The following is a 64,992-nucleotide window of genomic DNA, read 5'->3' on the forward strand; positions in this document are numbered from 1 at the left end:
TGTGTGCGAGTGTACGCGTCTGTGTGTGCGAGTGTACGCGTCTGTGTGTGCGAGTGTACGCGTCTGTGTGTGCGAGTGTACGCGCGTGTTTGTCTGTGTATACGTGTCTGTGTGTGCGTGCGTGTCTGTGTGTGTGTGTGTACGCGCGTGTTTGTCTTTGTGTACGTGTCTGTGCGTGCGCGTCTGTGTGTGCGAGTGTACACATGTGTTTGTCTTTGTGTACGCGTCTGTGTGCGTGTGTGTCTGTGTGTGCGAGTGTACGCGCGTGTTTGTCTTTGTGTACGTGTCTGTGTGCGCGTGTTTGTGTGTGCGAGTGTATGCACGTGTTTGTCTTTGTGTACGCGTCTGTGTACGTGCGTCTGTGTGTGCAAGTGTACGTGCGTATTTGTCTTTGTGTACGTGTCTGTGTGCGCGTGTTTGTGTGTGCGAGTGTATGCACGTGTTTGTCTTTGTGTACGCGTCTGTGTACGTGCGTCTGTGTGTGCGAGTGTACGTGCGTGTTTGTCTTTGTGTATGTGTCTGTGTGCGTGCGCGTCTGTGTGTGCGAGTGTACACATGTGTTTGTCTTTGTGTACGCGTCTGTGTACGCGCGTCTGTGTGTACGTGTGTACGTGCGTGTTTGTCTTTGTGTACGTGTCTGTGTACGTGCGTCTGTGTGTGTACGCGCCTGTTTGTCTTTGTGTACGTGTCTGTGTACACGCGTGTCTGTGTGTGTAAGTGTGCACGTGTGTGTGTGTCTGTGTATATGTGTCCGCGCTGCGCTACGGACGTGGCAAACTGAGTTCGATTCCCGCTCACGGCCAACATCATCAGTGACGATTATCTGAACCGGTCCTGGGCCTCCCCTAGGTCGACTCAGCCTCAAATGAGTACCTGGTGCAGTGTGTAAACGTCGTGTGCCGTGCCGGCCTTCATAGGTGCTCGCTAACGGCACTTGCCCCAACAGTCTGTTAAGGCTATCCGGGGGTTCTTTGTCTTTGTGTGTCCCCGCGTCTCTGTGTGTGTGTCTGTCTCTGTGTGTGTGTCTGTCTCTGTGTGTGTGTGTCTGTATCTGTGTGTGTGTGTCTGTCTCTGTGTGTGTGTGTGTGTCTGTCTCTGTGTGTGTGTGTGTCTGTCTCTGTGTGTGTCTGTCTCTGTGTGTGTGTGTCTGTCTGTGTGTGTGTGTGTCTGTCTCTGTGTGTGTGTGTCTGTCTCTGTGTGTGTGTGTGTCTGTATCTGTGTGTGTGTCTGCCTCTGTGTGTGTGTGTGTCTGTCTCTGTGTGTGTGTGTCTGTATCTGTGTGTGTGTGTCTGTCTCTGTGTGTGTGTGTGTGTCTGTCTCTGTGTGTGTGTGTGTCTGTCTCTGTGTGTGTCTGTCTCTGTGTGTGTGTGTCTGTCTGTGTGTGTGTCTGTCTCTGTGTGTGTGTGTCTGTCTCTGTGTGTGTGTGTGTCTGTATCTGTGTGTGTGTCTGTCTCTGCAAACCAGGAACAGGTTTGCAGATTTGCTGAGCATTTCTGTGAGGTCCTGGGGGAGGGAAAATCTCTCAGCCAGGAAAACATCATGGCACAAAGTGGGGATAACCCTGCTGAGGCTGCGGTGCCTCAAATATTGGAAGAGGTCACCCCCTGTGAGTGGCTGGCTGAGGTACCAGCTGTTGAGGATGTACTGAGGGCGATCCGGAGTCTGAGACCAGGGAAGGCACCGGGCAGAGATGATCTCCCAAGCGAAATGCTGAGGGAGGGTGGCGTTTGTGCACAGACTGCCCTATATGACATCATAACAACAGTCTGCACCACTGGACGGGTTCCGCAGGACTGGAAGGATGCCCTGGTGGTCCCCCTCTTTAAGAAGGGGGACCGTACCGACTGTAACAACTACAGGGGCATCTCACTCCTCAGTGTGCCGGGTAAGGTCCTGGCAAGGATTATTCAACATCGCCTTGCTAGGCACGCTGAGGAGAGGCTTGCGGAGCCCCAATGCGGTTTCAGGAAAGGGCGGTCCTGCACAGATGCCATATTTTCTGTCCGTCTGCTACAGCAGAGGTGTAGGGAATTCCGAAAAGACCTACATCTCTGCTTTATTGACCTGGTCAAGGCCTATGATACCATCAGTAGGACTGGGCTCTGGGTTGTTCTTCGTGCTTTCGGAGTCCCTGACCCTCTGCTCACGATCATTAAGGACCTTCATGATGGTGAGCGGGCCCGGGTAAAACTACGTGGCCGGGAGTCGGAGCCTTTCCCTGTACACCTTGGGGTGCGACAGGGATGTCCTCTGGCTCCCACATTATTTAACATCTATTTCGACTGCGTAGTTTGTGAAGCCTTCAATAGCTGTACCGGGGGAATTACCATTTGGTACAGATATAATGGGAGGCTGATCGACGCCCGGGTGCGATCAAGGGATGGCTCCCTATTGGTCAACCACGTTATGTATGCCGATGATTTGGTAATAGCTGCTCATTCAGAAGAGGAGTTGGAGACGCTGCTGCTGAGACTGGAGCATGCCACTAAGAGGTGGGGCCTTACCATCAGCCCCACCGAAACTAAGCACCTGCCTGGGTATTTTGTACCATCGGGCACTCCACCCCCACAACTCCCAATCGGTGATGGGGCAGTTGTGGAGAGAGTGGAGAGTTTCCCATACCTGGGCAGTGTGCTTATGACCGGCTCCAGTTTATCAGCAGAGGTCTCACTCCGAATCAGTCGAGCGGCAATATCTTTTCATCGGTTGCGTAACGCTGTGTGGAAGCTACCTGGTCTGTCGCTCCGCACGAAGCTTCAGGTCTTCTCGGCCACGGTCATTCCCTCCCTTCTCTACGCTTGCGAAACGTGGACCCCCCTAGTGGAGCATCTTCGCCGGTTGGAAACATTTAGGCTGGCCTGCCTACGATCCATCCTGGGTTTAACCAGGCTGGATTGTGTGAGGAGCTCACAAGTCCTTGAAAGATCTGGGCAAAGTTCCATCAGTGAGCTCCTCCGGCAGGCAAGGCTGCGTTGGCTGGGTCATGTAGCCCGCATGCCCAGCCACCGCATGCCTAAACAGCTTTTGTTCGGCCGGATCGAGGGGGCTAAACGGGCGCGGCACGGGCTAGAGAAGAGATGGAGTGATGTGGTACAGGAGGACGTGGAGCTGAGTGGACTTGCCGATGACTGGTACCAGCGGTGTCAAGATCGGCCTCAGTGGAGGAGGCTCGTGAAGGACGCTACTGGGCAGTTGGAGGCAGTCGCCCTCCAACAACAACGGAGGGCGGAGGAGCGACGCTCACAACAACGAGCGGAGCGCCGGGTGGCTAAAGCACAGCAAGTTGGCACAGTAGGGGGCACAGGTGGTGCATCAGCCAGTCATCTCGGTCATCTCGGTCAGTCGACCCGTGGCACCTGGGTCTGCCCCGTGACCTCCTGCCAGCGGGCGTTCGACACTTCACGTGGCCTCAGGGTGCACATGGCCTGGCACAAGCGTCGTGGTGACGTCACCGCCACTTAGTGGCGAATGGCGGTTGTTGTTGTGTTGTTGTGTGTGTGTCTCTGTGTGTGTGTGTGTGTCTGTCTCTGTGTGTGTGTCTGTCTCTGTGTGTGTGTCTGTCTCTGTGTGTGTGTCTGTGTGTGTGTGTCTGTCTCTGTGTGTGTGTGTGTCTGTCTCTGTGTGTGTCTCTGTGTGTGTGTCCGTTTGTCTCTGTGTGTGTGTATGTGTGTGTCTGTGCGCGTCTGTGTGTGTGTGTCTGTCCGCGCGTCTGTGTGTGTGTCCGCGTGTCTCTGTGTGTGTGTCTGTGTGTGTCTGTCCGCGCGTCTGTGTGTGTGTCCGCGTGTCTCTGTGTGTGTGTGTGTCTCTGTGTGTGTGTGTGTCTCTGTGTGTCTGTGTGTGTCTCTCTGTGTGTGTCTCTGTGTGTGTGTGTCCGCGTGTCTCTCTGTGTGTGTCTGTCTCTCTGTGTGTGTGTGTCTCTGTGTGTGTCTGTCCGCGTGTCTCTCTGTGTGTGTCTGTCTCTCTGTGTGTGTGTGTCTCTGTGTGTGTCTGTCCGCGTGTCTCTCTGTGTGTGTCTGTCTCTCTGTGTGTGTGTGTCTCTGTGTGTGTCTGTCCGCGTGTCTCTCTGTGTGTGTGTGTCTCTGTGTGTGTCTGTCCGCGTGTCTCTCTGTGTGTGTCTGTCTCTCTGTGTGTGTGTGTCTCTGTGTGTCTGTGTGTGTCTCTCTGTGTGTGTGTGTCTCTGTGTGTGTCTGTCCGCGTGTCTCTCTGTGTGTGTGTGTCTCTGTGTGTGTCTGTCCGCGTGTCTCTCTCTGTGTGTGTCTCTCTGTGTGTGTGTCCGCGTGTCTCTCTCTGTGTGTGTGTCTCTGTGTGTGTCTGTCTGCGTGTCTCTCTGTGTGTGTCTGTCTCTCTGTGTGTGTGTGTCTCTGTGTGTGTGTGTCTGTCCGCGTGTCTCTCTCTGTGTGTGTGTGTGTGTCTCTGTGTGTGTGTGTCTGTGTGTGTCTCTGTGTGTGTGTCTCTGTGTGTCTGTGTGTGTCTCTCTGTGTGTGTGTCTCTGTGTGTGTGTGTCCGCGTGTCTCTCTGTGTGTGTGTGTGTCTCTGTGTGTGTGTGTCCGCGTGTCTCTCTCTGTGTGTGTGTGTCTCTCTGTGTGTGTGTCCGCGTGTCTCTGTGTGTCTGTGTGTGTGTGTCTCTGTGTGTGTGTCCGCGTGTCTCTCTGTGTGTGTGTGTCTCTGTGTGTGTGTCCGCGTGTCTCTCTGTGTGTGTGTGTCTCTGTGTGTGTGTGTCCGCGTGTCTCTCTGTGTGTGTGTCCGCGTGTCTCTCTGTGTGTGTGTGTCTCTGTGTGTGTGTCCGCGTGTCTCTCTGTGTGTGTGTGTCTCTGTGTGTGTGTGTCCGCGTGTCTCTCTGTGTGTGTGTCTCTGTGTGTGTGTGTGTCCGCGTGTCTCTGTGTGTGTGTCTGTGTGTGTCTGTCCGCGCGTCTGTGTGTGTGTGTCTGTGTGTGTCTGTCCGCGCGTCTGTGTGTGTCCGCGTGTCTCTGTGTGTGTGTGTGTCTCTGTGTGTCTGTCCGCGCGTCTGTGTGTGTGTGTCCGCGTGTCTCTCTGTGTGTGTGTGTGTCTCTGTGTGTCTGTGTGTGTCTCTCTGTGTGTCTGTGTGTGTCTCTCTGTGTGTGTGTGTCTCTGTGTGTGTGTCTGCGTGTCTCTGTGTGTGTGTGTGCTTGTAGGCCCATGCACCTCCTTCTTGTCCTTGGCGTCTTGCTTCATCTGCTCGCGCTGCCAGACCTTCTTGACGCCCTTGAGCTGCGTCTTGGAGATCAGCTCCCATCTCTAGCAGACACACAGCCACGTCCGCACGTTCCGTCTCTCCGCATGCACCAAATGGCACCTCGCCCGGTCTGCAGGAGGTCATGAGTTCGATCTCGACCCGGATGCCTGCTGTACATTTGGAGTCTGCGTCTCTCTCTCTCTCTCGCTCGCTCGCTCACCCAATGGTCGCGTCGATTTTTCTCCGGCTTCTCCTTCCACATTTAGAATCAAGGTGCGTTGAGAGTATTCGGCCGGTATAAGTTTCCACACGACGACGACGATGATGGCGACGACGACGATGATGACGATAAGCCCACTTCGTTGAGCTATCATTTGTGGCCGCTTCTGAAAGCGAACTACGTAGCGGAGTGGGGGCTTTACCTGGTGAAATAAAAATTGGTTTCCGGTTTAAGAACTAAAACCCATCCACAGTGGAGCAGGACACTTCATCCTGAACCCGGGCTGGCCCCGGTAAAATTAGTAGCATCATCATAGTCATTATCATCGTCGTCATTGTCATCGTCGTTATCGTCATCATCTTCGTCATTATCATCGTCGTCATTATCGTCGTCGTCATCGTCTTCATTGTCATCGTCGCCTTCATCATTGTCGTCATTATCACCGTTACCATCATCATGATCGTCACCATCGTCACCGTTGTCATCATCATCATCGTCGTCAACATCATCATGATCATCGTCACCATCATCATCATCATCGTCATCATCGTCGTCACCATCATCATCATGATCATCATCATTATTGTCATAATTATTGTCGTCACCATCGTCGTCACGATCATCGTCGTCACCATCATCATGATCATCGTCACCATCATCATCGTCATCATCGTCGTCACCATCATCATCGTCACCATCATCGTCGTCACCATCATCGTCGTCACCATCATCGTCGTCACCATCATCGTCGTCACCATCATCGTCGTCACCATCATCGTCGTCACCATCATCATCGTCATCATCGTCGTCACCATCATCGTCGTCACCATCATCGTCGTCACCATCGTCGTCGTCACCATCGTCGTCGTCACCATCATCGTCGTCACCATCATCATGATCATCGTCACCATCATCATCGTCATCATCGTCGTCACCATCATCGTCGTCACCATCATCGTCGTCACCATCATCGTCGTCACCATCATCGTCGTCACCATCATCGTCGTCACCATCGTCGTCGTCACCATCGTCGTCGTCACCATCGTCGTCGTCACCATCGTCGTCGTCACCATCGTCGTCGTCGTGATCGACAACGATCGTGGTCACGCGCAGGCAGCGAGTCGTTACCTCTCCCTCGGCCTTGGCGTCCACGTAGACGCTGGGGAAGGGCTCCTTGCCCGCAGATTTCAAGGCCTGAGAGAGCGACAGGGTGGGGGTGGGGGGTGGGGGTACAGGCAGGCCTCAGAGTCTCGATGTCGACTGCAGGAGGAATCCGATGAGCTCTAAAGATCTTTGTCACGGATGTCCAGCAGGGTCACGGGGTCAGAAAGCTACAACAGCAAAGAAGACCAGGCAGCATCGGCGGGTCCCCGCTCACCTGGCGAGTGGGACCTGTGGGAGCGAGTGGGGAGTCCCAGTGGGGTACCTGCAGGGTGCAGCGTGTGTGTGCGAGTGTGTGTGCAGGGTGACGGTGTGTGTGTGTGTGTGTGCAGGGTGACGGTGTGTGTGAGTGTGTGTGCAGGGTGACGGTGAGTGTGTGTGTGTGTGCAGGGTGACTGTGTGTGTGTGTGTGTGCAGGGTGACGGTGTGTGTGCAGGGTGACTGTGTGTGTGTGTGTGTGCAGGGTGACGGTGAGTGTGTGTGTGTGCAGGGTGACTGTGTGTGTGTGTGTGTGTGCAGGGTGACGGTGTGTGTGTGTGTGTGCAGGGTGACGATGAGTGTGTGTGTGTGCAGGGTGACGTGGCCGGGAGTCGGAGCCTTTCCCTGTACACCTTGGGGTGCGACAGGGATGTCCTCTGGCTCCCACATTATTTAACATCTATTTCGACTGCGTAGTTCGTGAAGCCTTCAATAGCTGTACCGGGGGAATTACCATTTGGTACAGATATAATGGGAGGCTGATCGACGCCCGGGTGCAATCAAGGGATGGCTCCCTATTGGTCAACCACGTTATGTATGCCGATGATTTGGTAATAGCTGCTCATTCAGAAGAGGAGTTGGAGACGCTGCTGCTGAGACTGGAGTGTGCCACTAAGAGGTGGGGCCTTACCATCAGCCCCACCAAAACTAAGCACCTGCCTGGGTATTTTGTACCATCGGGCACTCCGCCCCCACAACTCCCAATCGGTAATGGGGCAGTTGTGGAGAGAGTAGAGAGTTTCCCATACCTGGGCAGTGTGCTCATGACCGGCTCCAGTTTATCAGCAGAGGTCTCACTCCGAATCAGTCGAGCGGCAATATCTTTTCATCGGTTGCGTAACGCTGTGTGGAAGCTACCTGGTCTGTCGCTCCGCACGAAGCTTCAGGTCTTCTCGGCCACGGTCATTCCCTCCCTTCTCTACGCTTGCGAAACGTGGACCCCCCTAGTGGAGCATCTTCGCCGGTTGGAAACATTTAGGCTGGCCTGCCTACGATCCATCCTGGGTTTAACCAGGCTGGATTGTGTGAGGAGCTCACAAGTCCTTGAAAGATCTGGGCAAAGTCCCATCAGTGAGCTCCTCCGGCAGGCAAGGCTGCGTTGGCTGGGTCATGTAGCCCGCATGCCCAGCCACCGCATGCCTAAACAGCTTTTGTTTGGCCGGATCGAGGGGGCTAAACGGGCGCGGCACGGGCTAGAGAAGAGATGGAGTGATGTGGTACAGGAGGACGTGGAGCTGAGTGGACTTGCCGATGACTGGTACCAGCGGTGTCAAGATCGGCCTCAGTGGAGGAGGCTCGTGAAGGACGCTACTGGGCAGTTGGAGGCAGTCGCCCTCCGACAACAACGGAGGGCAGAGGAGCGACGCTCACAACAACGAGCGGAGCGCCGGGTGGCTAAAGCACAGCAAGTTGGCACAGTAGGGGGCACAGGTGGTGCATCAGCCAGTCATCTCGGTCATCTCGGTCAGTCGACCCGTGGCACCTGGGTCTGCCCCGTGACCTCCTGCCAGCGGGCGTTCGACACTTCACGTGGCCTCAGGGTGCACATGGCCTGGCACAAGCGTCGTGGTGACGTCACCGCCACTTAGTGGCGAATGGCGGTTGTTGGTGTGTGTGTGTGTGTGCAGGGTGACGGCGTGTGTGTGTGTGTGTGCAGGGTGACTGTGTGTGTGTGCAGGGTGACGGCGTGTGTGTGTGTTACCTGCAGGGTGACTGTGTGTGTGTGTGCAGGGTGACGGTGAGTGTGTGTGTGTGTGCAGGGTGACGGTGTGTGTGTGTGTGCAGGGTGACGGTGTGTGTGTGTGCAGGGTGACGGTGAGTGTGTGTGTGTGTGCAGGGTGACGGTGTGTGTGTGAGTGTGTGTGCAGGGTGACGGCGTGTGTGTGTGCAGGGTGACGGTGAGTGTGTGTGTGTGTGTGCAGGGTGACGGTGAGTGTGTGTGTGTGTGTGCAGGGTGACGGTGTGTGTGTGTGTGTGTGCAGGGTGACGGTGTGTGTGCTATCTGCAGGGTGACGGTGAGTGTGTGTGTGTGCAGGGTGACTGTGTGTGTGTGTGTGAGTGTGTGTGCAGGGTGACTGTGTGTGTGTGTGTTACCTGAAGGGTGGCTGTGTGTGTGTGCAGGGTGACGGCGTGTGTGTGTGTGTGTGTGCAGGGTGACTGTGAGTGTGTGTGTGTGCAGGGTGACTGTGTGTGTGTGTGTGTTACCTGCAGGGTGACTGTGTGTGTGTGCAGGGTGACGGTGTGTGTGTGTGCAGGGTGACGGCGTGTGCATGTGTGAGTGTTACCTGAAGGGTGTGTGTGTGTGTGTGTGCAGGGTGACGGTGTGTGTGTGTGCAGGGTGACAGTGTGTGTGTGTGTGTGAGTGTGTGTGCAGGGTGACTGTGTGTGTGTGTTACCTGCAGGGTGTGTGTGTGCAGGGTGACAGTGTGTGTGTGTGTGTGAGTGTGTGTGCAGGGTGACAGCGTGTGTGTGTGTGTGTGTGCAGGGTGACTGTGTGTGTGTGTAGGGTGCAGCGTGTGTCTGTGTGTGCAGGGTGACAATGTGTGTGTGTGTGCAGGGTGACAGCATGTGTGTGTGTGTGCAGGGTGACTGTGTGTGTGTGCAGGGTGCAGCGTGTGTCTGTGTGTGCAGGGTGACAATGTGTGTGTGTGTGCAGGGTGACAGCATGTGTGTGTGTGTGCAGGGTGACTGTGTGTGTGTGTGCAGGGTGACTGTGTGTGTGTGTGTGCTACCTGCAGGGCGCTCTTGAAGGGCTTCTGCTGGCTGCCGTCTCCGCTCTCGTCGTCGCCGTCGCGCTCCGACGTGTAGACGGCGCCTGCGGGGGGAGGGGCAACGATGACGTCAGACGCGGCCACAGCCACAACGATGACCACAACAACGACCACAACAACGACAACGATCACAACAACGACCACAAGACCACAACAACGACAACGAACACAGCCACAACGATGACCACAACAACGACCACAACCACAACGATGACCACAACAACGATCACAACCACAACAACGAACACAGCCACAACGATGACCACAACAACGACCACAACAACGAAAACGATCACAACGACAATCACGACAACGACCACAACAACGACCACAACAACAACGGGGTTCAGCTCGGTATTCACAACCGTGCGGTGCGTCTAGGGAGTGACATCACTGCCACCGCGCGCAACCCCCCAAATCGACGAAGGTGACGATGTCGACCCACGTGGCCAAACCCGACGAGGTCACAGTTCATGGACGAGGTCACAGTTCATGGACGAGGTCACAGTTCATGGACGAGGTCACAGTTCATGGACGAGGTCACAGTTCACAGGGGCGTCTCTCGCTCACCTCTCTCACCCCGTGCCCCGCCTGGGACACCTGTGCAACAAGTGCTTCATAGCTCATCGGATTCCTCCTGCGGTCTCAATAAAAATGCCCCCCCCCCCCCACCCTTCCCCACGTGATGATCTGGAGTGACGCGTTCACTCTCCGTGCCCATCAACTCCACGAGTGGCCTCGCTCAAGCGCCAGTCTCTAAACCAGAGGTCGCTACCGGGTACCCCCCGATACCCGGCTACCCCTACCCGATACCCGTACCCTACCCGATACCCGTACCCTACCCGATACCCGTAGCCTACCCGATACCCTACCCGATACCCTACCCGATACCCGTACCCTACCCGATACCCATACCCTACCCGATACCCATACCCTACCCGATACCCTACCCGATACCCGTACCCTACCCGATACCCTACCCGATACCCGTACCCTACCCGATACCCGTACCCTACCCGATACCCGTACCCTACCCGATACCCGTACCCTACCCGATACCCTACCCGATACCCTACCCGATACCCTACCCGATACCCATACCCTACCCGATACCCGTACCCTACCCGATACCCGTACCCTACCCGATACCCTACCCGATACCCGTACCCTACCCGATACCCATACCCTACCCGATACCCGTACCCTACCCGATACCCGGCTACCCGTACCCGATACCCGGCTACCCGTACCCTACCCGATACCCGGCTACCCGTACCCGATACCCGGCTACCCGTACCCTACCCGATACCCGTACCCTACCCGATACCCTACCCGTACCCTACCCGATACCCGTACCCTACCCGATACCCGTACCCTACCCGATACCCTACCCGGCTACCCGTACCCTACCCGATACCCTACCCGTACCCTACCCGATACCCGTACCCTACCCGATACCCGTACCCTACCCGATACCCGTACCCTACCCGATACCCGTACCCTACCCGATACCCGTATCCTACCCGATACCCGTACCCTACCCGATACCCGTACCCTACCTGATACCCGGCTACCCGTGCCCGGCCGGGTACGGGTAGCCGGGTAGCCGTTTGCGACCCTGGTGCGGCCGGGTACGGGTACGGGCAAGGAAACAAAAACCCGTTTGCGACCTCTGCTCTAAACCAAAGACTTTGCAATAAACACAAAACAACCGCCCACACCCCCCCCCCCCCATCGGCCGCAAACAAAAACCACCAGTCCGGCCACTTCCGTCGACGCGACCTTAACGAGATCTCCACGCGATCCACCAACCCTCCTCCCCGCCGCCTCCGCAGCGCGAGCGACGGGAGGGAGGGAGCTGGGCGGGCACCGGGGCGACACTGCGGGGGGAGCCGGCAACGCGGACAGCCTGGGTTCAACTCCGGGTTGCAGACTCTGACCAAAGTGATTTCACCACAGGGAGGGTCTCAGACTCACACGGAGACCCATAGACTCACACAGAGACCCATAGACTCACATAAATCCACAGACTCACCCAGAGACCCACAGACTCACGCAGAGATCCATAGACTCACACAGAGACCCACAGACTCACGCAGAGATCCAGACGCACGCAGAGACACAGACTCACGCAGAGACCCATAGACTCACACAGCCGTAGATTCACACAGAGACCTAGACTCACATCGAGACCCGTAGACTCACATACAGACCCGTAGACTCACACAGAGACCCGTAGACTCACACAGAGACCCATAGACTCACACAGAGACCCATAGACTCACATACAGACCCATAGACTCACACAGAGACCCATAGACTCACACAGAGACCCATAGACTCACATACAGACCCATAGACTCACACAGAGACCCATAGACTCACATACAGACCCATAGACTCACACAGAGACCCATAGACTCACGCAAAGACCCAAAGACTCACAACTACCCAGTAGCATCCTTCACGAGCCTCCTACACAGAGGCCGATCTTGACACCGCTGGTACCAGTCATCGGCAAGTCCACTCAGCTCCACGTCCTCCTGTACCACATCACTCCATCTCTTCTCTAGCCCGTGCTGTGCCCTTTTATCCCCCTCGATCCGGCCGAACTAAATCTGTTTAGGCATGCGGTAGCTGGGCATGCGGGCTACATGACCCAGCCAACGCAGCCTTGCCTGTCGGAGGAGCTCACCGATGGGACTTTGCCCAGATCTTTCGAGGATTTGTGAGCTCCTCACACAATCCGGCCTGCAGGTTAAACCCAGGATTTATTGTAGGCAGGCCAGCCTAAATGTTTCTAACCGGCGAAGATGTTCCGTGCGGAACGACAGACCCGGTAGCTTCCACACAGCGTTACGCAACCGATGAAGAGATAATGTCGCTCAACTGATTCGGAGTGAGACCTCTGCTGTTAAACCGGAGCTGGTCATGAGCACACTGCCCAGGTATGGGAAACTCTCCATTCTCTCCACAACTGCCCCATTACCGATTGGGAGTTGTGAGGGTGGAGTGCCCGATGGTACAAAATACCCAGGCAGGTGCTTAGTTTTGGTGGGGCTGATTGTAAGGCCCCACCTCTTAGTGGCACACTCCAGTTTCAGCAGCAGCGCCTCCAACTCCTCCTGATTGAGCAGCAATTACCAGGTCATCGGCATACATAACGTGGTTGACCAATAGGGAGCCATCCCTTGATCGCACCCGGGCATCGATCAGTATCTGTACCAGATGGAAATTCCTCTGGTACAGCGACTGAAGTCTTCACGAACTACGTGGTCGAAATAAATGCTAATGTTTGACATCCCTGTCGCACCCCAAGATGTACAGGGAATGGCTCTGACTCTGACACACACAGCCACAGACACCCACAGACACCCAGACACACAGAGACCCACAGAAGAAGTCCAACACACACACACACATACAAAAGATCCCTAAAAGCCCCCCCAAAACCGGACCCAACCAGTGGGTTGGGCCCAGTGACCCTGCTAGAGGAAGGTCTACGTCTACAACGCAGCAGCGTGCACGATGCAATATTTGCAACTTCACTGTCAAGGCAAATATCCCCGTACAGTTTCAGACGAGCAGTAGCAGGAGGAAGTAAGCTTTCGCGATTAGTGTTGTCCATGATATGGGGGGGGGGGGGGTTAGATGGTGTAAATATTAACGTGCAGTAATAGAGGTGTTTTGGTGTTAGATCGCGTAAATATATGAATGTGTGTCGTTAAACCTGCCACCACCCGACACGGCCAATTTGTAAGGCTTTGTTACGTAAACGGAACGTGGCCAATTCGTCACTAGTACAGCACTTGTGTGTAGTGTAGTGTAGAGTGTAGTGTATAGTGGAGTGTATAGTAGTGTAGTGTATAGTGTAGTGTATAGTGTAGTGTATAGTGGAGTGTATAGTAGTGTAGTGTATAGTGTAGTGTATAGTGTAGTGTATAGTAGTGTAGTGTATAGTAGTGTAGTGTATAGTGTAGTGTATAGTAGTTGGTAGTGTATAGTAGTGTAGTGTATAGTGTAGTGTATAGTAGTGTAGTGTATAGTAGTGTAGTGTATAGTGTAGTGTACTAGTACAGCACTAGTGTGTAGTGTATAGTGTAGTGTATAGTGTATAGTAGTGTAGTGTATAGTAGTGTATAGTAGTGTAGTGTATAGTAGTGTAGTGTATAGTAGTGTATAGTAGTGTAGTGTATAGTAGTGTAGTGTATAGTAGTGTAGTGTATAATGTAGTGTACTAGTACAGCACACCGGTTGTGTTGGAGACCAAAGCCCACAACATTCACAATCCGAGCACCGTCACATTTCGCCGGTAATTACAACCGGCTTCATCAGGCGACAGCCAGATAAGTCGGGGGGGGGGGGGGTTGTGGGTTTGCCACGTGACGCAAGACGTGCCAACCGGTCACTCATCCCGCACGCGCCGGTTCTGTGCCGGGAGAGAAAAAGCCGCAACGTTTACACCTTTCGGGGGTACATGGGGGGGGGGGCACATGGACCCGCGCTTGGAAATGTAAAAGTTGTGGGTGTTTCCTCCCTCTCCCAACGCACGAACGATGTGTGCCGAACCAGCATCCTCCGTATAGACTAAAACGGTACTAAATTTACACTTTTATTTTATTTTACATTTTTTGTTTTATTTTTTACGAGCTTTACTACCCGGCCTCGCCCGGGACTTCTAGTCTTGGATTAACACACGGCCTACACGGAGGGTTGGCGGGGGTGGGGGGGGTGACGTCAGCAGGCAAACTGCGTGACGTCAGCAGTCACACTGCGTGACGCTGCCGCGTGCGGTGACATCACATCTGTGACATCACAGATGTGGCGTCACAGATGTGACGTCACAGATGTGACGTCACAGATGTGGCGTCACCGCTCACTTGCCGTGCAAAATACATCCATTATTGCGGCCCCCCCCCCGCCCCCCCAAAATACAAAAGTCTAAGTTTATACTTTTTGCATTGTGTACAGTCTGGAAGCTACCCACATGGCAAATTTCAAGTTTGTTGCATGTCGGGAAGTACGCTAAACGTTTCAAACAGACACACAAATTCACAAATGTCCCTCTTATATATAAAGAAGATCTACGTGACTTTAGCGAAAGAACCAAGAACTAAAACGGACTGTTGGGGCAAGCGCTGTGAGTGAGCGGAATCTACGAAGGCCGGCACGGCGCAAAATCACCTCGCCCGGCCGCCTTTGTCTCTCCCCCCCCCCCCACCCCCCGCCCGTGGCGATGTTTACTCCGCAACGGGTACTCATTTGAGGCCGAGTCGACCTAGGGGGAGGCCACAGGAGCGGTTCAGACAACCGCCGTCGATGCGGTGTTGGGCGGCCGTGAGCGACACTCGGGAATTCGCCGGATTCGTGCCCCGGTGCGCTACCCAGCTGCTTCTAGCCGACTTTCTCGCAAGCATGATGCAATATTGCGACTAACGCGCACACACACACAGAGACACACCCTCGGGACGCATTCGTCAGCTCATGACGCATGCAGAGGCAGTAACAGAGTGGTTTATGAGAGAGGTAACAGCCCCTGCAATAATAATAATGTGGGATTTTACGCTGGCGAGATAAGGACTGCACAGTGCTTGATGGCAGGTGGCCCGTGAACCAACTCTGCCCATCATAGACCCAACTCTGCCCATCATAGACCCAACTCTGCCCATCATAGACTCAACACTGCCCATCATAGACTCAACACTGCCCATCATAGACTCAACACTGCCCATCATAGACTCAACACTGCCCATCATAGACCCAACTCTGCCCATCATAGACTCAACACTGCCCATCATAGACCCAACTCTGCCCATCATAGACCCAACACTGCCCATCATAGACTCAACACTGCCCATCATAGACTCAACACTGCCCATCATAGACCCAACTCTGCCCATCATAGACTCAACACTGCCCATCATAGACCCAACACTGCCCATCATAGACCCAACACTGCCCATCATAGACCCAACTCTGCCCATCATAGACTCAACACTGCCCATCATAGACCCAACACTGCCCATCATAGACCCAACACTGCCCATCATAGACTCAACACTGCCCATCATAGACTCAACACTGCCCATCATAGACTCAACACTGCCCATCATAGACCCAACGCTGCCCATCATAGACTCAACACTGCCCATCATAGACTCAACACTGCCCATCATAGACTCAACACTGCCCATCATAGACTCAACACTGCCCATCATAGACTCAACACTGCCCATCATAGACTCAACACTGCCCATCATAGACCCAACACTGCCCATCATAGACCCAACACTGCCCATCATAGACTCAACACTGCCCATCATAGACTCAACACTGCCCATCATAGACTCAACACTGCCCATAGACTCACACTGCCCATCATAGACTCAACACTGCCCATAGACTCAACACTGCCCATAGACTCAACACTGCCCATAGACTCAACACTACCCATAGACTCAACACTACCCATAGACTCAACACTGCCCATAGACTCAACACTACCCATAGACTCAACACTGCCCATAGACTCAACACTACCCATAGACTCAACACTGCCCATAGACTCAACACTACCCATAGACTCAACACTGCCCATAGACTCAACACTGCCCATAGACTCAACACTGCCCAAAGACTCAACACTACCAATCGACTCAACACTGCCCATAGACTCAACACTACCCATAGACTCAACACTGCCCACAGACTCACACTGCCCACAGACTCAACACTGCCCATAGACTCAACACTGCCCAAAGACTCAACACTACCAATCGACTCAACACTGCCCATAGACTCAACACTGCCCACAGACTCAACACTACCAATCGACTCAACACGGCCCATAGACTCAACACTACCCATAGACTCAACACTGCCCACAGACTCACACTGCCCATAGACTCAACACTGCCCATAGACTCAACACTGCCCATAGACTCAACACTGCCCAAAGATTCAACACTACCAATCGACTCAACACTACCCATAGACTCAACACTGCCCATAGACTCAACACTGCCCAAAGATTCAACACTACCAATCGACTCAACACTACCCATAGACTCAACACTGCCCAGACTCAACACTGCACATAGACTCAACACTGCCCAGACTCAACACTGCACATAGACTCAACACTGCCCATAGACTCAACACTGCCCATAGACTCACACTGCCCATAGACTCAACACTATCCATAGACTCAACACTATCCATAGACTCAACACTATCCATAGACTCAACACTACCCATAGACTCAACACTATCCATAGACTCACACTGCCCATAGACTCAACACTACCCATAGACTCAACACTACCCATAGACTCAACACTGCCCATAGACTCAACACTGCCCATAGACTCAACACTACCCATAGACTCAACACTGCCCATAGACTCAACACTACCCATAGACTCAACACTGCCCATAGACTCAACACTGCCCATAGACTCAACACTACCCATAGACTAAACACTGCCCATAGACTTAACACTACCCATAGACTAAACACTACCCATAGACTCACACTGCCCATAGACTCAACACTGCCCATAGACTCAACACTGCCCATAGACTCAACACTACCCATAGACTCAACACTGCCCATAGACTCAACACTGCCCATAGACTCAACACTATCCATAGACTCACACTGCCCATAGACTCAACACTACCCATAGACTCAACACTACCCATAGACTCAACACTGCCCATAGACTCAACACTGCCCATAGACTCAACACTGCCCATAGACTCAACACTACCCATAAACTCAACACTGCCCATAGACTCAACACTACCCATAGACTAAACACTACCAATATACCAACATTACCCATCATAGACTCAACATTACCCACGTCTGTAGAGACATCAGTACTGTACACGTCTCCCATGTTTGCATTAACTTAATGTCGTAATTGTGCAATTTTCAGGTTTAACACGATCTCTGCCTAATCCCACATGCGCTGCAGGTTGACGTATTTGTCATTATTATTATTAATATCTATACTACATCATATTATTATTATTCACGATTGCGCAACATTCCCATCGTCTCGTGTCACGACGCAGTTTGCTCATATTCAAATTCACTGCATTTTTATTTTTATTTATTTTTGGTGAGAGAAAAATCACTCACCCTCACTCACCACGCTCACCGTCACTCACCACACTCACCTCACTCACCACACTCACTCACCACGCTCACCCTCACTCACTCTCACCACCCTCACCGTCACTCACCTCACTCACCTCACCCTCACCTCACTCACCCTCATCACACTCATCCTCAACTCACTCATCCTCAACTCACTCATCCTCACCGCCATCACCCTCACCACACTTACCCTCACCACTCACCCTCCCCAATCACCCTCACCACACTCACCTTCCCCACTCACCCTCACCCCACTCACCCTCACCCCACTCACCCTCACCCCACTCACCCTCACCACTCACCCTCACCCCACTCACCATCACCACACTCACACTCACCACCCTCACCACCCTCACCCCACTCACCCTCACCACCCTTACCACCCTTATCACCCTCACCACCCTCACCACCCTCACCACACTCACCACCCTCACCCCCCTCACCACACTCGCCACCCTCACCCCACTCACCTCACTCCCCCTCACCTCACTCACCCTCACCACACTCACCCTCACCACACTGGTTGGTCCTGATGTCTTGTGACCCCCGCCCCCACCCACCAATGAATTGACCCCCTAAATGTTTTGTCATTATTAATTTCTATTTTAAATAAACCTTTTTTTTTTATATAAACCACATACACATTAAGTTTTTTACAGAATTAAATGGGAGGTCACAAGACTTCTCGGACCACCTCTCTGCACAACCACAGTAACAACATAGCTAACGAATGCGGAAATATTACTGCTGCAGGCATCACACATGTCATATACATGTCATATACATGACAGTAAATCGTGATGTTGTTTAGCACACGCGAGCAGATTTCGTGTTAGCCGCGAGTGTGCACGGCTGCTGTGATATTTAAGATGAGTTGACATAACGTGGTTTGCACTGTACTGTTCGGCACACACGTGTACTGTACAGTGAGGCAAGCCTGGGCCCTGGTCAAGCAGTGGATATAATCATCGCCCGTGCAGGTTTAGTGTGTGTAGTAGTAGTAGAAGTGTATTACATTGTGACTCTGTTAAGCTACTGGGTGGGGGGGGGGGGGTGACCATACTTCACCACGCTGGTCAATGGGTTGGACGTTGAGGATTTGGACTAAGATCGACGGCTCGCCAATGACGTTAGCCGTGCCCGGGCCAACCACACACCACATACACACACCACACCACACACACTACACACAATACACTATACACACACGCCACCCACACACACCACACACACACTACACACACTACACACACAGACCACACACACACTACACACACACACTACACACACTACACACACACACTACACACACACACTACACACACACACTACACACACACACTACACACACACACTACACACACACACTACACACACACACCACACACACACACTACACACACACACTACACACACCCACCACACTACACACACCCACCACACTACACACACCCACCACACTACACACACCCACCACACTACACACACCCACCACACTACACACACCCACCACACTACACACACCCACCACACTACACACACCCACCACACTACACACACCCACCACACTACACACACCACAAACACCACACTACACACCCACCACACCACACACACAGCACACACTACACACACAGCACACACACACAGAGGCGTCACACATTGACGAGGCCACGTAGCAGCGAGTGCGTAACTCAAACCAATGGCGAGACAAGAGCTGTCGTGGTGGGTGGAGGGGAGAGATTCACATCGGACACACGGAGGTGGACACGGACGAGGACACGGAGGTGGACTCGGACGAGGTCACTCACCCAGAGGCGGCTCCTGCTGCTGTTGCTCAGCGTCTCCGGACATGGTCTCTTCAAATCACCACCAACAACAACCACAACAACCACCAGCAGAAGCAGCTTACCGAACCAACTGTGCAACGAACGAACGGCTGAATGAACGAGTGAACGAACGAACGACTGAATGAACGGACGACTGAATGAGCGAACGACTGAATGAATGAGTGAATGAACGGACGACTGAATGAACGAACGGCTGAATGAGTGAGTGAAGGGGCAGACGACTTCCACAGGATGATGATGAGGAGGAGGATGAGGAGGGAGCCGAGCGAGATGCGTCTGGAGTGGCCCCTCCCCCCGTCTCGGTGACGAATCGTTGGCAGTGGGAGGGAGAGTGCGTCAGTGACGCTGGTGACGGTGGTGGTGGGGGGTGGTGGGGGGTGGTAGGGGTGGGTGGTAGTGGTGGGTGGTAGTAGTGATAGTGGTAGTGGTGGGTGGGTGGTAGTGGTGGGTGATAGTGGTGGGTGATAGTGGTGGGTGATAGTGGTGGGTGGTAGTGGTGGGTGGTAGTGGTGATAGTGGTAGGGGTGGGTGATAGTGGTGGGTGGGTGGTAGGGGTGGGTGATAGTGGTGGGTGGGTGGTAGTGGTGGGTGGTAGTGGTGGGTGGTAGTGGTGATAGTGGTAGGGGTGGGTGGTAGTGGTGGGTGGGTGGTAGGGGTGGGTGATAGTGGTGGGTGGGTGGTAGTGGTGGGTGGTAGTGGTGGGTGGTAGTGGTGGGTAGTAGTAGTGGTGGGTGGTAGTGGTGGTGGTGATAGTGTTGGGTGGGTGGTGGTAGTGGTGAGTGGGTGGTATTGGTGAGTGGTAGTGGGTGGTAGTTGTGGTGGGTGGGTAGTAGTGGTGGGTGGTGGTGGTAGTGGGTGATAGTGGTGGGTGGTAGTTATGGTGGGTGGTAGTGGTGGGTGGGTGATAGTGGTGGGTGGTAGTGGTGATAGTGGTGATAGTGGTAGTAGTGGTGGGTGGGTAGTAGTGTTGGGTGGTAGTGGTGGGTGGTAGTAGTGGTGGGTAGTAGTGGTGGGTGGTAGTGGTGGGTGGTAGTGGTGGTGGCTGGTAGTAGTGGTGGGTGGTAGTGGTGAGTGGGTGGTAGCGGGTGGTAGTGGTGGGTGGTAGTGGTGGGTGGTAGTGGTGGGTGGTAGTGGTAGTGGCTGGTAGTAGTGGTGGGTGGTAGTGGTGAGTGGGTGGTAGTGGGTGGTAGTGGTGGGTGGTAGTGGCTGGTAGTAGTGGTGGGTGGTAGTGGTGAGTGGGTGGTAGTGGGTGGTAGTGGTGGGTGGTAGTGGCTGGTAGTAGTGGTGGGTGGTAGTGGTGAGTGGGTGGTAGTGGGTGGTAGTGGTGGGTGGTAGTGGCTGGTAGTAGTGGTGGGTGGTAGTGGTGAGTGGGTGGTAGCGGGTGGTAGTGGGTGGTAGTGGTGGGTGGTAGTTGTGGTGGGTGGTGGTGAGTGATAGTGGTGGGTGGGTGGGTAGTCGTGGTGGGTGGTGGTGGCTACTGCTGCTTGCTGAGAAACGCAAGCGAGGTGGTGGCTTGTTGAGCACGAGTGGTTTGCGGCGAACACAACGCCGCCTGTGTTGGTGGCGGTGTCTCCTGCCAGCGGGCGTTCGACACGTGGCCTCAAGGTGCACATGGCCTGGCACCAGCGTCGTGGTGACGTCACCGCCACTTAGTGGCGAATGGCGCTTGTCTGGTGGCCAGGGTGGGCTGCTACGAGAGGTCTTGCACGCTTTGTCGTGAGGTGTCAACTACCTCGCCTGGTACACAGGAGGTCGTGGGTTCGATCCCAATCGATGACAACTCAGTGGATAGAGTGTAGGGCACCACGGTGGTGAGGTGTCAACTACCTCGCCTGGTACACAGGAGGCCGTGGGTTCGATCCCAATCGATGACAACTCAGTGGATAGAGTGTAGGGCACCACGGTGGTGAGGTGTCAACTACCTCGCCTGGTACACAGGAGGCCGTGGGTTCGATCCCAATCGATGACAACTCAGTGGATAGAGTGTAGGGCACCACGGTGGTGAGGTGTCAACTACCTCGCCTGGTACACAGGAGGTCGTGGGTTCGATCCCAATCGATGACAACTCAGTGGATAGAGTGTAGGGCACCACGGTGGTGAGGTGTCAACTACCTCGCCTGGTACACAGGAGGTCGTGGGTTCGATCCCAATCGATGACAACTCAGTGGATAGAGTGTAGGGCACCACGGTGGTGAGGTGTCAACTACCTCGCCTGGTACACAGGAGGTCGTGGGTTCGATCCCAATCGATGACAACTCAGTGGATAGAGTGTAGGGCACCACGGTGGTGAGGTGTCAACTACCTCGCCTGGTACACAGGAGGTCGTGGGTTCGATCCCAATCGATGACAACTCAGTGGATAGAGTGTAGGGCACCACGGTGGTGAGGTGTCAACTACCTCGCCTGGTACACAGGAGGTCGTGGGTTCGATCCCAATCGATGACAACTCAGTGGATAGAGTGTAGGGCACCACGGTGGTGAGGTGTCAACTACCTCGCCTGGTACACAGGAGGTCGTGGGTTCGATCCCAATCGATGACAACTCAGTGGATAGAGTGTAGGGCACCACGGTGGTGAGGTGTCAACTACCTCGCCTGGTACACAGGAGGCCGTGGGTTCGATCCCAATCGATGACAACTCAGTAGGAGAGTGTGGGCAGCCCCCTGCTCTCTGCCCCGATCACCCCCCTGTCCTGCAGAGCGTGAGCTGCGTTTGCATTCTCTGCTGCCCCCCGTGTTCCGCACGAAGTTTTCTCCCATGGATTCTCCAGTTTCCTCCCAAAAGAAAAGCAAAAAAAAACCGAACCACAGGATGGAACCGGCATTGGCCCAAACGCCATCTTGACGAAGAAAAATGACACTCCATAATACAGTTTTTTTTGGTTAGATCGTGTAATTATGTGTCGTTAAACCCGCCACCACCCGACGCAGCCAATTAGTGTGGGTTGTCACGTAAACAGAACGTGGCCAATTCGTCACTAGTACAGCACTAACCGATTGTGTGTTGGAGAGCAAAGCCACAACATTCACAATCAGAGTACCGCGACGTTTCGCCAGTAATTACAACCAGCTTCATCAGGCGACAGCCAGATTTGTGAAGAAGTCCACCCGTTTCGCTCCTCATATAGAGGCGTAGATGTGATGACCACACTGCAAATAAGTCAATCAATCGGGGATACAAACAGAGCAGCAACATCCTCGTCGCTGCAAACAAAAAAAACTTGGCAAGACCCTTTCCGAAAAAGCCTCGAGACCTCACCGATGCTTTCCTGGGCAAAGCAAGCGGGAGTGCATTCACGACAACGAGAAACACATTCATCTGCGGAGGGAGCTGGTAGGAACGTTGGGTTGCTCGGTCAATGGCCTGCAGGGTCAACGGCGGCGTGGTGTATTCCGCAAATATGCCCGACTGTGGGGGCGGGCACAAGCCGGCGTGAGTAGGTTAAACGTTGAGTTTTATAAGGGCACCACGGGGTGACCAGCCCCTCCCCACCCAGCCTTACCCCCCCCCAGCCCCTCCCCACCCAGCCCCTCCCCACCCAGCCCCTCCCTACCCTCCCCACCCAGCCCCTCTCCACCCATCCCCACCCAGCCCCTCCCCACCCTCCCCACCCAGCCCCTCCCTACCCTCCCCTCCCCACCCAGCCCTCCCTCTCCACCCAGCCCCACCCCTCCCATTTTTGGATGCATGACGGACGGATAGACACAATAATCCCCTGTGGGCTGGTGGAACCAGGAGGTTCCTACCAGTATAATTTCCATCTTATATGAAGCTGCGTGCACACGATGTAAATTCGTCGGCTCATCCAGTGGCGGAGCGCGCCGTGAGACATGGCGAATAAAACAGACGACGCAATCGATCACCGTTCAGCAACAGCTTTAATTTGCACCAAAAATCACCCGTGTGTGTACTGCACGTTTTACGTATCGATTATATAAAAAAAATAGAGAGGAATCGGCGCTTAAGACGCGAGGCATCGAGACGATCAGCGCGAATCATCGTAGAGCTGCGGGAGACGCCCTTCACAAGCCTGTGGAGGCCTTCGCAATCCTGTGGCGGCCTTCGCAAGCCTGTGGAGGTCTTCGCACGGCTGTAGAGATCTTCGCAAGCCTGTGCAGGCCATCACAAGCCTGTGGCGGCCTTCGCAAACCTGTGGCGGCCTTCGCAAGCCTGTGCAGACCATCGCACGCCTGTGGAGGCCTTAGCAAGGCTGCGTCGACCTTCACAAGGCTGTCGGCCTTAACAAAGCTGCGTCAGCCTTCACAAGGCTGCGGAGGCCTTCACAAGGCTGCAGAGGCCTTCGCAAGGCTGCGAAGGCCTTAGCAAGGCTGTGGAGGCCTTCACAAGGCTGTGGAGGCCTTCGCGAGACTGGGTCAGCCTTCACGAGGCTGTTGTGGCCTCAACAGGAATGTGCGTTGGGCTACGGGCGGCCTCTCACAGGGCCGGCAGCACCTTCCCCGTGCAGGCCCCGAACCCCACGCGGTAGCCCTGGCCCTGGCAGTGACCTGTACCACGCACAGCACCACGCACATCATACCACGCACATCATACCACGCACATCATACCACGCACATCATACCACACACAGCATACCACACACATCATACCACGCACAGCACACCACACACATCATACCACAGCACCACACACATCATACCACACACATCATACTACACACATCATACCACGCACATCATACCACACACAGCATACCACACACATCATACCACAGCACCACACACATCATACCACACACATCATACCACACACAGCATACCACACACATCATACCACACACAGCATACCACACATAGCATACCACGCACATCATACAACGCACATCATACCACACACAGCATACCACACACATCATACCACGCACATCATACCACACACATCATACCACACACAGCATACCACACACATCATACCACGCACAGCACACCACACACATCATACCACAGCACCACACACATCATACCACACACATCATACCACACACATCATACCACACATAGCATACCACGCACATCATACCACGCACATCATACCACACACAGCATACCACACACATCATACCACGCACAGCACACCACACACATCATACCACAGCACCACACACATCATACCACGCACATCATACCACACACAGCACACCACACACATCATACCACAGCACCACACACATCATACCACACACATCATACCACGCACATCATACCACACACAGCACACCACACACATCATACCACAGCACCACACACATCATACCACGCACATCATACCACACACAGCATACCACACACATCATACCACACACATCATACCACAGCACCACACACAACACACCACGCACAGCATACCACACACATCATACCACGCACAGCACACCACACACATCATACCACAGCACCACGCACAACACACCACGCACAGCATACCACACACATCATACCACGCACAGCACACCACACACATCATACCACAGCACCACACACATCATACCACGCACATCATACCACACACAGCACACCACACACATCATACCACAGCACCACACACATCATACCACGCACATCATACCACACACAGCACACCACACACATCATACCACAGCACCACACATCATACCACGCACATCATACCACACACAGCATACCACACACAGCATACCACACACATCATACCACACACATCATACCACACACAGCATACCACACACAGCATACCACGCACATCATACCACACACATCATACCACAGCACCACACACAGCACACCACGCACAGCATACCACACACATCATACCACGCACAGCACACCACACACATCATACCACAGCACCACGCACAACACACCACGAACAGCATACCACACACATCATACCACGCACAGCACACCACACACATCATACCACACACATCATACTACACACATCATACCACGCACATCATACCACACACAGCATACCACACACATCATACCACAGCACCACACACATCATACCACACACATCATACCACACACAGCATACCACACACATCATACCACACACAGCATACCACACATAGCATACCACGCACATCATACCACGCACATCATACCACACACAGCATACCACACACATCATACCACGCACATCATACCACACACATCATACCACGCACAGCATACCACACACATCATACCACGCACAGCACACCACACACATCATACCACAGCACCACACACATCATACCACACACATCATACCACACACATCATACCACACATAGCATACCACGCACATCATACCACGCACATCATACCACACACAGCATACCACACACATCATACCACGCACAGCACACCACACACATCATACCACAGCACCACACACAACACACCACGCACAGCATACCACACACATCATACCACGCACAGCACACCACACACATCATATCACAGCACCACGCACAACACACCACGCACAGAATACCACACACATCATACCACACACAGCATACCACACACAGCATACCACGCACATCATACCACACACATCATACCACAGCACCACACACAGCACACCACGCACAGCATACCACACACATCATACCACGCACAGCACACCACACACATCATACCACAGCACCACGCACAACACACCACGCACAGCATACCACACACATCATACCACGCACAGCACACCACACACATCATACCACACACATCATACCACAAACATCATACCACAGCACCACACACATCATACCACACACATCATACTACACACATCATACCACGCACATCATACCACACACAGCATACCACACACATCATACCACAGCACCACACACATCATACCACACACATCATACCACACACAGCATACCACACACATCATACCACACACAGCATACCACACATAGCATACCACGCACATACCACGCACATCATACCACACACAGCATACCACACACATCATACCACGCACATCATACCACACACATCATACCACGCACAGCATACCACACACATCATACCACGCACAGCACACCACACACATCATACCACAGCACCACACACATCATACCACACACATCATACCACACACATCATACCACACATAGCATACCACGCACATCATACCACGCACATCATACCACACACAGCATACCACACACATCATACCTCGCACAGCACACCACACACATCATACCACAGCACCACACACAACACACCACGCACAGCATACCACACACATCATACCACGCACAGCACACCACACACATCATACCACAGCACCACGCACAACACACCACACACAGCATACCACACACATCATACCACGCACAGCACACCACACACATCATACCACAGCACCACACACATCATACCACGCACATCATACCACACACAGCACACCACACACATCATACCACAGCACCACACAAATCATACCACGCACATCATACCACACACAACACACCACACACATCATACCACAGCACCACACATCATACCACGCACATCATACCACACACAGCATACCACACACAGCATACCACACACATCATACCACACACATCATACCACACACAGCATACCACACACAGCATACCACGCACATCATACCACACACATCATACCACAGCACCACACACAGCACACCACGCACAGCATACCACACACATCATACCACGCACAGCACACCACACACATCATACCACAGCACCACGCACAACACACCACGCACAGCATACCACACACATCATACCACGCACAGCACACCACACACATCATACCACACACATCATACCACAAACATCATACCACAGCACCACACACATCATACCACACACATCATACTACACACATCATACCACGCACATCATACCACACACAGCATACCACACACATCATACCACAGCACCACACACATCATACCACACACATCATACCACACACAGCATACCACACACATCATACCACACACAGCATACCACACATAGCATACCACGCACATCATACCACGCACATCATACCACACACAGCATACCACACACATCATACCACGCACATCATACCACACACATCATACCACGCACAGCATACCACACACATCATATCACGCACAGCACACCACACACATCATACCACAGCACCACACACATCATACCACACACATCATACCACACACATCATACCACACATAGCATACCACGCACATCATACCACACACATCATACCACACACAGCATACCACACACATCATACCACGCACAGCACACCACACACATCATACCACAGCACCACACACATCATACCACGCACATCATACCACACACAGCACACCACACACATCATACCACAGCACCACACACATCATACCACGCACATCATACCACACACATCATACCACACACATCATACCACACACAGCATACCACACACATCATACCACACACATCATACCACACACAGCATACCACACACAGCATACCACGCACATCATACCACACACATCATACCACAGCACCGCACACAGCACACCACGCACAGCATACCACACACATCATACCACGCACAGCACACCACACACATCATACCACAGCACCACGCACAACACACCACGCACAGCATACCACACACATCATACCACGCACAGCACACCACACACATCATACCACACACATCATACCACAAACATCATACCACAGCACCACACACAGCACAGAGTGTATGAGTGGCTGAGTGGGTTAGTGGGCGAGTGTGCGAGTGGGTGGGTGGGTGAATGAGTGAGTGTGCGAGTGTGTGAGTGGCTGAGTGGCTGAGTGGGTGGGTGGGTGAATGAGTGAGTGGGCGAGTGGGTGGGTGGGTGAATGAGTGAGTGGGCGAGTGTGTGAGTGGCTGAGTGGGTGAGTGGGCGAGTGTGTGAGCGTGTGAGTGTGCAAATGGGTGGGTGGGTGAATGAGTGAGTGTGCGAGTGTGTGAGTGTGTGAGTGTGCGAGTGGGTGGCTGGGTGAATGAGTGAGTGTGCGAGTGTGTGAGTGGCTGAGTGGCTGAGTGGGTGGGTGAGTGAATGAGTGAGTGGGCGAGTGGGTGGGTGGGTGAATGAGTGAGTGGGCGAGTGTGTGAGTGGCTGAGTGGGTGAGTGGGCGAGTGTGTGAGTGTGTGAGTGTGCGAGTGGGTGGGTGGGTGAATGAGTGAGTGTGCGAGTGTGTGAGTGGCTGAGTGGCTGAGTGGCTGAGTGGGTGAGTGGGTGAGTGGGTGAGTGTGTGAGTGTGCGAGTGGGTGGGTGGGTGAATGAGTGAGTGGGCGAGTGTGTGAGTGGCTGAGTGGGTGAGTGGGCGAGTGTGTGAGTGTGTGAGTGTGCGAGTGGGTGGGTGGGTGAATGAGTGAGTGTGTGAGTGTGCGAGTGGCTGAGTGGGTGAGTGGCTGAGTGGGTGAGTGTGTGAGTGTGCGAGTGGGTGGGTGGGTGGGTGGGTGAATGAGTGAGTTTGCGAGTGTGTGAGTGGCTGAGTGGCTGAGTGGGTGAGTGGGTGAGTGTGTGAGTGTGCGAGTGGGTGGGTGGGTGAATGAGTGAGTGGGCGAGTGTGTGAGTGGCTGAGTGGGTGAGTGGGCGAGTGTGTGAGTGTGTGAGTGTGCGAGTGGGTGGGTGGGTGGGTGAATGAGTGAGTGGGCGAGTGTGTGAGTGGCTGAGTGGGTGAGTGGGCGAGTGTGTGAGTGTGTGAGTGTGCGAGTGGTTGGGTGGGTGAATGAGTGAGTGGGCGAGTGTGTGAGTGGCTGAGTGGGTGAGTGGGCGAGTGTGTGAGTGTGTGAGTGTGCGAGTGGGTGGGTGGGTGAATGAGTGAGTGGGCGAGTGTGTGAGTGGCTGAGTGGGTGAGTGGGCGAGTGTGTGAGTGTGTGAGTGTGCGAGTGGGTGGGTGGGTGAATGAGTGAGTGTGCGAGTGGGTGGGTGGGTGAATGAGTGTGTGAGCGAGTGAGTGAGTGGCTGAGTAGCTGAGTGGGTGAGTGTGTGAGTGTGCGAGTGGGTGGGTGGGTGAATGAGTGTGTGAGCGAGTGAGTGAGTGGCTGAGTGGGTGAGTGTGTGAATGTGCGAGTGGGTGGGTGGGTGAATGAGTGTGTGAGCGAGTGAGTGAGTGGCTGAGTGGGTGAGTGTGTGAGTGGCTGAGTGTGTGAGTGGCTGAGTGAATGAGTGAGTGTGCGAGTGAGTGAGCGAGTGAGTGAGTGTGCGAGCGAGTGAGTGAGTGTGCGAGCGAGTGACCGAGCGGGTGCGTTGTTGTCGTGCGCTGCGAGCGATGACGCGCGGCCCACCTGTGATGATCACTTCGTCTCCGTCCTGGAGGAACTTACGAGTGTTCCCACCGCCCAGGTCCACGCTCCTGGTGCCCTTCCACGACAGCTCCAGCATGGAGCCAAAGCTCCCCGGCTCCTGCACCGGGACGGGGGGGGGGGGGGACGGGGGGGGGGTTGGGGGAGGGGGAGGGGGAGTGCGGGGGGGGGGGTGCAAAGGTGACGCTCGTGGCTGACAGCACAAAGCACCTTGGGGGGGCGCCATGGTGGCTAGGAGATGTTGACTACATTGCCTGGTACGCAGGAGGTCGTGGGTTCAATTCCGACCCTGACACTTGCTGTATATTTGGAGTTTGCGTGTCTCTCTCTCATCATCATCACGGTGGCTAGGAGATGTTGACTACCTCGCCTGGTATGCAGGAGGTCGTGGGTTCGATCCTGACCCTGACGACGCCTGCTGTTGCTGTATATTTGGAGTTTGCGGTGTCTTTCTCTCTCTAATCATCATCACGGGTGGCGAGGGAGATGTTGACTACCTCGCTTGGTACGCAGGAGGTCGTGGGCTCGACCCCGACCCTGACGCCTGCTGCTGTACATTTGGAGTTTGCGTGTCTCTCTCTCATCATCATCACGGTGGCTAGGAGATGTTAACTACCTCGCCTGGTCTACAGGAGGTCGTGGGTTCGATCCGAACCCTGATGCTGTGTAGTTGGAGTTTGCGTGTCTCTCTCTCATCATCATCACGGTGGCTATGGGATGTTGACTACCTCGCCTGGTACGCAGGAGGTCGTGGGTTCAATTCCGACCCTGACGCCTGCTGCTGCTGTATATTTGGAGTTTGCGTCTCTCTCTCTCCCTGTGGTCGCGTGGATTTTGCTCCAGGTCCTCCGGGTTTTCCCTCCACGTTAAGAATCAACACCTCCACCACGAATTCAGAGTGTTTGTCCGCTGCTAGAAATGTCGTGGTGGTTGTTGTTGTTGTGGTGGTTGTGGTGGTGGTTGTTGTTGTCATGGTGGTGGTGATGATGGTCGTTGTTTTCGTGGTGGTGATTGTTGTCATGGTGGTGGTGGTTGTTGTCGTGGTGGTGGTGGTGGTTGTTGTCGTGGTGGTGGTGGTTGTTGTCGTGGTGGTGGTGGTTGTTGTCGTGGTGGTGGTGGTGGTTGTTGTCGTGGTGGTGGTGGTTGTTGTCGTGGTGGTGGTGGTTGTTGTCGTGGAGGTGGTGGTGGTTGTTGTCGTGGTGGTGGTGATTGTTGTCATGGTGGTGGTGGTTGTTGTCGTGGTGGTGGTGGTGGTTGTTGTCATGGTGGTGGTGGTTGTTGTCGTGGTGGTGGTGGTGGTTGTTGTCGTGGTGGTGGTGATTGTTGTCATGGTGGTGGTGGTTGCTGTCGTGGTGGTGGTGGTGGTTGTTGTCATGGTGGTGGTGGTTGTCGTGGTGGTGGTGGTTGTTGTCGTGGTGGTGGTGGTTGTTGTCGTGGTGGTGGTGGTTGTTGTCATGGTGGTGGTGGTTGTTGTCGTGGAGGTGGTGGTGGTTGTTGTCGTGGTGGTGGTGGTTGTTGTCGTGGTGGTGGTGATTGTTGTCATGGTGGTGGTGGTTGTTGTCGTGGTGGTGGTGGTTGTTGTCGTGGTGGTGGTGGTGGTTGTTGTCGTGGTGGTGCTGGTGGTTGTTGTGGTGGTGGTGGTTGTTGTCGTGGTGGTGGTGGTTGTTGTGGTGGTGGTTGTTGTCGTGGTGGTGGTTGTTGTCGTGGTGGTGGTGGTGATGGTCGTTGTTTTCGTGGTGGTGGTCGTGGTGGTGGTGGTTGTTGTCGTGGTGGTGGTTGTGGTCGTGGTGGTGGTTATTGTCGTGGTTGTTGTCGTGGTGGTTGTTGTTGTTATCATGGTGGTGGTTGTTGTCGTGGTGGTGGTTGTTGTCGTGGTGGTGGTTATTGTCGTGGTTGTTGTCGTGGTGGTGGTGGTGATGGTCGTTGTTTTCGTGGTGGTGGTTGTTGTCGTGGTGGTGGTGGTTGTTGTCGTGGTGGTGGTTGTTGTCGTGGTGGTGGTTGTGGTCGTGGTGGTGGTGGTTGTTGTCGTGGTGGTGGTTGTGGTCGTGGTGGTGGTTATTGTCGTGGTTGTTGTCGTGGTGGTTGTTGTTGTTATCATGGTGGTGGTTGTTGTCGTGGTGGTGGTTGTTGTTGTTGTGGTGGTGGTGGTTGTGTGGGCCTGGCGTGCCGCCGCCGCTCACCGGGCCGCTGATGGTGCCGGACGCCAGCAGGTCCCCGGGGCGCAGGTTGCAGCCGGAGGCGGCGTGGTGCACCAGCTGCTGCTTCATGCTCCAGTACATGTGCTGGGCGGGGGGGGGGGGGGGTCACGTGGCACGGTCGCTCACCCGTACAGCTCACCCACACAATTCACCCGCACAGCTCACCCACAACGCTCACCCACAACGCTCACCCGCACCGCTCACCCGCAACGCTCACCCACAGCGCTCACCCACAACGCTCACCCACAACGCTCACCCACACCGCTCACCCGCACCGCTCACCCACACAGCTCACCCGCAACGTTCACCCGCACCGCTCACCCGCACCGCTCACCCACAACGCTCACCCACAACGCTCACCCACACAGCTCACCCACAACGCTCACCCGCACCGCTCACCCGCACCGCTCACCCACAACGCTCACCCGCACCGCTCACCCACAACGCTCACCCACACACGTCACCCACACCGCTCACCCGCAACGCTCACCCACACAGCTCACCCACCCCGCTCACCCACACAACTTACCCACAACGCTCACCCGTACAGCTCACCCGAGATGAAAGGGGAGAGGTAGGAGAGTGCGTGGAGGGGAGTGGAGTGAAGTGAGAGGGGAGAGGTAGGAGAGTGCGTGGAGGGGAGTGAGATGAGAGGGGAGAGGCAGGAGAGTGCGTGGAGGGGAGTGGAGTGAGATGAGAAGGGAGAGGCAGGAGAGTGAGTGGAGGGGAGTAGAGTGAGATGAGAAGGGAGAGGCAGGAGAGTGCGTGGAGGGGAGTGGAGTGAGATGAGAAGGGAGAGGCAGGAGAGTGCGTGGAGGGGAGTGGAGTGAGATGAGAGGGGAGAGGTAGGAGAGTGCGTGGAGGGGAGTGGAGTGAGATGAGAAGGGAGTGGAGTGAGATGAGAGGGGCGAGGCAGGAGAGTGCGTGGAGGGGAGTGGAGTGAGATGAGAAGGGAGAGGCAGGAGAGAGCGTGGAGGGGAGTGGAGTGAGATGAGAAAGGAGTGGAGTGAGATGAGAGGGGAGAGGCAGGAGAGTGCGTGGAGGGGAGTGGAGTGAGATGAGAAGGGAGAGGCAGGAGAGTGCGTGGAGGGGAGTGGAGTGAGATGAGAAGGGAGAGGCAGGAGAGAGCGTGGAGGGGAGTGGAGTGAGATGAGAAGGGAGTGGAGTGAGATGAGAGGGGAGAGGCAGGAGAGTGCGTGGAGGGGAGTGGAGTGAGATGAGAAGGGAGAGGCAGGAGAGAGCGTGGAGGGGAGTGGAGTGAGATGAGAAGGGAGAGGCAGGAGAGTGCGTGGAGGGGAGTGGAGTGAGATGAGAGGGGAGTGGAGTGAGATGAGAGGGGAGAGGCAGGAGAGTGTGTGGAGGGGAGTGGAGTGAGATGAGAGGGGAGGGGCAGGAGAGTGCGTGGAGGGGAGTGGAGTGAGATGAGAAGGGAGAGGCAGGAGAGTGCGTGGAGGGGAGTGGAGTGAGATGAGAGGGGAGTGGAGTGAGATGAGAGGGGAGAGGCAGGAGAGTGTGTGGAGGGGAGTGGAGTGAGATGAGAGGGGAGGGGCAGGAGAGTGCGTGGAGGGGAGTGGAGTGAGATGAGAGGGGAGTGGAGTGAGATGAGAGGGGAGAGGCAGGAGAGTGTGTGGAGGGGAGTGGAGTGAGATGAGAGGGGAGGGGCAGGAGAGTGCGTGGAGGGGAGTGGAGTGAGATGAGAAGGGAGAGGCAGGAGAGTGCGTGGAGGGGAGTGGAGTGAGATGAGAAGGGAGAGGCAGGAGAGTGTGTGGAGGGGAGTGGAGTGAGATGAGAGCGGAGAGGCAGGAGAGGGCGTGGAGGGGAGTGGAGTGAGATGAGAGCGGAGAGGCAGGAGAGTGCGTGGAGGGGAGTGGAGTGAGATGAGAGCGGAGAGGTAGGAGAGTGCGTGGAGGGGAGTGGAGTGAGATGAGAAGGGAGAGGCAGGAGAGTGTGTGGAGGGGAGTGGAGTGAGATGAGAGCGGAGAGGCAGGAGAGAGCGTGGAGGGGAGTGGAGTGAGATGAGAGGGGAGTGGAGTGAGATGAGAGGGGAGAGGTAGGAGAGTGCGTGGAGGGGAGTGGAGTGAGATGAGAGGGGAGTGGAGTGAGATGAGAGGGGAGAGGCAGGAGAGTGCGTGGAGGGGAGTATAGTGAGATGAGAGGGGAGAGGTAGGAGAGTGCGTGGAGGGGAGTGGAGTGAGATGAGAAGGGAGAGGCAGGAGAGTGTGTGGAGGGGAGTGGAGTGAGATGAGAGCGGAGAGGCAGGAGAGAGCGTGGAGGGGAGTGGAGTGAGATGAGAGGGGAGTGGAGTGAGATGAGAGGGGAGAGGTAGGAGAGTGCGTGGAGGGGAGTGGAGTGAGATGAGAGGGGAGTGGAGTGAGATGAGAGGGGAGAGGCAGGAGAGTGCGTGGAGGGGAGTATAGTGAGATGAGAGGGGAGAGGTAGGAGAGTGCGTGGAGGGGAGTGGAGTGAGATGAGAGGGGAGAGGCAGGAGAGTGCGTGGAGGGGAGTGGAGTGAGATGAGAGGGGAGTGGAGTGAGATGAGAGGGGAGAGGCAGGAGAGTGCGTGGAGGGGAGTGGAGCGAGATGAGAGGGGAGTGGAGTGAGATGAGAGGGGAGAGGCAGGAGAGGGGTGCGTGGTGGTGTGAATCTGGGTACCAACCTTGAAGTTGGATTTGCAGACGATCGCCGGCTCAGCCATCCCCTCTCCTGAGTGGGAGGTGGACACGGACACGACAGTTACCCATCACCAAGTCCACCCTCGCACCCTCACCCCCTCGCCCCCTCGCCCCCTCGCGTTAACCCTTTTCCTGAAGACTACCGCAAGCCGCAGGGTGGGTCCCGTTACTTAAGACTAATTTCACTTGTGTATTGTCCACCGCTGAGCTGCCACTTAGCGGCTAACCATTGCCATCGCCACGTGGACATCGACGCTCTGAACGCGCGGCGTTGAATCGAGATTGCGGAGAGAAAAATCTGGAGGACCGCTAAAAAAATCCACGCGGCCACGGGGCGAGAGAGAGAGAGACGCAAACTCCAAATACACAGCAGTAGGCGTCGTCAGGGTCTGGATTGAACCCACGACCTCCTGCACAGCAGACGAGGTAGTTAACATCTCCTAGCCACCGTGATGATGAGAGAGAGAGACACGCAAACTCCAAATACACAGCAGTAGGCGTCGTCAGGGTCTGGATTGAACCCACGACCTCCTGCACAGCAGACGAGGTAGTTAACATCTCCTAGCCACCGTGATGATGAGAGAGAGAGACACGCAAACTCCAAATACACAGCAGTAGGCGTCGTCAGGGTCTGGATTGAACCCACGACCTCCTGCACAGCAGGCGAGGTAGTTAACATCTCCTAGCCACCGTGATGATGAGAGAGAGAGACACGCAAACTCCAAATACACAGCAGTAGGCGTCGTCAGGGTCTGAATTGAACCCACGACCTCCTGCATAGCAGGCGAGGTAGTTAACATCTCCTAGCCACCGTGATGATGAGAGAGAGAGACACGCAAACTCCAAATACACAGCAGTAGGCGTCGTCAGGGTCTGAATTGAACCCACGACCTCCTGCACAGCAGGCGAGGTAGTCAACATCTCATAGCCACCGCAGTGGTCACTTGAAGGGGAAGTGGATCACGCTGGCTCCTTTATTGGACACTGGTGCGGCGCTGCTCTAAGATAGAATGCGGTGCGATGGCGATGATGATGATGATGACGATGATGATGACGATAAAGATGATGATGACGACAATAAAGATGACAATGGCGACAATGACAAAAACAACGACGACGATAACGATGACGACATCCATGACAATGACATCGATGACAACGATGACCTTCGACGACGAGAATGACGATATCGATGACGACGACATCAATGACGATGACATCATTGATCATGACGACAATGACGACATCAATGATGACGACATCAATGACGATGACATCATTGACCATGACGACAACGACGACATCAACGATGACGACATCATTGACCATGACGACATCGATGACGACATCAATGATGACGACATCAATGACGATGACATCATTGACCATGACGACAACGACGACATCAACGATGACGACATCATTGACCATGACGACATCGATGACGACATCAATGATGACGACATCAATGACGATGACATCATTGACCATGACGACATCAATGACGACGACATCAATTACGATGACATTATTGACCATGACGACAATGACGACATCAATGACGATGACATCATTGACCATGACAACGACGACGAGAAGGAGGAGGAGGAGGAGGGGGAGGAGCGCTCACCGTGGATCCCCACGCTGAGGTGGATGTCGAAGGAGAAGGGGTCGGCGTGCTGCAGGTATGGGAGGGGCGGCGGATCCTGCACTCACACAAAGACAAAGATCACACACCTACACCTAGACACACACACCTACACACCTACACACACACACTTACACACACACCTACACGCACATCTACACGCACACCTACAAACAACAACAACAACCGCCATTCGCCACTAAGTGGTGGTGACGTCACCACGACGCTTGTGCCAGGCCATGTGCACCCTGAGGCCACGTGAAGTGTCGAACGCCCGCTGGCAGGAGGTCACGGGGCAGACCCAGGTGCCACGGGTCGACTGACCGAGATGACCGAGATGACTGGCTGATGCACCACCTGTGCCCCCTACTGTGCCAACTTGCTGTGCTTTAGCCACCCGGCGCTCCGCTCGTTGTTGTGAGCGTCGCTCCTCCGCCCTCCGTTGTTGTTGGAGGGCGACTGCCTCCAACTGCCCAGTAGCGTCCTTCACGAGCCTCCTCCACTGAGGCCGATCTTGACACCGCTGGTACCAGTCATCGGCAAGTCCACTCAGCTCCACGTCCTCCTGTACCACATCACTCCATCTCTTCTCTAGCCCGTGCCGCGCCCGTTTAACCCCCTCGATCCGGCCGAACAAAAGCTGTTTAGGCATGCGGTGGCTGGGCATGCGGGCTACATGACCCAGCCAACGCAGCCTTGCCTGCCGGAGGAGCTCACTGATGGGACTTTGCCCAGATCTTTCAAGGACTTGTGAGCTCCTCACACAATCCAGCCTGGTTAAACCCAGGATGGATCGTAGGCAGGCCAGCCTAAATGTTTCCAACCGGCGAAGATGCTCCACTAGGGGGGTCCACGTTTCGCAAGCGTAGAGAAGGGAGGGAATGACCGTGGCCGAGAAGACCTGAAGCTTCGTGCGGAGCGACAGACCAGGTAGCTTCCACACAGCGTTACGCAACCGATGAAAAGATATTGCCGCTCGACTGATTCGGAGTGAGACCTCTGCTGATAAACTGGAGCCGGTCATAAGCACACTGCCCAGGTATGGGAAACTCTCCACTCTCTCCACAACTGCCCCATCACCGATTGAGAGTTGTGGGGGTGGAGTGCCCGATGGTACAAAATACCTAGGCAGGTGCTTAGTTTTGGTGGGGCTGATGGTAAGGCCCCACCTCTTAGTGGCACGCTCCAGTCTCAGCAGCAGCGTCTCCAACTCCTCTTCAGAATGAGCTGCTATTACCAAATCATCGGCATACATAACGTGGTTGACCAATAGGGAGCCATCCCTTGATCGCACCCGGGCGTCGATCAGCCTCCCATTATATCTGTACCAAATGGTAATTCCCCCGGTACAGCTATTGAAGGCTTCACGAACTACGCAGTCGAAATAGATGTTAAATAATGTGGGAGCCAGAGGACATCCCTGTCGCACCCCAAGGTGTACAGGGAAAGGCTCCGACTCCCGGCCACGTAGTTTTACCCGGGCCCGCTCACCATCATGAAGGTCCTTAATGATCGTGAGCAGAGGGTCAGGGACTCCGAAAGCACGAAGAACAACCCAGAGCCCAGTCCTACTGATGGTATCATAGGCCTTGACCAGGTCAATAAAGCAGAGATGTAGGTCTTTTTGGAATTCCCTACACCTCTGCTGTAGCAGACGGACAGAAAATATGGCATCTGTGCAGGACCGCCCTTTCCTGAAACCGCATTGGGGCTCCGCAAGCCTCTCCTCAGCGTGCCTAGCAAGGCGATGTTGAATAATCCTTGCCAGGACCTTACCCGGCACACTGAGGAGTGAGATGCCCCTGTAGTTGTTACAGTCGGTACGGTCCCCCTTCTTAAAGAGGGGGACCACCAGGGCATCCTTCCAGTCCTGCGGAACCCGTCCAGTGGTCCAGACTGTTGTTATGATGTCATATAGGGCAGTCTGTGCACAAACGCCACCCTCCCTCAGCATTTCGCTTGGGAGATCATCTCTGCCCGGTGCCTTCCCTGGTCTCAGACTCCGGATCGCCCTCAGTACTTCCTCAACAGCTGGTACCTCAGCCAGCCACTCACAGGGGGTGACCTCTTCCAATATTTGAGGCACCGCAGCCTCAGCAGGGTTATCCCCACTTTGTGCCATGATGTTTTCCTGGCTGAGAGATTTTCCCTCCCCCAGGACCTCACAGAAATGCTCAGCAAATCTGCAAACCTGTTCCTGGGGGTCGGAGATTGGATCACCGTTTTTTCCTCTAATGATGGTAATAGGTGTGGCGCTGCAGGTTACTTTTTTGATGGAGTTAAATAGTGATTTGTGATCGCGGGCCACTGAGGCAGACTCCATCTCCTCAGCAACCCGCGACCACCACCCATCCTTACAGCGCCTTACGGCTCTCTGAACCTCCGAGCGAAGGCTGCGGTAAACCTCCTCATTCTCTGACGTGGGATGCTGTAGGCGATGAGAGTGGGCCTGTCGCTTTTTCTCAATTAACCTGAACACCTCCTCCGTCAGCCAGGGTTTCTGGGGAGGTCTGGACCGCGTACCCAAAGCAGCCATTGCAGCTGCATGAGTCACAGTCTTAAACCTCGCCCATTTACCCTCGACATCAGGTGGAGTGGGGGACGATGCCAACCCCAGCTGCAAGCAATGATGAAATTTTCGCTTGCAACTTTCATCAGCTAGCTGAGACCAGGCCACTTTTGGTTGGAATGGGGTCCTGGGTGTACACCCACCACCGGAGTGGAAGAATGGCAGGCGCATCTTACAGATGACTAGTCGATGGTCAGAAGTCAGATCAGCTCCACGGTAGGTCCTGGTGTCAAGGACATGGGCTCGCATCCGCTGGTCCGTCACTATGTAGTCCAGCAGATGTTCTTGCTTGGACCCGGCATGTATCCATGATGTTGTGTGGATGCGCCGATGCCGGAAGAGCGTGTTGGTAATTACAAGCCCATGGGCTGCACAAAAATCTAGCAGCCTCCTACCGTTATTATTGAGCTGATCTGGCCCATGCCTTCCAATCACTCCAGACCAGGTGCCAGCATCATGACCAACTCGGGCATTGAAGTCACCCAACAAGATGACTCTGTCCCGAGTGGCCACTTTAGCCAGCACCTGTGACAGGAGGTCATAGAAAGCGTCTGACTCATCGGCTTTGCCTGCATCCCTCCACGGATGTTCGTCTTCGGTGGGGGCATAAGTAACCACGACCACCACTCCTCGCCTCTGGTTGATGGGAAGGCGAGCCCAAAGTATCCTGGGGCTTACAGCTTCCCACACCTCACCGCCACGCTCCCACGCCCCCTTAACCTACATACACACACCTACACACACACACCTACACACCTACACACACCTACACCCACACACCTACACACACACCTACACACCTACACACACCTACACCCACACACACACCTACACACACACACACACCTACACACCTACACACCTACACACACCTACACCCACACACACCTACACACACACACACCTACACACACACACACACACCTACACGCACACCTACACACACACACACCTAACACACACACACACCTACACACCTACACACACACACACCTACATACACACACAAAAAAAAAAGATCCCCCGTATAGCCTACAGACTGTAGGGGCAAGTGCTGTTAGCGAGCACCTATGAAGGCCGGAACGGTACACGAGGGGGTGGGTGGCCAGCACCACGCCCGACCGCCTTTGTCTCCCCAGTGGCGATGTTTACACACCGCACCAGGTACTCATTTAAGGCTGAGTCGACCTAGGGGAGGCCCAGGACCGGTTCAGATAATCGTCACTGATGTTAGCCGTGAGCGGGAATCGAACCCGGGTCGCCAGGTTCATAGCGCAGCGCGCTAACCGCTACACTACCGCTCCCCACATACACACACACACACCTACACACACGCGATGGAGCGGTTTGGCCGCCGCCTTTGTTTCCTGGGTACTCATTTGAGGTTGAGCAGACCTAGGGGGAGGCTCACGACCGAAACCCGGGTCACCGGGTTCGTAGCTACCACCGCCGTGCCGCACGCAGCGCACCGCACGGTCAACGGTGGGCGGGCCGCGGTGAACATCCGGCTCGTGCCGTGGGGGTCACCGTGGGTCACCGTGGGTCACCGGGGGTCACCGTGGGTGATCGTGGGTCGCCGTGGGTCGCCGTGGGTGACCGTGGGTTACCGTGGGTGACCACAGGTTACCGTGGGTGACCACAGGTTACCGTGGGTTACCGTGGGTGACCGCGAGTTACCGTGGGTCACCGTGGGTGACCGTGGGTTACCGTGGGTTACCGTGGGTGACCGTGGGTTATCGTGGGTCACCGTGGGTCACCGAGGGTCACCGTAGGTTACCGTGGGTTACCGTGGGTTACTGTGGGTGACCGTGGGTTACCGTGGGTCACCGTGGGTTACCGAGGGTCACCGTGGGTCACCGTGGGTCACCGTAGGTTACCGTGGGTTACCGAGGGTCACCGTGGGTTACCGTGGGTCACAGTGGGTTACCGAGGGTCACCGTGGGTTACCGTGGGTCACCGTGGGTTACCGTGGGTCACCGTGGGTTACCGAGGGTCACCGCCGCACCTGCTTTGCGTTGGGCAGCGTGAAGGGCGCCAGCGCCTCCATGGTGACCACCCAGGGGGAGATGGAGGTGCCAAAGTTCTTGCCCAGGAAGGGCCCCAGCGGCACGTACTCCCACTTCTGGATGTCGCGGGCTGAGCGGCGGGAGGGGGGGGGGGCAGTGAGATTACGGAGGATTCCTCCACCTCTTGATCATCATCGTCATCGTCACCATCGTTATTACCATCGTCGTCATCATCGTCGTCATCATAATCATCGTCATGATCATCGTCGTCATCATAATCATCGTCATGATCATCATCGTCATCATCATCGTCATGATCATCATCGTCATCATCATCATCATCGTCATGATCATCATCGTCATCATCATAATCATCGTCATGATCATCATCGTCATCATCATAATCATCGTCATGATCATCATCGTCATCATCATCGTCATGATCATCATCGTCATCATCATAATCATCGTCATGATCATCATCGTCATCATCATCGTCATGATCATCATCGTCATCATCATCGTCATGATCATCGTCATGATCATCATCGTCATCATGATCATCATCGTCATCAACATCGTCATCGTCACCAGTCATGTTCAATGCAGTTGCCCTGTCTCTCTCTCTCTCTACGCAGGTGATGAGTGGAGACTCGTCCAACTGTTACTAGTCGAACTGCATCGTCATTGTGGTTGCTGTTGTGATTGTTGTTGTGATTGTTGGTGCGATTGTTGTTGTGATTGTTGTGATTGCTGTTATGGTTGTGATTGTTGTTGTGATTGTTGGTGTGCGATTGTTGTTGTGATTGTTGTGATTGCTGTTATGGTTGTGATTGTTGTTGTGAATGTTGTTATGTTTGTGATTGTTGGTGTGATTGTGATTGTTGTTGTGATTGTTGTGATTGCTGTTGTGGTTGTTGGTGTGATTGTTGGTGTGATTGTGATTGTTGTTGTGATTGTTGTGATTGCTGTTATGGTTGTGATTGTTGTTGTGAATGTTGTTATGTTTGTGATTGCTGTTGCCGTGCGTGTTGTTGTGGTTGTTGTCGTCGTGGTTGCTGTTGTAGTTGTTATTATTGTTGTGATTGTGATTGTTGTTGTTATTGTTGTGATTGTTGTTGCCGTGCGTGTTGTTGTGGTTGTCGTCGTCGTGGTTGCTGTTGCAGTTGCTATTATTGTTGTTGTGGTTGTTGGTGTGATTGTTGTTGTTATTGTTGTGATTGTTGTTGCCGTGCGTGTTGTTGTGGTTGTTGGTGTGATTGTTGTTGTTATTGTTGTGATTGTTGTTGCCGTGCGTGTTGTTGTCGTCGTGGTTGCTGTTGTAGTTGTGGTTGCTATTGTAGTTCATATTGTTGTTGTTGTGGTTGTTGTTGTTGTGGTTGTTGTTGTGGTTGTTGTGTCTCACCGCTCCAGTCGTTCATGAGCACCATGCCGAAGATGTGGTCCTGTGCGCGCTCCATGGCGATGGGCTCGCCCAGCCGGTTGCCGGGCCCCACGAAGAAGGCCTGGGGGTCACGTGGGGGGGGGGGGGGAGAACAGGGGGGAGAGGGGGGGGGCGAGGGGGGCGAGGGGGAGAGGGGGAGGGAGAGGGGGTGGAGAGGGGGCGAGGGGGGGGGAGAGGGGGGAGTGGGGGAGAGGGCGAGGAAGAGAGAGGGTGGGGCAGGGAGGGCGAGGGGGGAGAAGGGGAAGAGGGGGGGGACAAGGGTGAGAGGGGGGGGCGAGGGGGGTGAGAGGGGGGGGGAGGGGGGGGGGGGCGAGGAGGGAGAGGGGGAGGGGGGGAGAGGGGGGGGGGAGGGGTCACGTGGAGGGGCGAGGGGGGGGTGACAGGGGGGTGAGAGGGGGTGGGGGCGAGGGGGGGGGGAGGGGGGGGCGAGGGGGGGTGGAGAGGGGGGGGCGAGGAGGGAGAGGGGGAGGGGGGGAGAGGGGGGTGAGAGGGGGGGGGGAGAGGGGGGGGCGAGGGGGGGAGAGGGGGGAGAAGGGGAAGAGGGGGGGGACAAGGGTGAGAGGGGGGGGGCGAGGGGGGTGAGAGGGGGGGGGAGAGGGGGGGGGCGAGGGGGGAGAGGGGGAGGGAGAGGGGGGGGGGAGAGGGGGGAGTGGGGGAGAGGGCGAGGGGGAGAGAGGGTGGGGCAGGGAGGGCGAGGGGGGAGAAGGGGAAGAGGGGGGGGACAAGGGTGAGAGGGGGGGGGCGAGGGGGGTGAGAGGGGGGGGGAGGGGGGGGGGCGAGGAGGGAGAGGGGGAGGGGGGGAGAGGGGGGGGGGGAGGGGTCACGTGGAGGGGCGAGGGGGGGTGACAGGGGGGTGAGAGGGGGTGGGGGCGAGGGGGGGGGGAGGGGGGGGGCGAGGGGGGGTGGAGAGGGGGTGGAGAGGGGGTGGGGGGGAGGGGGGGGCGAGGGGGGTGGAGAGGGGGTGGGGGCGAGGGGGGTGGAGGGGGGGGCGAGGGGGGTGGAGAGGGGGTGGGGGGGAGGGGGGGTGACAGGGGGGTGAGAGGGGGTGGGGGCGAGGGGGGGGGAGGGGGGGGCGAGGGGGGTGGAGAGGGGGTGGAGAGGGGGTGGGGGCGAGGGGGGGGGCGAGGGGGGGGCGAGGGGGGTGGAGAGGGGGGTGGGGGCGAGGGGGGTGACGATGCGGTGGAATTATTTTCAAATTCGTCTAACCGTGGACCGTCAAGAGAGCGGTGGCTCACGATGACGTCACTGGCGAGCGAAGGGCGCGTGGTAGTAGCGGTGTTGTTGTTGTTGTTGTCGTAGTTGTTGTTGTTGTTGTCGTGAGGCTAATAGAAACACGGCGGTGTGAACGGGGGTGTCCGCAGGCTGCGTCGTTGTTGTTGTTGTTGTTGATGTTGTTGTTGTTGTTGATGTTGTTGTTGTTACCATCTCCAGCTCGAAGTCCAGAAGGCGGCTCGCTCCGAACACGGGGGGCTGGTCTACACACACACAAAGACAAAGATCCCCCGTGTAGCCTTAACAGACTGTAGGGGCAAGTGCTGTTAGCGAGCACCTATGAAGGCCTGCACGGCACACGAGGGGGTGGGTGGCCAGCAACCACGCCCGGCCGCCTTTGTCTCCCTAGTGGCGATGTTTACACACCGCACCAGGTACTCATTTGAGGCTGAGTCGACCTAGGTGAGGCCCGGGACCGGTTCAGATAATCGTCACTGGTGTTGGCCGTGAGCGGGAATCGAACTCGGGTCGCCGGGTTCGTAGCGCAGCGCGCTCACCGCTGCACTACCGCTCCCTACACACACACTCACACACGCACACACACACACATAGATACATAAACACGCACACACACAGGCGCACACGCACACACGCGTACGCACGGGAACACAGTCGTGTCACACACACATACACCTACACAACAACAACAACAACAACCGCCACTTAAGTGGCGGTGACCACGACGCTAGTGCCAGGCCATGTGCACCTTGAGGTCACACACGCAGACCCCCCCACACACACACACACGTGTGTCAAGTGTGTGTGTGTGGGTAGTGTGTGCGCGTAGTGTGCGTGCGTGCACGTGAATGTAGTGTGTTTGTGTGCGCGTCTACGTGTGTACGTGCGTGTACGTGTGTGTGTGTGTGTGCGTGTGTGTACGTGTGCGCGTGTGTGTACGTGTGCGCGTGTATGCGCGTGTATGCGCGTGTGCGCGTGTACGTGTGTGTGCGCGCGTGTATGCGTGTACGTGCGTGTGTGCGCGCGTGTATGCGTGTACGTGTGTACGTGCGTGTGTGTGTGCGCGCATGTACGTGCGTGCATGCGCGCGTGTGTACGTGCGTGTACGTGCGTGTACGTGCGTGTGCGCGTGTGCGTGCGTGCCGCTGGACGGGAGGTGTGTGCTCACCGTCGTGGGGCCGCGTCTGCCCGTGGGGGCGGCGGATCGGAGTCCCCGACGGCACCACGGAGGAGGCGCGGCCGTGGTAGCCCACGGGGAGGTGAAGCCTGCAGCACCACGCTCACCACGCTCACCAACACGCTCACCACGCTCACCACCACACTCACCACCACGCTCACCACGCTCACCACCACACTCACCACCACGCTCACCACGCTCACCAACACGCTCACCACGCTCACCACCACACTCACCACCACGCTCACCACGCTCACCAACACGCTCACCAACACGCTCACCAACACGCTCACCACCACGCTCACCACCACGCTCACCACGCTCACCACGCTCACCACGCTCACCAACACGCTCACCAACACGCTCACCAACACGCTCACCAACACGCTCACCAACACGCTCACCACCACGCTCACCACCACGCTCACCACCACGCTCACCACGCTCACCACCACACTCACCACCACGCTCACCAACACGCTCACCAACACGCTCACCACGCTCACCACCACACTCACCACCACGCTCACCACGCTCACCACCACACTCACCAACACGCTCACCACGCTCACCACCACACTCACCACCACGCTCACCACGCTCACCACCACACTCACCAACACGCTCACCACGCTCACCAACACGCTCACCAACACGCTCACCAACACGCTCACCACCACGCTCACCACCACGCTCACCAACACGCTCACCAACACGCTCACCAACACGCTCACCACGCTCACCACGCTCACCAACACGCTCACCAACACGCTCACCAACACGCTCACCAACACGCTCACCACTACGCTCACCACCACCACACTCACCACCACGCTCACCACCACGCTCACCACCACGCTCACCACCACGCTCACCAACACGCTCACCAACACGCTCACCAACACGCTCACCAACACGCTCACCAACACGCTCACCAACACCACACTCACCAACACGCTCACCAACACGCTCACCAACACGCTCACCACGCTCACCAACACACTCACCAACACGCTCACTACTACACTCACCACCACGCTCACCACGCTCACCAACACGCTCACCACACTCACCACTACGCTCACCAACACACTCACCAACACCACACTCACCACCACGCTCACCACGCTCACCAACACGCTCACCACACTCACCACTACGCTCACCAACACACCACCACCACACTCACCACCACGCTCACCACGTTCACCACGCTCACCAACACGCTCACCAACACGCTCACCAACACACTCACCACGCCCACCACCACACTCACCAACACGCTCACCAACACACTCACCACGCTCACCACCACCACACTCACCAACACGCTCACCAACACGCTCACCAACACGCTCACCACCACCACACTCACCAACACGCTCACCAACATGCTCACCAACACACTCACCACGCTCACCACCACACTCACCACCACGCTCACCACGCTCACCAACACGCTCACCAACACGCTCACCAACACGCTCACCACGCTCACCACCACACTCACCACCACGCTCACCACGCTCACCAACACGCTCACCAACACGCTCACCAACACGCTCACCACGCTCACCACCACACTCACCAACACGCTCACCAACACGCTCACCAACACACTCACCACGCTCACCACCACACTCACCACCACACTCACCAACACGCTCACCAACACACTCACCACGCTCACCACCACCACACTCACCAACACGCTCACCAACACGCTCACCAACACACTCACCACGCTCACCACCACACTCACCACCACGCTCACCACCACCACACTCACCACCACACTCACCAACACGCTCACCAACACACTCACCACGCTCACCACCACACTCACCACCACGCTCACCACCACTACACTCACCAACACGCTCACCAACACGCTCACCAACACACTCACCACGCTCACCACCACACTCACCACCACGCTCACCAACACACTCACCACCACCACACTCACCACCACGCTCACCACCACGCTCACCACCACCACACTCACCAACACGCTCACCAACACACTCACCACGCTCACCACGCTCACCAACACGCTCACCAACACGCTCACCAACACACTCACCACGCTCACCAACATGCTCACCAACACGCTCACCAACACACTCACCACCACACTCACCACTACGCTCACCACACTCACCAACACGCTCACCACCACACTCACCACTACGCTCACCACACTCACCACTACCACCAAACTCACCACTACCATGCTCCCCACACTCACCACCACGCTCCCCACACTCACCACCACGCTCACCACACTCACCACCACGCTCACCACGCTCACCACGCTCGCCACCACCACCACGCTCACCACCACCACGCTCACCACCACCACCACCACGCTCACCACCACCACCACGCTCACCACGCTCACCACTCACCACGCTCACCACGCTCACCACCACGGAGGAGGCGCGGCCGTGGTACCCCACGGGGAGGTGCAGCCTGCAGCACCACACTCACCACGCTCACCAACACGCTCACCACCACCACGCTCACCACTACCACCGTCACGCTCACCACCACCACGCTCACCACTACCAAGCTCACCACAACCATGCTCACCATGGGGCTACAGTGAGATGAGAGGGGAGAGGCAGCAGAGTGCGTGGAGGGGAGTAGAGTGAGATGAGAGGGGAGAGGTAGGAGAGTGCGTGGAGGGGAGTGGAGTGAGATGAGAGGGGAGAGGTAGGAGAGTGCGTGGAGGGGAGTGGAGTGGGATGAGAGGGGAGAGGCAGCAGAGTGCGTGGAGGGGAGTAGAGTGGGATGAGAGGGGAGAGGCAGGAGAGCGCGTGGAGGGGAGTGGAGTGAGATGAGAGGGGAGAGGTAGGAGAGCGCGTGGAGGGGAGTGGAGTGAGATGAGAGGGGAGAGGCAGGAGAGTGCGTGGAGGGGAGTGGAGTGAGATGAGAGGGGAGAGGTAGGAGAGTGCGTGGAGGGGAGTGGAGTGAGATGAGAGGGGAGAGGCAGGAGAGTGCGTGGAGGGGAGTAGAGTGAGATGAGAGGGGAGAGGCAGGGGAGTGCGTGGAGGGGAGTAGAGTGAGATGAGAGGGGAGAGGCAGGGGAGTGTGTGGAGGGGAGTAGAGTGAGATGAGAGGGGAGAGGCAGGGGAGTGCGTGGAGGGGAGTAGAGTGAGATGAGAGGGGAGAGGTGGGAGAGTGCGTGGAGGGGAGTAGAGTGAGATGAGAGGGGAGAGGCAGGGGAGTGCGTGGAGTTGATCTGTGAGCAATGCTGGCTGTGTGAGTCTCTCTCTCTCTGTGTCCCCTCACCAGTTGGGCATGAGCGCGTTGTCGGGACCACGGAACATGATGCCCACGTTGGTCGCGTGGTCTCGCGAGAGTAGAAGTCCGTGTAGTCTCCTGCAGTCGCGCCAAACACAAAGGTGCCATTTAAACAAACCATTTGGGGGGCACAGTGCTCGGGGGGGGGGGGGGGGGGGGGCGTGAGGTTCATAATGGCCGTGTCCAGAGATACGGAGCCAGCACGGCCGAGAGCCTGGGTTCAATCCCCGGGTCTGGGTGTCACTCGCTCTGTCTCGGTGTTTCTCAAATGAGTTCGCTCAATCAGCCACCCACTCAGTCACCCACTCAGCCACCCACTCCCTCACCTACTCACTCACCTACCCACCCACTCACCTACCCACCTGCTCACCCACCCACTCACCCGCTCACCCACTCACCCACCAACTCACCCACCCACCCACTCCCTCACCCACCCACTCACCCACCCACTCCCTCACCCACCCACTCACCCACCCACTCCCTCACCCACTCACCCACCCACCTACTCCCTCACCCACCCACTCACCCACCCACTTCCTCACCCACCCACTCACCACCCACTCCCTCACCCACCCCACTCACCCACCCACTCCCTCACCCACCACTCACCCACCCACTCCCTCACCCACTCACCCGCTCACCCACCCACTCACCCGCTCACCCACCCACTCACCCGCTCACCCACCCACTCACCCGCTCACCCACCCACTCACTCACTCACTCGCCCGCCCACCCACCCACCCACTCACTTCGCCCCACCCACCCACCCACCCACTCCCTCACTCGCCCACCCACCCCACCCACCCCACTCCCTCACCCACCCACTCACCCACCCACCCACTCCCTCACCCACCCACTCACCCACCCACTCGCCCACTCATCCACCCACCCACTCCCTCACGACCCACCCACCCACTCCCTCACCCACTCACCTACCCACCCACCAAACCCACTCATGCAAAGACAACAGTTCACGGACTGTCGGGGCAAGTGCTGTTAGCGTGCAGCGCCTATGAAGGCCGGCACGGCACACGAGGGCGTAGGTTGCGTTTACGCACCGCACCAGGCTTAAATTTAAAGCTATTTAATCTGATTACATAGTTTTAATTTTACCAGGTCAAGCCCACTCAGCTCTTTTTCAGACTCGAAGTGGCTTATCATCGTATGGAAATGCACAGCACTCCAAGCGCTCTGAAAGCGTGACGTTGATTCTAACTGTGGAGGGAAAAAACCGGAGGACCCGGAGAAAAAAACACACGTGACCACGGGGGAGAGAGAGAGACGCCGCAAAATCCAAATACACAGTAGCAGGCATCAGGGTTGGGATTGAACCCACGACTTCCTGTAGACCAGGCGAGGTAGTTAACATATCATAGCCACCGTGATGATGATGATGAGAGAGAGACACGCAAACTCCAAATATACAGCAGCAGGCGTCGTCAGGGTCGGGATTGAACCCACGACCTCCTGTGTACCAGGCGAGGGTAGTCAACATCTCATAGCCACCGTGATGATGATGATGAGAGAGAGACACGCAAACTCCAAATATACAGCAGCAGGCGTCAGGGTTGGGATTGAACCCACGACCTCCTGTAGACCAGGCGAGGTAGTTAACATCTCGCCATCGCGGCGGTCCGACTCATTTGAGGTCGAGCGGACCTAGGGGAGGCCCAGGACCGGCTCAGATCATCGTCGCCGGCGTTGGCGAGTCCCCATGCTGGTGTGGGCATTGATTCAAACCCATCACACCTCTCTCCGGGGGCGGTTGGTAAAATGAATACCACTTTGTGGGGTGTGGGGATGGGGGTCAACGGTAATTGTCCGTCGAACAGACTCGCTCCCGCCACAGGAACGTGGAGTTTCCACCGATGCCGCGCGCCGCTCACCGATGTTGGCGGGGAGGTGCATGGTGGCCTCTTCTCGCAGCGTGAATGCCCTGACGGCAAAGGTAAAGACAAAGATCCCCCCCCCCGTGTTAGCCTCAAAAAGAGATTGTGGGGGCAAGTGGTTTGCTAACCACCTGCACCACCACCACCACCGCCACCACCACCGCCACCACCACCGCCACCACCACCGCCACCACCACCGCCACCCACCACCCGCATGTACACTCCACACAGTCACACACAGACACACAGACATACACACAGTCACACACACACACAGACACACAGACACACACACAGTCACACACAGACACACACATACACACATGGACACACACACACACACATGGACACACACACACACACATGGACACACACACACGGACACACACACACGGACACACACACACACACATGAACACACACACACATGAACACGCACATGGACACTCACACACAGACACACACACACATAAAGATAAAGATCCCCCGTGTAGCCTTAACAGACTGTATTGGCAAGTGCTGTTAGCGAGCGCATATGAAGGCCGGAACGGTACACGAGGGGGTGGGTGGCCAGCACCACGCCCGACCGCCTTTGTCTCCCCAGTGGCGATGTTTGCACATCGCACCGGGTACTCAATTGAGGCTGAGTCGACCTAGGGGAGGCCCAAGACCGGTTCAGATAATCGTCACTGGTGTTGGCCGTGAGCGGGAATCGAACCCGGGTGGCCAGGTTCGTAGCGCAGCGCGCTAACCACTACACTGCCGCTCCACAGAAACACACACACACACAGTCACACACAGACACAAACACAGTCACACACAGACACTCACACAGTCACACACAGACACACACACAGACATACACAGACACACACACAGTCACACACAGACACTCACACAGTCACACACAGACACACACACAGTCACACACAGACACACACACAGTCACACACAGACACTCACACAGTCACACACAGACACACACACAGTCACACACAGACACACACACAGTCACACACAGACACTCACACAGTCACACACAGACACACACACAGACATACACACAGACATACACACAGTCACACACACAGTTACACACACAGTCACACACAGACACACACACAGTCACACACAGTTACACACAGACACACACACAGTCACACACAGACACTCACACAGTCACACACAGACACACACACAGACATACACACAGACATACACACAGTCACACACACAGTCACACACAGACACACACACAGACACACACAGACACACACACACACTCACACAGTCACACACAGACACACACACAGACATACACACAGACATACACACAGTCACACACACAGTCACACACAGACACTCACACAGTCACACACAGACACACACACAGTCACACACAGACACACACACAGTCACACACAGACACACACACAGACATACACACAGTCACACACAGACACACACACAGTCACACACAGACACACACACAGACATACACACAGTCACACACAGACACACACACAGTCACACACAGACACACACACAGACATACACAGTCACACACAGACACACACACAGACACACACACAGTCACACACAGACACACACACAGTCACACACAGACACACACACAGTCACACACAGACACACACACAGTCACACACAGACACACACACAGACACACACACAGTCACACACAGACACACACACAGTCACACACAGACACACACACAGACATACACACAGTCACACACAGACACACACAGTCACACACACAGTCACCACGCCTGGCCACCTTTGTGTGTGTGTGTGTGCATCTGTCCCGTGACCTCCTCCTGCCCCCAGCCTGGCACAGCGGTCAACCCACAGCACCTCTGGGGTTCTGTACCGAACATCCCCCCCAACCCCCCCACCAACCCCCCACACCCAACAACCCCTCCCATAATCCCCCCCACCCAACCCCCCGAACCCCCCCCCCCCCCCCAACAACCCCCACACACCCAAAACCCGTTGCCGGCGGTGAGAGCCGGCGCTCACCGCCGGCTCCCAACCCTGGCGCTCACCGCTCACCGCCACCGCTCACCGCCACTGCTCACCGCCACCACTCACCGCTCACCGCCACCGCTCACCACCACCGCTCACCGCTCACCGCCACCGCTCACCGCCACCGCTCACCGCCACCGCTCACCGCCACCGCTCACCGCCACCGCTCACCGCCACCGCTCACCGCCACCGCTCACCGCCACCGCTCACCGCTGGCGCAGGGCGGCGTCGTCCCGCAGGACGCCGTCTCCTCCCGTGGCGGCGAGCAGGCGCTGCAGCGTCGCTCGCAGCTCCCTCCACGCACCGCAGCCCAGCGCCATCAGCCCGTTCAGAGAAGCCTGCACACTCGCACGCACGCACACACGCATGGGGGGGTCAAGCCACGGAGGTAGAAAAAATAAACAGAAACATCAGCACGTTTCGATCGCAACAAGAGCAATCGTCATCGGGTGAAAGATTAGCGAGAGAGCTGCTGAGGTTTGTGATGGGTGCAGCCCAAGGGTCACAAGCCAAGTGGGTGGGGCTAGAGATGAAATGTGCATGTCAATGTAAGAACGTTTCGATTTAAAGCTTCTTTCGTGACTGCAGGGATTCATCTTCTTGGTTCTTTCGGTAAAGTCACGTAGAAGGGAAATAATAAAATAATAAAAATAAAACATAATAAAACTTCGATTTAAAGCTTCTTTCGTGACTGCAGGGATTCATCTTCTTGGTTCTTTCGGTAAAGTCACGTAGAAGGGAAATAATAACGCAAGCAGCCGTCCTCAGGTGAAGAACAGGTCTGTCGAGAAGACAGAGTGTTTCATTCAGACGCTGTCTTCTCGACAGACCTGTTCTCCACCTGAGGACGGCTGCTTGCGTTGTGGCCGAAACGTCGTGAGAATTATTTTATTATGTTTTATTTTTATTATTTTATTATTTCCATTCTTACGTGACTTTACCGAAAGAACCAAGAAGATGTAAGAACGAGCAACGGTTTCGTTAATTCAGGACATCTCACGATCTCCACGCGATTTTCTTACCAGTTTCGATGTACCATTGGAACCTCATTTGGCAGTAAAAAAATATGATAATTGATTTTTTACCCTTCTATCTGGCAACAAAACTTACACCTTTTTTTACAAGGAGTCATGTTTGCATAGACCACGATACCTGCAGCCATAATGCAAACAAAAAACATAACTCTGATAATGTATGCACTGTCCTTGAAGTTGATTGGTCCACACCCGAGACAGCTTTCCTTAGAGCCTAGTCTCACATGGTGTTGGACCAGATGACGCCAAAAGGCGCACAACTCAAAGACAATGCACCATCAGAGTATGAGAGCTTGGGGTAAGCATTTACACCATTGGAACCTCATTGCGTGAGTGAGTGAGCGTGTGTGTTAGTGTGTGCATGTGTGCATGGGTGTGTGTGTGCGTGAGTGAGTGTGTGCGTGTGTGTGTGCGTGTGTGAGTGCGTGTGTGAGTGCGTGAGTGAGTGAGTGAGCGAGTGAGCGAGTGAGCGAGTGCGTGAGTGCGTGAGTGAGTGAGCGAGTGAGCGAGTGCGTGAGTGAGTGGGTGAGTGAGTGTGTGCATGTGTGCATGGGTGTGTGTGTGCGTGAGTGTGTGTGTGCGTGTGTGCGTGTGTGTGTGCGTGTGTGAGTGCGTGAGCGAGTGCGTGAGTGCGTGTGTGCGTGGGTGAGTGTGTGAGTGAGCGAGTGCGTGAGTGCGTGAGTGAGTGTGTGCATGTGTGCATGGGTGTGTGTGTGCGTGAGTGTGTGTGTGCGTGTGTGCGTGTGTGTGTGCGTGTGTGAGTGCGTGAGTGCGTGAGCGAGTGCGTGTGTGCGTGTGTGAGTGAGCGAGTGAGCGAGTGCGTGAGTGCGTGAGTGAGTGTGTGCATGTGTGCATGGGTGTGTGTGTGCGTGAGTGAGTGTGTGCGTGTGTGCGTGTGTGTGTGCGTGTGTGAGTGCGTGAGCGAGTGCGTGAGTGCGTGCGGGAGTGAGTGCGGGAGTGAGTGCGTGAGTGAGAGCATGGGTGTGTGTGTGCGTGAGTGAGTGCGTGAGTGAGAGCATGCATGGGTGCGTGAGTGAGTGCGTGAGCGTGTGAGTGAGTGTGTGCGTGTGTGCGTGGGTGCGTGAGTGAGTGAGTGAGTGCGTGAGTGAGTGAGCGAGTGCGTGAGTGCGTGAGTGAGTGCGTGAGTGAGTGTGTGCGTGTGTGCATGGGTGTGTGTGTGCGTGAGTGAGTGCGTGAGTGAGAGCATGCATGGGTGCGTGAGTGAGTGAGTGAGTGAGCGAGTGCGTGAGTGAGTGAGCGAGTGCGTGAGTGCGTGTGTGCGTGGGTGAGTGTGTGAGTGAGCGAGCGAGTGCGTGAGTGCGTGTGTTAGTGCGTGAGTGAGCGAGTGCGTGAGTGAGTGAGCGAGTGAGCGTGTGTGTTAGTGTGTGAGTGAGCGAGCGAGTGCGTGAGTGAGTGTGTGCGTGTGTGAGTGCGGGAGTGCGTGCAGGAGTGCATGCATGAGTGAGTGCGTGAGTGAGTGCGTGAGTGAGTGTGTGCGTGTGTGCATGGGTGTGTGTGTGCGTGAGTGAGTGCGTGAGTGAGTGTGTGCGTGTGTGCATGGGTGTGTGTGTGCGTGAGTGAGTGCGTGAGTGAGTGCGTGCGTGTGTGCATGGGTGTGTGTGTGCGTGTGTGAGTGCGTGAGTGAGTGAGTGCGTGCGTGTGTGCATGGGTGTGTGTGTGCGTGTGTGTGTGAGTGCGTGAGTGAGTGAGTGTGTGCGTGTGTGCATGGGTGTGTGTGCGCGTGTGTGTGTGAGTGCGTGAGTGAGTGAGTGTGTGCGTGTGTGCATGGGTGTGTGTGTGCGTGAGTGAGTGCGTGAGTGAGTGAGTGTGTGCGTGTGTGCATGGGTGTGTGTGTGCGTGTGTGTGTGAGTGCGTGAGTGAGTGAGTGTGTGCGTGTGTGCATGGGTGTGTGTGTGCGTGAGTGAGTGCGTGAGTGAGTGAGTGTGTGCGTGTGTGTATGGGTGTGTGCGTGTGTGTGTGAGTGCGTGAGTGAGAGCATGCATGAGTGTGTGAGTGAGTGCGTGAGTGAGTGTGTGCGTGTGTGCATGGGTGTGTGTGTGCGTGTGTGAGTGCGTGAGTGAGAGCATGCATGAGTGCGTGAGTGAGTGTGTGCGTGAGTGAGTGTGTGCGTGTGTGCATGGGTGCGTGTGTGCGTGAGTGAGTGTGTGCGTGTGTGCATGGGTGCGTGTGTGTGTGCGTGTGTGCATGGGTGCGTGTGTGCATGGGTGCGTGTGTGTGTGCGTGTGTGCATGGGTGCGTGTGTGCGTGCGGCGCTCACCTCGCTGAGCACGTGTTGGTGAGGAGCGAGCTGGGGCCCGCTGAAGGCCTCCTTCACCACGCCCAGGTCCAGGATGTGGTCCCCGATCGCCACGCCGATCCTAGGCCGAGGCTGCGCCCACACAAAGACAAAGGTCCCCCCCACCACCGTGTAGCCCACGTAGACTGTTGGGGCAAGTGCTGTTAGTAGCGAGTAACAGGGGTGGGTGAAAGGGGGGGTGAAGGGGGTTGTGTTTCAGATGGAATCGAATCCACGTTCTTCCGGTCGCGTGTGTGTCTGTGTGTCTCTTTGTCATTGTGCATGTGTCTGTATGTGTCTGTGTATCTCTGTGTGTCTCTTTGTCATTGTGCGTGTGTCTCTGTGTGTGTCTGTGTGTCTCTGTGTGTCTCTTTGTTATTGTGCGTGTATCTCTGTGTGTGTCTGTGTGTCTCTTTGTCATTGTGCATGTGTCTCTGTGTGTGTCTGTGTGTGTCTGTGTGTTTCTTTGTCATTATGCATGTGTCTGTGTGTCTCTGTGTGTCTTTGTGTGTGTCTGTGTGTCTCTGTGTGTGTCTGTGTGTCTCTGTGTGTCTTTGTGTGTGTCTGTGTGTCTCTGTGTGTGTCTGTGTGTCTCTGTGTGTGTCTGTGTGTCTCTTTGTCATTGTGCGTGTATCTCTGTGTGTGTCTGTGTGTCTCTTTGTCATTGTGCGTGTGTCTCTGTGTGTGTCTGTGTCTCTTTGTCATTGTGCGCGTGTCTCTGTGTGTGTCTGTATGTGTCTGTGTGTCTCTTTGTCATTGTGCATGTGTCTGTGTGTCTCTGTGTGTCTCTGTGTGTATCTGTGTGTGTCTGTGTGTCTCTTTGTCATTGTGCATGTGTCTGTGTGTCTCTGTGTGTCTCTGTGTGTGTCTGTATGTGTCTGTATGTGTCTGTGTGTGTCTGTGTGTGTCTCTTTGTCATTGTGCGTGTGTCTCTGTGTGTGTCTGTGTGTGTCTGTGTGTTTCTTTGTCATTATGCATGTGTCTGTGTGTCTCTGTGTGTCTTTGTGTGTGTCTGTGTGTCTCTGTGTGTGTCTGTGTGTCTCTTTGTCATTGTGCGTGTATCTCTGTGTGTGTCTCTTTGTCATTGTGCGTGTGTCTCTGTGTGTGTCTGTATGTGTCTGTGTGTCTCTTTGTCATTGTGCATGTGTCTGTGTGTCTGTATGTGTCTGTATGTGTCTGTATGTGTCTGTATGTGTCTGTGTGTGTCTGTGTGTGTCTCTTTGTCATTGTGCGTGTGTCTCTGTGTGTGTCTGTGATCCAGAGTCTGAGACTGAGAAGCTACCTGGTCTGTCGCTCCACACGAAGCTTCGGGTCTTCTCGGCCACTGTCATGCCCTCCCCTTCTCTACGCTCGCGAAACGCGGACCCCCCTAACTGAACCAATCAGGCTGGCCTGCCTACGATCCAGCCTGGGTTCAACCAGTAGGCTGGATTGTGTGAGGAGCTCACGAATCCTTGAAAGATTTGGACAAAGTCCCATTGGTGAGCTCCTCCAGCAGGCAAGGCTGCGTTGGCTGGGTCATGTAGCCCGCATGCCCAGCCACCGCATGCCTAAACAGATTTAGTTCGGCCGAATCGAGGGGGCTAAACGGGCGTGGCACGGGCTAGAGAAGAGATGGAGTGATGTGATACAGGAGGACGTGGAGCTGAGTGGACTTGCCGATGACTGGTACCAGCGGTGTCAAGATCGGCCTCTGTGGAGGGAGGCTCGTGAGGACGCTACTGGGCAGTTGGAGGCAGTCGCCCTCCAACAACAACGGAGGGCGGAGGGAGCGACGCTCACAACAATGAGCAGAGCGCCGGGTGGCTAAAGCACAGCAAGTTGCCACAGTAGGGGGCACAGGTGGTGCATCAGCCACTCATCTGAGTCAGCTGACCCTTGGGCACCTACTGGGTCTGCCCCCGTGACCTCCTGCCAGCGGGCGTTCGACACTTCACGTGGCCTCAAGGTGCACATGGCCTGGCACAAGCGTCGTGGTGACGTCACCGCCACTTAGTGGTGAATGGCGGTTGTTGTTGTTGTCTGTGTGCGTGTGTGGGGGCTGTGTCTGTGTCTATGTGTGTGTCTGTGTGTGTGTGTCTGTGCGTGTGCGTGTGTGTGTGGGGCTCTGTGTCTATGTGTGTGCGTGTGCACGTCTGTGTGTCTGTGTGCGTGTGTGTGCGTGTGTGGGGCTCTGTGTCAGTGTGTGTGTCTGTGTGTGTGTGTGCGTGTCGTGCGTGTCTGTGCGTGTGTGTGTGTCTGTGTGTGTCTGTGTGTGTGTGTCTGTGTGGTGTGTGTCTGTGTGCGTGTGTGTGTGTCTGTGCGTGTGTGTCTGTGTGTGTGTGTGTCTGTGTGTGTGTGTGTCTGTGTGCGTGTGTGTCTGTGTGCGTGTGTGTCTGTGTGCGTGTGTGTGTGGTCTGTGCGTGTGTGTCTGTGTGTGTGTGTGTCTGTGTGTGTCTGTGTGTGTGTGTCTGTGTGCGTGTGTGTCTGGTGTGCGTGTGTGTGTGTCTGTGCGTGTGTGTGTCTGTGCGTGTGTGTGTCTGTGTGTGTGTGTGTCTGTGTGTGTGTGTGTCTGTGTGCGTGGTGTGTCTGTGTGCGTGTGTGTGTGTCTGTGGCGTGTGTGTGTCTGTGTGTGTGTGTGTCTGTGTGTGTGTGTGTCTGGTGTGCGTGTGTCTGTGCGTGTGCGAGGCTCACGTTGTCGCGCGTGGAGAACACGCCGTAGGGGAGGTTCTCCACGGGGAAGTCGGAGTCGGCGGGCACCGGGGATGAACGACGACGCCATGGCTGATAGATGCTGGCACGGCACACGGCACACACACACACGGCACACGGCACACACACGCACGCCACACGCACACGCACGGCACACGGCACACGCACACACGGCACACACATGGCACACGCACACGCGGTACACACACACACACGGTACACACATGGCACACACACGCACGCCACACGCACACGCGGCACACACACACGGCACACACACGGCACACACACACACACGGCACACACACACGGCACACACACGGCACACACACACACACGGCACACACGCACACACGGCACACACACGGCACACACACACACACGGCACACGGCACACACACGGCACACACACACGGCACACACACGGCACACACACACACACACGGCACACGGCACACACACACGGCACACACACATACACACACACACGGCACACACACGGCACACACACACACACGGCACACGCACACACGGCACACACGGCACACACACGCACACACGGCACACACACGGCACACACACACACGGCACACGGCACACACACACGGCACACACACACACGCACACACGCACGGCACACGGCACACACACATGGCACACACACACGCGCACGGCACGTACACGCACGGCACACACACACGGTCTACGTCAGAATGAGTATTTAAGACAGGAGGAATTCGATGAGCTATGAAGCTCGTTTTTCCCCACAGATGTCCAGGAGGGGCACGGAGTAAGAACGTGACAACAACAACAACAACCAAAATACAAAAAAAGCACGAGAGTGCAAAAATACAGGAAAGGTTACATTTTTACTTAAAGCTTTCGTGACTGCAGCAATTCATCTTACTAGGTCTTTTCGGTTAGCAGGCGAGATGGTGAGTGGGTGCGTGAGCTGGTGAGTGGATGGGTGAGCTGGTGAGTGGGTGCGTGAGCTGGTGAGTGGGTGCGTGAGCTGGTGAGTGGGTGAGCTGGTGAGTGGGTGAGCTGGTGAGTGGGTGCGTGAGCTAATGAGTGGGTGGGTGAGCTGGTCAGTGTGCGGGTGAGATGGTGAGTGGGTGCATGAGCTGGTGAGTGGATGGGTGAGCTGGTCAGTGGGCGGGTGAGATGGTGAGTGGGTGCGTGAGCTGGTGAGTGGGTGCGTGAGCTGGTGAGTGGGTGAGCTGGTGAGTGGGTGCGTGAGCTGGTGAGTGGGTGCGTGAGCTGGTGAGTGGGTGCGTGAGCTGGTCAGTGGGCGGGTGAGCTGGTGAGTGGGTGGATGAGCTGGTGAGTGGATGGGTGAGCTGGTCAGTGTGCGGGTGAGATGGTGAGTGGGTGCGTGAGCTAGTGAGTGGATGGGTGAGCTGGTCAGTGTGCGGGTGAGATGGTGAGTGGGTGGGTGAGCTGGTGAGTGGGTGCGTGAGCTGGTCAGTGTGCGGGTGAGATGGTGAGTGGGTGCGTGAGCTGGTGAGTGGATGGGTGAGCTGGTCAGTGGGCGGGTGAGATGGTGAGTGGGTGGGTGAGCTGGTGAGTGGGTGCGTGAGCTGGTGAGTGGGTGAGCTGGTGAGTGGGTGGGTGAGCTAATGAGTGGGTGGGTGAGCTGGTCAGTGTGCGGGTGAGATGGTGAGTGGGTGCGTGAGCTGGTGAGTGGATGGGTGAGCTGGTCAGTGGGCGGGTGAGATGGTGAGTGTGTGCGTGAGCTGGTGAGTGGATGGGTGAGCTGGTCAGTGGGCGGGTGAGATGGTGAGTGGGTGCGTGAGCTGGTGAGTGGGTGCGTGAGCTGGTCAGTGGGCGGGTGAGCTGGTGAGTGGGTGGATGAGCTGGTGAGTGGATGGGTGAGCTGGTCAGTGTGCGGGTGAGATGGTGAGTGGGTGCGTGAGCTAGTGAGTGGATGGGTGAGCTGGTCAGTGTGCGGGTGAGATGGTGAGTGGGTGCGTGAGCTAATGAGTGGATGGGTGAGCTGGTCAGTGTGCGGGTGAGATGGTGAGTGGGTGGGTGAGCTGGTGAGTGGATGGGTGAGCTGGTCAGTGTGCGGGTGAGATGGTGAGTGGGTGCGTGAGCTAATGAGTGGATGGGTGAGCTGGTCAGTGTGCGGGTGAGATGGTGAGTGGGTGCGTGAGCTGGTGAGTGGATGGGTGAGCTAATGAGTGGGTGGGTGAGCTGGTCAGTGTGCGGGTGAGATGGTGAGTGGGTGCGTGAGCTGGTGAGTGGATGGGTGAGCTGGTCAGTGGGCGGGTGAGATGGTGAGTGGGTGGATGAGCTGGTGAGTGGATGGGTGAGCTGGTCAGTGTGCGGGTGAGATGGTGAGTGGGTGGGTGAGCTGGTGAGTGGATGGGTGAGCTGGTCAGTGTGCGGGTGAGATGGTGAGTGGGTGGGTGAGCTAGTGAGTGGATGGGTGAGCTGGTCAGTGTGCGGGTGAGCTGGTGAGTGGGTGCGTGAGCTGGTGAGTGGATGGGTGAGCTAGTGAGTGGATGGGTGAGCTGGTGAGTGGGTGCGTGAGCTGGTGAGTGGATGGGTGAGCTGGTCAGTGGGCGGGTGAGATGGTGAGTGGGTGGGTGAGCTGGTGAGTGGGTGGGTGAGATGGTGAGTGGGTGCGTGAGCTGGTGAGTGGGTGCGTGAGCTGGTGAGTGGGTGGGTGAGCTGGTGAGTGGGTGGGTGAGCTGGTGAGTGGATGGGTGAGCTGGTGAGTGGGTGGGTGAGCTGGTGAGTGGATGGGTGAGCTAGTGAGTGGATGGGTGAGCGGGTGAGTGGGTGCGTGAGCTGGTGAGTGGATGGGTGAGCTGGTCAGTGGGTGCGTGAGATGGTGAGTGGGTGCGTGAGCTCGTGAGTGGGTGGGTGAGCTGGTGAGTGGGTGGGTGAGCTGGTGAGTGGGTGCGTGAGCTGGTCAGTGGGCGGGTGAGATGGTGAGTGGGTGGGTGAGATGGTGAGTGGGCGGGTGAGCTGGTGAGTGGGCGGGTGAGATGGTGAGTGGGCGGGTGAGCTGGTGAGTGGGTGCGTGAGCTGGTGAGTGGGGCGGGTGAGATGGTGAGTGGGCGGGTGAGCTGGTGAGTGGGTGCGTGAGCTGGTGAGTGGATGGGTGAGCTGGTGAGTGGGTGCGTGAGCTGGTGAGTGGATGGGTGAGCTAGTGAGTGGGTGCGTGAGATGGTGAGTGGATGGGTGAGCTGGTGAGTGGGTGCGTGAGCTGGTGAGTGGATGGGTGAGCTGGTCAGTGGGCGGGTGATATGGTGAGTGGGCGGGTGAGATGGTGAGTGGGTGGGTGAGCTGGTCAGTGGGTGGGTGAGATGGTGAGTGGGTGGGTGAGATGGTGAGTGGGTGGGTGAGCTGGTCAGTGGGCGGGTGATATGGTGAGTGGGTGGGTGAGCTGGTCAGTGGGTGGGTGAGATGGTGAGTGGGCGGGTGAGATGGTGAGTGGGTGGGTGAGCTGGTCAGTGGGTGGGTGAGATGGTGAGTGGGCGGGTGAGATGGTGAGTGGGTGGGTGAGATGGTGAGTGGATGGGTGAGCTGGTCAGTGGGCGGGTGATATGGTGAGTGGGCGGGTGAGATGGTGAGTGGGTGGGTGAGCTGGTCAGTGGGTGGGTGAGATGGTGAGTGGGCGGGTGAGATGGTGAGTGGGTGGGTGAGCTGGTCAGTGGGCGGGTGATATGGTGAGTGGGTGGGGTGAGCTGGTCAGTGGGTGGGGTGAGGATGGTGAGTGGGCGGGGTGAGATGGTGAGTGGGTGGGTGAGCTGGTCAGTGGGCGGGTGAGCTAGTGAGTGGGTGGGTGAGCTGGTCAGTGGGCGGGTGATATGGTGAGTGGGCGGGTGAGATGGTGAGTGGGCGGGTGAGATGGTGGAGTGGGCGGGGTGAGCTAGTGAGTGGGTGGGTGAGCTGGTCAGTGGGCGGGTGATATGGTGAGTGGGTGCGTGAGCTGGTGAGTGGGTGGGTGAGCTGGTGAGTGGGTGCGTGAGCTGGTGAGTGGGTGCGTGAGCTGGTGAGTGGGTGCGTGAGCTGGTGAGTGGGGTGCGTGAGCTGGTGAGTGGGTGCGTGAGCTGGTGAGTGGGTGGGTGAGATGGTGAGTGGGTGCGTGAGATGGTGAGTGGGTGCGTGAGCTGGTGAGTGGGTGGGTGAGCTGGTGAGTGGGTGGGTGAGATGGTGAGTGGGTGGGTGAGCTGGTGAGTGGGTGGGTGAGCTGGTGAGTGGGGTGGGTGAGATGGTGAGTGGGTGGGTGAGCTGGTGAGTGGGTGGGTGAGCTGGTGAGTGGGTGGGTGAGCTGGTGAGTGGGGTGGGTGAGATGGTGAGTGGTGGGTGAGATGAGTGAGTGGGTGCGTGAGCTGGTGAGTGGGTGGGTGAGCTGGTCAGTGGGCGGGGTGAGATGGTGAGTGGGTGCGTGAGCTGGTGAGTGGGTGGGTGAGCTGGTCAGTGGGTGGGTGAGATGGTGAGTGGGTGCGTGAGCTAGTGAGTGGGTGCGTGAGCTGGTCAGTGGGGCGGGTGAGCTGGTGAGTGGGTGGCTGAGATGGTGAGTGGGTGAGCTGGTGAGTGGGTGGGTGAGCTGGTCAGTGGGTGGGTGAGCTGGTGAGTGGGTGGGGTGAGCTGGTCAGTGGGCGGGTGAGATGGTGAGTGGGTGGGTGAGCTGGTGAGTGGGTGCGTGAGCTGGTGAGTGGATGGGTGAGCTGGTCAGTGGGCGGGTGATATGGTGAGTGGGCGGGTGAGATGGTGAGTGGGTGGGTGAGCTGGTCAGTGGGTGGGTGAGATGGTGAGTGGGCGGGTGAGATGGTGAGTGGGTGGGTGAGCTGGTCAGTGGGCGGGTGATATGGTGAGTGGGTGGGTGAGCTGGTCAGTGGGTGGGTGAGATGGTGAGTGGGCGGGGTGAGATGGTGAGTGGGTGGGTGAGCTGGTGAGTGGATGGGTGAGCTGGTCAGTGGGCGGGTGATATGGTGATGTGGGCGGGTGAGATGGTGAGTGGGTGGGTGAGCTGGTCAGTGGGCGGGTGATATGGTGAGTGGGTGGGTGAGCTGGTCAGTGGGTGGGTGAGATGGTGAGTGGGCGGGTGAGATGGTGAGTGGGTGGGTGAGCTGGTGAGTGGATGGGTGAGCTGGTCAGTGGGCGGGTGATATGGTGAGTGGGGCGGGTGAGATGGTGAGTGGGTGGGTGAGCTGGTCAGTGGGCGGGGTGAGATGGTGAGTGGGTGGGTGAGCTGGTCAGTGGGCGGGTGATATGGTGAGTGGGTGGGTGAGCTGGTCAGTGGGTGGGTGAGATGGTGAGTGGGGCGGGTGAGATGGTGAGTGGGTGGGTGAGCTGGTCAGTGGGTGGGTGAGATGGTGAGTGGGCGGGTGAGATGGTGAGTGGGTGGGTGAGATGGTGAGTGGATGGGTGAGCTGGTCAGTGGGCGGGTGATATGGTGAGTGGGCGGGTGAGATGGTGAGTGGGTGGGGTGAGCTGGTCAGTGGGTGGGAGAGATGGTGAGTGGGCGGGTGAGATGGTGAGTGGGTGGGTGAGCTGGTCAGTGGGCGGGTGATATGGTGAGTGGGTGGGTGAGCTGGTCAGTGGGTGGGTGAGATGGTGAGTGGGCGGGTGAGATGGTGAGTGGGTGGGTGAGCTGGTCAGTGGGCGGGTGAGCTAGTGAGTGGGTGGGTGAGCTGGTCAATGGGCGGGTGATATGGTGAGTCGGCGGGTGAGATGGTGAGTGGGGCGGGTGAGATGGTGAGTGGGCGGGTGAGCTAGTGAGTGGGTGGGTGAGCTGGTCAGTGGGCGGGTGATATGGTGAGTGGGTGCGTGAGCTGGTGAGTGGGTGGGTGAGCTGGTGAGTGGGTGCGTGAGCTGGTGAGTGGGTGCGTGAGCTGGTGAGTGGGTGCGTGAGCTGGTGAGTGGGTGCGTGAGCTGGTGAGTGGGTGCGCGAGCTGGTGAGTGGGTGGGTGAGATGGTGAGTGGGGTGCGTGAGATGGTGAGTGGGTGCGTGAGCTGGTGAGTGGGTGGGTGAGCTGGTGAGTGGGTGGGTGAGATGGTGAGTGGGTGGGTGAGCTGGGTGAGTGGGTGGGTGAGCTGGTGAGTGGGTGGGTGAGATGGTGAGTGGGTGGGTGAGCTGGTGAGTGGGTGGGTGAGCTGGTGAGTGGGGTGGGTGAGCTGGGGTGAGGTGGGTGAGATGGTGAGTGGGTGGGGTGAGATGGTGAGGTGGGTGGGTGAGATGGTGAGTGGGTGCGTGAGCTGGTGAGTGGGTGGGTGAGCTGGTCAGTGGGCGGGTGAGATGGTGAGTGGGTGCGTGAGCTGGTGAGTGGGTGGGTGAGCTGGTCAGTGGGTGGGGTGAGATGGTGAGTGGGGTGCGTGAGCTAGTGAGTGGGTGCGTGAGCTGGTCAGTGGGCGGGGTGAGCTGGTGAGTGGGTGGCTGAGATGGTGAATGGGTGAGCTGGTGAGTGGGTGGGTGAGCTGGTCAGTGGGGTGGGGTGAGCTGGTGAGTCGGTGGGTGAGCTGGTCAGTGGGCGGGTGAGATGGTGAGTGGGTGGGTGAGCTGGTGAGTGGGTGCGTGAGCTGGTGAGTGGATGGGTGAGCTGGTCAGTGGGGCGGGTGATATGGTGAGTGGGGCGGGTGAGATGGTGAGTGGGTGGGTGAGCTGGTCAGTGGGTGGGTGAGATGGTGAGTGGGCGGGTGAGATGGTGAGTGGGTGGTGAGCTGGTCAGTGGGCGGGTGATATGGTGAGTGGGGTGGGTGAGCTGGTCAGTGGGTGGGTGAGATGGTGAGTGGGCGGGTTAGATGGTGAGTGGGTGGGTGAGCTGGTCAGTGGGTGGGTGAGATGGTGAGTGGGGCGGGTGAGATGGTGAGTGGGTGGGTGAGATGGTGAG

General features: G+C 56.3%; 1 protein-coding gene across 1 annotated transcript; it reads right to left on the reverse strand.

Moving 5' to 3' along the window:
• Nucleotides 1-23,478: 23,478 nt before the first annotated feature.
• Nucleotides 23,479-58,246, reverse strand: FAH (fumarylacetoacetate hydrolase; the record flags this gene model as incomplete). Its single annotated transcript, XM_078623657.1, is given in 15 exon segments — nt 23,479-24,124; nt 29,918-30,035; nt 32,116-32,217; nt 34,790-34,836; nt 36,436-36,511; nt 41,028-41,158; nt 42,434-42,533; nt 43,895-43,947; nt 44,871-44,968; nt 48,177-48,246; nt 48,249-48,266; nt 50,075-50,124; nt 52,334-52,461; nt 55,436-55,546; nt 58,127-58,246. Coding segments are annotated over 15 exon segments (1,293 nt in total), but the record flags the coding sequence as incomplete, so codon positions are not given.
• Nucleotides 58,247-64,992: the final 6,746 nt, after the last annotated feature.

Source organism: Lampetra planeri, unplaced genomic scaffold (assembly GCF_965212315.1).
Source record: "Lampetra planeri unplaced genomic scaffold, kcLamPlan1.2.h2 scaffold_363, whole genome shotgun sequence".
Classification (NCBI taxonomy): Eukaryota; Metazoa; Chordata; class Hyperoartia; order Petromyzontiformes; family Petromyzontidae; genus Lampetra; species Lampetra planeri.